We start from the raw sequence: 68834 nt of genomic DNA, 5'->3' as shown, positions 1-68834 counted from the left end.
TGCTAATAGATTATAACTTATATAAACAAGTTCTCAATTTATTAACAACTCTCTTTATATCACTTGTATAGAATATACGTTAAAATAATACTTTTATTTTTAAGCAAGTCTTCTAAACAAAATTCAATAGGATATGCTGTGTTGCTACCGTTTCTCACTAAACGTTTCAGTTCCAAATTTGACCCATAATAAAAGGAAAAAGCTTAAATGAGGAAAAGTTACTCTGTATCATCTTTCATATAGATTGGCATGAAATAGAGAAAAATCTGCAAAGAAAATTAAATTCTTTTGGTACTAAAGTAAATGCCAATTCTCAAAGCGATTTGGCCAATGCAGTTTTTAAGTACTTCAGCCGAAGTTCATGTACCTTCCAATATGATATCTCAAGGCAACTTAATGTCGCACATTAAGACCTTGGTGAGAAACGGTTTTGTTTTACCCAACATTTTATCACTAAAAAAAGAACCAAGATTTGCAATCATGACGAGATTCTTAAGATTTTATGATTATAGAAGAGTAGAACTAAGGCAAACAAATCATGATAAAATTTTCTTACAAAGAACCTGGACGTATCCTTTAAATTTTAGCTTTGATAAATAACGATAAAATAATTAAGCAAGAGTGTCTCAGGATCCAAAGTAAAAGATAATAATCAGTTGTTACTTTTGGAATTAATGGTTACCTTAATATATCAGCAGTATAAACTTGAAACAAGACGTTTGATGAGTAGATTGAAGATATACACAACTCGATGCGGTTCTATTACTTGGTTTTCTTCTCCTTTTCGACCTGGGGTTTTTGGTATAATATTATCTGACTTAGGATGGTAAAATTTGTTGCGACACCAATTGCATAGCCCAAGAGAACTTCAAAAAAATTAAGAAAAAGTCACAATGATAGGAAATAGTACAGGAAGACATTTAAAATAACACTGCTATACAGACCAAAAATGTCAATGACATAATTTTGTTAGTATCAAGTCAAGGAGACCGAAGACATGATTTTCGAAAGAAAGATATGTTCTATTTTATGTAAAAAAAATAATGAAAACTGTTAAGAAGTGGACTTAAGTCTAAATCAATCCCCCAAAACCGGTATATAAAATGAGGTTTGTACCCACTTATATATATTATAAATTAGCCTTATCTCTAGTCGATGTGGGATTTCCAACACTCCCCTCACGCCGAGGTATAGACATCATCTCGAGCGTGAGACTAGACATTAATGCTTGGTCCGATAACGGCCCGATAGCGGGTGGAACATGTCCAACAAACAACAAATATCGCTAGGATAGGCTTTAACCAGGCTCTGATACCATGTTAAGAAGTGGACTTAAACCTAACTCAACCCCACAAAACCGGCTTGTAAGGTAAGGTTTACACCCACTTATCTATTATAGATTGGCCTTATCTCTAGTCGATTTGGACTTCCAACAGAAACTATTCATAGGTGGCTTCAATATTAACAAAGGAAACTATTGAAAAGTCACCATTTTCGCTGTAGTAGTATTAGGACTTCCACGTCACAAAACAATATTTAAAAAAGAGATTTTAAGTCTAATTCAACCTCACAAAATCGACTGATAAAAGGAGGTTTGCATCTACATATATATACTCTAAATTAGTCTTATTTCTAGTCAATGTAGAACTTCTAACACACCATCTCATGTTGAGATATCTACGTCTTGAGATTAGACATTAATGAATAGTGAGTGAAATAATATGTTCAACAAACACAAATCTCGCTAGTATAGACTATAACTTGTTTCTGATACCATGTTAAGAAATGAACTTTAAGCTTAATTCAACTCCATAAAAGATTTAAAACATGGAATTTGAATCTAGTGCTCGTTAAGGCTTAAGAAAAGCAAGTCTGTAGTGTGCTCGAGTTCTCGAGATCTCTACCCTTCTTATTCACTGATCATCCAAGAGACCTATGAACTATGTCTTCATAGTATATATTATTACGATGTGCTACCATCCTTGGGAAAATCAACGTATTGTCTTGCTTACAAAGAACCATGTACCTTATTTGAAAATAAAAGTGTCATATTTCTAAGAAAAAAAGGATTCCAATCCTAGCACTCCATTAATGTAGTCTTTAGATACAAAACAGTAGTTTAGTTGTTTTTATCTCTTATTTTCTAAAGCAAAATTAACAGTCTCAGATAAGGGGGGGAAATACACACATGGGAGATGTTTTCAAACTCTTTTAAAAAAAACACAACGTTTAAGCACTTGCTTTGATGTTGACCACTTAATTACATACACCATCTTTGTTTATTGTCAACATCTAACCATAAAAACTGCAAGCGCTACACCCAAAACTACACCTTGCTTTTTTCTTATTTTAAGATTTGTATAGAGCATGCTCTAAGATCCTCAAAAGTAAAACAAATAAACACTACTTTTAGCACCAAAACACTAAGTTAACATTCATTGACAATGACAGCAACAAGTCAAGAAGACGAAAACAAATTAAGCATCAACTTACCACTGTTTGGTGCATTTTCTTGGATAGTTGTGAATACTCTAACTGCAATAAACAAAACAAATATATTAGTCTGCAAAAACAAACGGAAACTCACCAAAACTTTACTGAAATCACAATGGCTTACCCATTGAACCAGCAAAATTCATAAAAGAAGTTAAGAAGCTGAGTTCCCCAGTACTTTTATTCTGCTCAAACATAGTAAGTTATCAATGAAGAATAAGGCTGGTGAAACAAAGAGTCATCATAATTCATGAAACGAAAAATTGTAGACAAAAAAGAAACTTTAAGGAATGTAGAATCATAATATGGAAAAATTCAGCATAACTATAACAGGGTTCAAGGCATCCTAGACTCCCATTACACACAAGTCAAAAAAGCAAATGGTTCTTTTAAAAACATAAGCAGTTATAGCATATACTCGGAAACAAAGTTTCTTTCATGTATTTTAGTGTCAAGTAAGCCATCATGAAGTAGAGTGAAAGAACCCATTTAAGTAGACATTCTGACTGCAGAATCAAATATTGTTTTGAGTGCAAGTACTTAAAATAAGTTTGTAAATCTGATGACAACTAGGCATTTTTGTCCAATATAGCAGGAACATTGAATAGGTAATATGTTTTCAACTTACAGAAAAGTTTTGCCATATTTGTGGGATCCTGGCAAAGAGAAAAATTGCATGCTGGGATGCCTGGAAAAGAACATATCCACATCTCAATTCAAGAAATATCAAGTGATGAGAACCTAGTAACCAACAGATGTAAAATAAAGGCTAAAATGCTCAACAGAAACAATTCTGCAAGAAATGAATAAAAACCCATCTTTCTATATTCAGCGAAAAAATAAAGCTTTAAGAATACTTCATTCATGAAAGAGTATCAAAGCCTCCACAACCAAGTGGTCTAGTGTTTCAATCCATGTCATCCTCATTATTTTAATAAGAAAGTTTAATTTTAGCACCAGGTAGGTGGCTTGCACATTGTTCATGTTTCAAGCACAAAGGACTCTTGCATGAGAGGTCAAGAATGAAATAATATAAAGAAATTCATGTGTTTCAGCTTAAACTTTTATGTTTAGGATTTAGGGTTTTAGGATAATTGTTTCATGGCATTCAATTAGAGCAAATTTTCATCAAGCACAAGTAAATGTATTTTCAACATTCTCAAATTTAGAGAACGACCAAAAAATCACTAAATGTTGTCTGAGCTGATTGTGTTTGTGTATAAAAACAGTGAGTACAAGTATATATCAAAGTAAAAGGTTATAGCCATGACTATTAACCTTAAGCTATGTACATCCAAAAGCAGTTTTTTACAAGAGCTGTACAACAAATAAACTATTTTAACATCCCCCTCAAGTCGAAGCATAGAAATTGTATGCACCAAGCTTTTAGAACATATAAACTGAATTCTAGACCCTCTAAAAGACTTGGTTAGAATGCTTAAGAGATGGTTATTGGCACTAATAAGTCCATTACTAAGTTCCTTAAACAACAACTACTACTTAACCGTATGACAATCAATTTTTATGTTTGGTTCCCCCAAAAACACTAGATTGGAGGCAATATGAAGGGCTACTTGATTGTCCACTGTCTGCTGCTTTGTCCACCGTCGGCCACAATATGCCCCTTTTCTTTGTCACCGAGCATCCTTTTCCTCCAGTGACCACCACGATGTAGACCCGGCGACCACCGCGCTTCATTCACCCCTCCAACCCTTGGTCGACTATGCTCCAACCCGGCGACTGTGCTCCAACCCGACCAACAATGCTCCAACCCGGCTGACCATGTCACAACCTAGCCGACCATGCCCCAACCCGACAGACCGTGCTTCAACCCAGCTACATCCCCGTCTCCCACAGTGATACTGTTAGGATATTTATCCTATTTTATCATCATTATAGTGTGTCAAGGGTTACCCTATTTATCATGATTATATTGTGTCTAGGATTACCCTATTTATCATGATTATATTGTGTCTAGGGTTACCCTATTTATCATGTATTTGTGTATCAATTTATTCTTATAAATAGAAGATTGTGAGAGGGATCAATTAAGCCCTCAAGAATTATTTCTTTTCAATCTTAAGTTGGTATCAGAGCGGGTCGATCCCGCTCTGGTTTCTGTCTCGCAATATATATCTGTCCGGCGTCATAGTTCTTCGTCGCCCGCCGCTGCCCGCCGTCAACCGCCGGCCACCGTCGCCGCCGGCCACCGTCGTCCGTCGCCGGCCGCCGTTCACCGCCCGCCGTTGCTGGCCACCGTCGTCCATCACTGTCACAGTTTCCTTCGTCTAAACCCTTAGGGTTTTCCTGTTCCTTGCTAGTACTATTTGTCTTCTTCAGAGATGGCGTCTGGCAGTACTCTTTCCTTCTCTGGAAGTCCATCAATTACCTCCGAGAAGCTAAATGGAAAAAATTATCTATCATGGTCTGCTGCTGTTGAAATGTGGTTCCTTGGCCAAGGGCATTATGACCACCTTGAGCGAGATGGAAGCCATGTGCCTACTGAAAAAGACTGAAAAAGCTGATCAGTGGAAACAAGCAGATTTCCAGTTGTGTACCCTGTTATGGCAATCAGTGGAACCCAAACTTCTTGTATCTTTGAGGGCTTTCAAAACTTGTCACTCCTTTTGGAAGAAAGCCCAAAGCATTTATGCCAACGATATTCAACGTCTCTATGACACTACGAACAAGCTTGCATCTCTTAAAATGGCAGACCATGATATGGTGTCCTTCATGGCTGAAGCCCAAGCTGTCGAAGAACTTAGGATGTTTTTGGAAGTAGATCCATTAGAGGATATCAAAAAGAAACTAGACAAATTTTACATGGTGTTGATCCTTCGTGCCCTACATCCCGATTTTGATCATCTCAGAGATCAACTTCTAACTAGTCATGAGGTTCCCTCTATGGAAACATTGATCACTCGCCTTCTGCGTGTCCCGGTATCTCAAACTCAAGAAGCGCATGAACTAGTGGAACCATCTGTCATGGTTGCCACACGAGGAAGAGGAGGACGTGGCACTAGAGGAGGAGGACGAGGAGGTCGGGGACGTACTCAATGCACATATTGTAAAAGGATGGGTCATACTCAAGAGAATTGCTACTCCTTACATGGTTTCCCTTCCAAAACCGCCAATATTTCGAAGACTGAAACTTCCACTTCGAAAACTGAAACCTCCACTTCTATGTTTTCTGAGGATGAATATCAAGAGTATTTAAGGTTAAAGTCTAACAGCTTGGCACAACCATCTCAATCTCCCAATACATCAACCGCCTGCGTTTCTCAATCTATGGAATGTCAAAATTCATGGGTAATTGACTCAGGTGCTTCTGATCACATTTCTGGTAATACCTCTTTGTTCTCATCTATTTCCTTTCGAGAAAAACCTCATTTCATAACCCTTGCAAATGGATCTAAAACTTCTTCCAAAGGAGTCGGTCATGTTTCTTTGTCTCCCTCCCTCAATCTCAACTCAGTCCTTTTTGTCCCTAATTGTCCTTTTAATTTAATTTCCTTAAGCCAGTTGACTAAAATGTTAAATTGTTCAATAACCTTTGATCATAAATCTTTTGTTATACAGGAGCGTGGTTCGGGGAGACAGATTGGAGAAGGATATGAAGCTGGCGGATTATACCATTTTGGATCTCGTCCAAGGGTGTCTTGTGTTGCTGCTCCTAATCCTAAAGTGCTACATGATCGACTTGGCCATCCTCATTTGTCCAAATTAAAAAAGATGTGTCCTGAACTTAGTGGTCTCCAAACTTTAGAATGTGAGTCATGTCAATTAGGAAAACATGTTAGATCTTCCTTTCCTAAAAGGTCTCAATCAATATGTAATTCTAGTTTTTCCATCATCCATTCTGATATATGGGGACCTAGTCGTATCTCCTCCTTTGGTTTTAGATATTTTGTTACCTTTATTGATGAATATTCAAGATGTACTTGGGTTTATCTTATGAAAAATCGTTCTGAATTGTTAGTTATCTTTACATCCTTTTTGAAGTCGAGTGATTAGGCTATCCAAAAGGAATTTGATCACTAGCAACAATTTGATCACATACAAGATCGAAATTTGAATGTGAACTTCTCAAAATTAGAACCACGTATAACGTTTCAAGTTTTTGTTTTAATATACTACAATGAGTCAGCCACAACAAATCTATTTATTCATTTCTCTAATATAACCTGGACTTTTGCTAGACGAGAGACCATATCATGGTTGGTCTATTTGACGGAGACTACTTTTGTGTTGCATCAAAGGGATGATGAATGTCATTAGCAAAAACATCTTGGGGCTTTTCCAAAAATGTGTCATGAAGGAACTCAGTATCTCTGGAACATTGGACAAAACATAGTTGAAAGTCAAGCTTTTGCCACTGAGATTTATTATTTTTAGTGGGAATATCACTAGCCACCTTCGCCAAATGGTCATGGTATTCTTGACCATGGAATCACAACTCCATTGAAGTAGACCAAACCAAGTAATTTTTCCAGTTGAGTTTTGCAGTTGAAATTATGCAGGTACCAGAAAAAGAAAGAACATGACCTTAAGAGACTATTTCAAAGATAGAGCACATGGAATGAAGGTCATAACAAAGACGCAAGGTAGAAGAGGTCAAGCCAAATGTACTCAACAACATCAAGTTTGTCAAAATGATGAAACATGGGTAGAAACATGCCTAGAAGATGCTTAGAAAGTTTGTGGAAGTGGTTTGGCAGGATTTCAACATGTGAGTGATACGCACACACGATAGCTTTTTGGAGAAGAATTGTGCATGGAAGAGCGTGACTGAGTATTAGGCCGCGCAACTTCTTGGTTTGAGATGCAGACCAGACCCTAAGATTGTCAGACTAAAATACATTGGTTGAGGTGGTGGACGCAGTGGACAGTAGCCAAACAAGTAAGGGGAGAAGACAATGCAGGATCTTACCCACTTTAATACTAAATTGAATTTAGAGGATGGCCAAAAAGAATCAATGTTTTGTCTCAGCTAGAATAAGATAAGGGCTTCAGCCTATGACTCTTAACCTTCACCTAGGTACACCAAAAATCAGCTTTCTAAAATTTGTAAAACAACATAATTAACAACTACTTTAGCAAAAAAAAAGTTGTCACTCACATACAGAGCTTCAAAGAGGAAAGGATCAATTTGACCAGCAAAGATAGTGGGTGCTATAGCAGAATATCTGAAAACCAATGCATCAAGGAAATGATCAAGAATATCTGATTGAATCACATAACACAAGAATAAAAGCCTAGTTCTTCCTCGAGCCAGTAGGATACAGCAATGCCCGGATGCATGTTATTGTACTCAAAGGTCGAGAGTAATAGTAGATTACAGCAACCAATATTATAGCTGTTTCAGAAAATAGAGAGGAAGAAATTAGATAACTTGAAGAAAATGGAAGAACAACATAGCTATACCCAGCAAAAGATAGATCAGTACAACTAGCATGATATAAAGTCTATGATACCTGTGCAAGTACTAATTTCGGTATTAGTGTCTAGAGTTAGACAAAATCATGAACAAAATGATATAGGACAAAAAATTATAGATAGGACTCTACAAAGCAAAGAAACTTTAAGAAAGATTCAAATGTAATCAATGGACTGGCTCTTCTGGTGTAACATACTAAGAAATAAAAAGTTCAAAATGATTTTGTATTTAATATTTAAGGAAAATATATTCCTACAAAGGCAAGTTCAGATTTATAGTACAAACGAAAGCCTTTCACGTTATGTGATCATTCAGCCTACATCTAATAGGAATTTCAAATTACAATTATTAAAATATAACTTACTAAGGACAACTAGCAAAAAGCCAATTCCCAAAATGTTATCCTTGGCACTAAAATAAAACATCTAGGGATACAACCATAACCCAGCTACTAATTACTTTCTTTCCTACCCGCCCTGCATCACAAAATAAGAGAAAATAGCTTATTTTTAAAACTAACAAGTGATTTTGTTTATCCCAGGACCTGTTAGACCCAAATAGAGCAACTTGTGAAAGTGCTTATTTAATGACAAACTCCAAACAACATTGCATAAACTTAAACACACCATAATCTCGCCCAACTCACACAAGGCAACTTCACACTACGTATCAGTTCTGCACAAAGAATGAACAGAAACCAAAAATTAAGCCAAAACTGTTAGCACACCTTGGATCAAAAGAAACAGCAACTCTCCGTAAGCCGAGAATGAAAGACCTTTGTGGAGACAGTAAGCCAACGCGATGGTGTATCCGATAACTTCGAGCTCAAAGGAGATCATGCTAAGGCCCCTCACACTCTTATGCTTCAGAATTTTCATAATCTGAACATTAAACGATAATAGCGTAACGAACACTGTGCTTCCGAATTGAACATCCTCGTTAAATTACTATAAGCTAAAAGAGGTTAAACATGCTTAGAACAACATTTATCAAACAAAACCCTAACACTGACACAACCGGAGTAGTAGTATTAAGTAGCAATGAACGGAACATGAGAAACGAAGAAACAAATAATGAAACGGTTAACGATTAGTGCCTGAGGGAGTTTGACGGTTGTGGAGGCGGCGACGATGGCGTAACCGAGGAGTTTGGAAATGAGAGGGAGCAAGCAATCCTTCTCCGGAAAGTGGCCGTGGCGGAGCGATCCCACGGCGCAGCTAAGATCAATCCCTAGATATTCCATCGCTCTCCACCTGTGAGATCTGAAGAAAACGCTTCTTTCACCAAACAATTCTCCTTGACTGAATCGATTGTAAACTCAAACTACACTTTCTGAATTTTCAGGTTCGATCAAGTGTCAACAAAGAAGAAATGTATTTCTTCTTTTTGTTGCTCAGTGTTATTCTTTTACCATTTTTATTTTCTTTTACCTTTGCTTGAACTATCTTAAAATCAGGTCTTATCAGGTGTTCTTTTATTATTATTTTAGTTTCCGGATTTTAAAATCCTGTACATTTCATTAATATTTTATTATTTAACTTGAAGTAGTTAAATTATTTTATAATGTATTAAATTAGTATAATTTGAGATTTTTTTTAAAGGGGAGAACGAGAAAAGTGAAAATTCCATCAGACTTCAAATTGAATATTTCAATTTACAGTAGTGCAAGTTTGTTATGAAGAGAAAAGGAAATACCTGCATAAAATTCCCTATTTATCCCACGAAATTTTAATTTTAATATATCTCTATCTACCTATTTATCTATATTTATTTATATATTAAAGAATGTTTTATTGTATTAATATAATTTTCATTTTAATTGGTCCATTAAAATTTTTAATAGGATGAATTGAGAAGATTGTTCTGGATTAAAATTACAATATGTCATTAATTATTTATATTTTTAGACAACATAGTACAAAAATAGTTATTTTATTTTAATTATGTTTAATATTTTAAACATATAATATAAACCATATAATATGGTTAACTAAGGTATTAGTTGTAAAACCTCTTAAATAAACTAATTCATGCATAGAAATTGAAGTCATTATTTTCAATTGTTTAAAGATTTACATCACAATTATATCATAAAAAAGAATATATTTATATGTAACTAATATAATAAATTAATTAAGTGACTATCTATGAGGGTTATTCTCTAAAAGCAAGACTAATTATCTAGAAGAACTTCACTAGATGGAATTCCATTCATTGGACAAATTCTGTAGAATTTGCAATTTGGCATGATTCTCCAAAATCCAGATCCACTTTCAAACAAGTCAATCTTCTTAAATTAGCAAGTCTAAAATGTACCAATCAATATTTATATGGTAAAGCTTTCATGTAATAGCTGATATCACTCAAATTAAACATACCATTTTTTGAATAAATGTAACCGTCAAATGCTCAAATTTTCCAATTCAGGCTTAACATTTAAAGTTTTAAATTTTGTTAAATGATGTCATTCATTTTCATGTTTAGAAAAATCTCAAATAACTTTCTTTTTTATGCTCTCAATTTAGTTTTTATTTTGAAATTTTTGATGCAATAAGGTCATTCTTATTAGTATGGTTCTGATTAAAGAGATGTCACATCTTTTTATAATTATTTTTAATATATTTAAAAAATTAATTTTTATTTTTTTAAAATTAATTTTTATTTTTTAAAAAAATATTTTTTATTTTTTTAAATAAAATTTTGTAATTTGTCAAACTAACATGATATCATATGACAGTGTGATATGACAATAACGGTGTAATGTGACAGTAACAATGCTACGTATCACTATAATGCCAAATGTCATCACATTTGTCTTAAATTAATCTCTATATTTTTATTTTGTCTTAGTTTAATCATAATTATTATTTTTGAATGAAACAATTTCACGTCTTTTCGAATGGAAAAAAATTTGTTTACACTAATATTTTCATTAAAATCAATACTTTTATTAAACATTTTTAATAATAGGTTTAATACCTATTTTGGTCCCTCGGTTTGTAGGGTCTGTTCAAAGTTGTCTTTCTTTTTTTCAAAAGTTCACTAACATCCTACTTTTCACAAAAACGGTGCACGTTAGTCCTTTTTGCTTACGGCGTTAAAAAGACTAACGACAAAGCTGTCCAACTGGCAAAAAACTGATGAGTTGTACAGTTCTTGTTGTGGTGGCACTGTGACTTCATTATATGTGTTAAAATAAAATAATTTAAAATGACGTGGAATATGTAAAAGATAGGGTTAAAATAAAATTAGGATTAACTGAAGTAATATTACATTTGGGATAAAATCAACTCGCAATTTCGGGGTGATTTAGGGTTCAACAATCCAGAGTTAGATTCCTAGTGAAATCGCGTTCGTGGTTCGTCGAAGAGTGTGGTTCGTTCATCAGCGCTAGTGAGGTTAGTCTTCTTACTTATGTTGTTGGTGTAGTTACTGATCGCATTATTAACTACTTTCATTCATGATGTTTGTCGTCTTTAATGGGTGTATTCTATATTTGTTTTGTAATGGGTGGAATGGGTTAAAATATTATTATATTTGTCGCGTGCTGAGGGTTTATGGAAAAAGTAGTGGCGTTGGGTGTTGAAATTGGTCCCATGGGTGTTAATTTAAGTTAATTGAGTGGTCCCCCTTTCCATTTGCAGGGTAGGGATGTCTAACGATAGGTTTGAGGTAATGATCCACCACGGTGGGACCTTGATAAAGGAAGTGCCCTTTAAGTATATAGGTGGGGAGATATGTTATTGGGACATTGACCCCGATACATGGAGTTATTTTGGAGTAGTAGGTTCACTTAAAGATTTGGGTTACATTGAAGTAGAAGAGTTATATTACAATATTCAACATGTTTTACATAAGCTATATGACGATAAAGGAGCTATGAACATGATGAATGTGGGAAAATTGTTGGGGAAAGTCAACTTGCATGTTGTACATAAAGTGAGCGAAGCAGTGGTTGTAGAAAATGAGAATGAAATTCTTTACCTTTGCCAAGGGCTTGCAGAGAATGGTGAGGGTAGTGGGGTTAAGATTGGTGTAGAAGGTCCTGTTGAAGTGCAACAGGAGGTTGAGGAAGGTCCTCTTGACTGTGTTCGTGACTTGGAGAGAGATGATGGAGTGCAGGTTAACACAGAGGGTGGCGTGGAGGTGGAGCAGGATGGTGTACTGGGTTGGAGCAAGTGTTTGAAGTGGAGGTTAACCAAAAGGGTGTAGTGGAGGTGCAGGGAGTAGGTTCAGTGGAGGTGGAGGAAGTGGGTGTAGTGGAGGAAGAAGTAGAACTGCACAGTGAGGAAGAAGTGCAAGTGGATACTGAGGATGAAGCACATATTATTGGTGAAGAAAACTTGGAGGAGGCAGGAGATTTGAGTATTGGTTTGGACAACAGTGATTCATAATACAGGATGGAAGACAGTGATAACGAAGCACAAGGACATGGTAGGGGGTTGTCAGATGATGTGGGAGTCAGATGTGCTGCTAACTCCAAAAAATAGTGGAAGTGAGGAGGATGACACTAAGGACAGACCAAGTAGAGGTTCCTTTCCTACATATGGGAAAAAGAAGTCAATGTCAGATTACAAATGGGAACTTGGTACTATATTTACTGATAAGGATGAGTTTAAGGAAGCCATTATAAGCTATGCTATTCATGCTGGGAAGGTTCTTAAGTTTGTAAAAAATGATAACCGTAGGGTAAAGGTGAAATGCATGGGTGGACAAAAAAGTGTCCATGGGTAGCTTACTGTGGGTATTTGCCATCACGCAAGATTTGGCAGTTAAGGAAGATTGGTGATGTTCATTCTTGCAGCAGGAAATTGAACATTAAAATGATGAATACTAAGTGGTTGAGTCATGAAATAGATAAGTCTTTACATGAGAATCCTAGTATAAGAGTCCAAGACATACGTACTAAAGCATTAAGGAAATGGAACACCAATGTATCAATTTAGAAAGTAAGAAGGGCAAAGTTAATGGCATCAAGTTAACGTGAAGGGGATTTTAAAGAACAGTTTCGAAGGATTTATGACTACGCACATGAGGTATTGAGATGTAACCCAGGGTCAACGGTTAAGGTTAAAGTGAATAGTGATAATGATCAGTCCATATTCGAGAGATTTTATGTTTGTCTTAAAGCATGTAAGGACAATTTTATTAGTTGTAGGCCCATCATCTGTTTAGATGGTTGTTTTTTGAAAGGCCTTTATAAGGGAGAGTTGTTTACTGTTGTTGGGAGGGACCCAAATGTGCAAATGCTACTCCTTGCATATGCAGTAGTTGAAGTCGAAAATAAATATAGTTGGTCCTGATTTTTGCAATTATTGGTTGAAGACCTTGGGGGCAATGAAGTTTGTTGGGCATACACGTGGATGTCTGACCAGCAAAAGGTGCATGCACTACTTAAATTATTTTATTATTCATACTTTATTAATCATGTATGTTTGATTAAAAAATTTATGTTGGCAGGGGTTGGTGCCAGCTATCCAAGAGCTTTTGCCTAGGGCAGAACAAAGATTATGCATCAGACACCTTTATGCTAACTTTAGGAAAAGATTTTCTGGTCAGATATTGAAGAATTTGATGTGGAGGGCTGCCACAAGCACGTACCCTCAAGCTTGGGAGAGAGATGTTGAATATCAGAGCAGTGAATGAAGAAGCATATAAATACCTCATAGTCATTCCCTCAAGGTACATCTTTTCCCTTACATGTACAAAGATTCTACATTACTCATGTTTGGTAACCCATTTTCTTCATTATTATGCAATAGGTATTGGTCAAGAAGTAGGTTCATCCCTCAAGCAATGTGTGATAGCCTAGATAACAACATCAGTGAACAATGTTATTGTTCATGCCAGAGCAAAACCCATTATCACCATGCTGGAGGATATTAGACTGTATTTGATGAAAAGATGGGCCATGAACAGAACGAAGGTGACATCTATGGATTTTGATGTCTGTCCAAAGATCAACAAAAGACTTATAAAGGAATGTAATTTGTCAAGATATTGGATCCCAATTATGTTCATATCCAATTGTTGATGTTCCTTATTTATGTTCATTTCTTTCAGCTGGTTTGCAAGAAGGATTTTTTAGATTAGGCATGTTTCAGTCATTGGGAACAAGTTCATAGTGGACCTGGACAATGAAGAATGTAGCTACATGCAGGAAGTGGATGATCAGTGGCATCCCATGTTGTCATGCAGTTGCAGCAATGAACTATTCAAATGTAGACCCAAAAACTTTTATACCAACTTGGTTCAGGAAATCCACATATGAAGATGCATATGCGTACATCATCTATCTTGTGAATGGCCACCTCCTATGGGAAAAAACAAGTTGTCCTGATGTACTGCCACCACTTAAGAGGAAGATGCCTAGGAGACCAAAGAAAACAAAGAAGAATGGAGCCATGGGAGCTAACTAAGGATGAGACCCAAATGAGTGTTGGTGGGCACAGAAAGAAATGTAGCATCTGCCGTGAAGTGGGGTACAACAAAAAAGTGTGCCCTTTACGTCCAACCATCATAGAACCAACAGAACCAGCACATGCACAAAGTTCACAACCCCTTGCACCTTCACAGCCATCAAATCCCCAATCTCCTCACCCACCACAACCAACTCAAGATTTCATCCCATATTTAACTCCACTAATAGCAAGGAAAAAGTTAAATATTAGAAGAAAAGATCCATAGACTTAACTGAAAATTTGGATGTATTTGGATCTATTTTGTACTCTTATTAAGCACTTTAATTATGTATGTTGTACTCTTGTTAAGCACTTTAATTTTGTAGTGCTATTAAGCACTTTAATTAAATATGTTATTATAGTTGTAGTGATATTATGTTGTGATATTTGAAAGTAGTGATATTATGTAATTATATCTGTTAGTATGTCAGGTATCCTTAATATGTATTACAGTCATACACATTAGGGACCACCTTGAACAATTTTTTAAGGAAAGGGGGACCACATTTAACATTTTTAAAACGTACGGGGACTAAAACGAACTTTATTGCACGAACTCAGATTGTTCACTCATATAACAACATCAACTGATATTACATGAACAAAACATGAAGATAAACACCTAAGTCATTACATGAACAAAACATACATTGCACATTGCACACCTAAGATCAACCTAAACACAGCCACAATGTCATAATGTTCAACACAATAACAGCAAACACAACTCCAACTACGAACTTTATCCTTCTCTGCAACTCTTTCACATTATTTTCGAGATCACATATCTTGTTGCTTTGCCTCACAATTGTACCATCTCTATCATCAACGTTGTCTTCAGAACACCACTTGAAAAAATTACATGACATCCCAGTTGAAAATCCACCCTATTATTCACCAAGAACACAAAAATGTATGAACACATAAAATCCAATACACATAAAAGTGACTACGGTATTCAAAACACCTTGTAATGACGACATCCCCAAAATTTTCTCCCAGCATTCCTTGAAGTTTTGGCAACTTTCATTACAACAATATCACCACAGTGGCAAATAGAGGTTATCCCAACTCCCATCGAAACGGCACCGTGTGAGGATTGCGAAAATCCTTTGCACGTTGCCTTCGAACAGGAAGAACAACTTTGTGATGAAGTCATCTCTAACCATAACCCTTTGCTTTTAAATTTGGGAACAACAGTAGCATGAATCTCCAAGAACCCTAACTTTGCTTTTAGATTTGAGAACAAATGTAGCACGAATCACCAACAACCCTAACTTTGCTTTTAAATTTGGGAACAACAACCATGAATCACTTTGCTTTCAGGATGAATCAACAATTCAATTTAACACGTCAACCAAAACTGTACAGTTTTTTGCCAGCTGGGCAGCTATGCCGTTAGTCTTTTTAACGTCATAAGCAAAAAGGACTAACGTGCACCGTTTTTGCGAAAAGTAGAATGTTAGTGAACTTTTGAAAAAAAGGAAAACAACTTTGAGCAGACCCTAGAAACCGAGGGACCAAAATAGGTATTAAACCTTAATAATATTAAGTTTATATATATTTATATTTTATATTAAACTTTATTTTAAATTTATTTATTTTAAAATTATTTTAAAATCTTATATTTGAATTTGTTAAATTGTTATTTTTAAACCAACTCAAACATTTTAAAAATATACAATTATTTTAAGAAAATTGATAAATGTACTTTATTTTATGAAATACAATTCATAAACGAATTTAACATGTTTATTAGTTGAAATTAATTTTAAATATTTTATTATTATTTTTTATAAATAACTTGTTAAAAATATTTAGTAAAAATATTTATATAATATTTATATAAAAATTAAATTGCATTTCAATTTGGAATAGACAAAATTGTTTAATTTAAAAAAATTTAAGACTCCATTAAGACAAAACAATAATACATGGACATAATTAAGACTAAAATAATAATAAATTGTCAATGTTACATTACACATTGTTTCATGATACATGACAAATTTTTATTTTTTAAAAAATAAAGATAAAATTAATTAAAAAGTATTTAAAAAAATTATAAAATGACATATGACACATTTTTAATAGCGTTAGTACAATACTAATATAAAAGACTTGCATCAAATTTTTTAAAATTGAAACAAAAAAAATCAATTTATTCTTAAAAGAAATAAAGACGAATGAAATTATTTAAGCTAAAAATTATTACGACATGACCAATATTGGTTTCAATCTAACCCACCATGTCATACCACCACCACCTAGTTCAAATAATTTCAAATTTCAATATTTCACGGATACTTAAAAAATAAGTCCACCTTTCCTTAGTTCTTATATTATTCAAGAAATTGCTTCAAACATTTAAAAAGGGAGAGAAGTTCTAACTTGCTTCCATGATGCCTGATTCACACATTAAATATATGACTACAAGCCTAGTATAATAAATATAATTTATTTAGCTTTGACCTCACATGCGATACCAAAACTTCACACATTCTACTAAAACAAGAAATAGAGAACTTGAGATTTGAGGTATGAAAAAATTTACTCTAATTTAAATTCTAATAAATTGGGATTCATCATCATTTTGCGACCATTGACACTCTTTTTCGAGAAAATGATGAGATCAATTTCAAAAGTTATAAAGAAGTTAGAGAGAATGTTGAGAAAAAAGTTTTAAAATATTATAAAAAAATAAATAAATAATTAGTTTAAAATAATCTCTATCAAACATAAAACACAACTTCATTTGGTGAAGTAAGATAGGATACATTCAATATATTACCTACCTCGATGTATTTTGTCACTACTAAATGTTGGTGATATAATATTGGCATATGATAGTTTTTAACATTATTTATTTATTTTAAAATGAAAATAAGAAATTATATTAGATAAACATATGTATTTAACATAAATAAAAGAAAATTTTAATGATTTATAAATTTTAAAAGCAATTATTTAAATTTTAGAAAGATGAAAAAGAGAACACATAATGAAAAACGTATTTAACTTTTAAAATCTTGTAAGTCAAATCCTATTATCAATATCTAGTTATTTGAAAATAAAATAACAATAGAAAGGATTAGGTAAACGAAAACAGTAATTCAATGAATTGATTGCAACCCTTATAAATTTGAGAGATGAAATTTGAAAAAGCAAAATATTAAAATTGCAGATTATTTTTAATAAATAAAATGTGTAAACATTAAATTGGAATTAGACATGACTACTACATGGGTCAAAAATATGTATTGATTCACACTTTTCTTCAAAATTTCAATTTACCATTATTAGTAATTTATGATTTGTCTTTTGATAGAATTCCAAGATATACCATACAAATTGGATTATATATGAATCTAACCTATATAAAATCTTAAAACTTTAACATAAAATATTTATGAGTTTTTTACATATATATTTTTAAATTTTAATGTAAAATTTAAACTTAAACTTGAATTTCCAACTTGGAACAATTGAAGAGTTTTTCTTCTTCTTTAGATTGCTTAAGATCTCAATCTAGTGATCACCATTCAAAGGAAGTTGAGCTACCTCCATAGCATACTAGCTAGGTGTATTTTCCATTCAAAGACCATACCTACCATTCAACACTCATGCATTGCCAAAAGCAATCTACAGATGGAAACCAATGGAAAGTTTCAAGTTGCCTACACACCAACCAAGTAACAAGAGTGAATGGATTGCAAGAGGAAAGATCCAACTTTTTTTCCATAATAGCTATGAACTTGGATAGGAACATTCCACCAACCTTGAATGGAACCACAAAAACAAGGAAAGATGGTCCTGCATAAATAAAAGTGTTAGCTACGCATTGTTCAGAACACCATGTTTTCTGTGGTCAATTTTTTTTGAAAATCATGATATTTTGTGTCTTATTTTTTGACTAATGAAACATTGTAACTTGAAAGTTTTCAATAGATTTGAGAATGACTATAATCACCCTATGTTTTAGTTTAATTAGATGGTAATAATTTATTGTTCATGACAGAGATTATTATATTTCTCTGCCACAAGGGAATATTGATGGAATGCTTATGGAATACTACTTTCTCTTCTGCACAATAAGGCTAAATATAAATTCAGTGCAGATACAACCTTCTGCTACTTCATTTCATATTTTTCTTTTTTTACGTTACATCTCACATTTTTTTTTTTGTGAAAAAGACATTGTTGATGTTGTCTTAACACCTCGCGACCAAGTTGTTGGTTGGATGATAGGTTTACCTTAGCAGTTGCAAAATGGTAACAGCAAGGCTACAGTCGAAAAACTGACAAAAGAAAATGCTCTCCTATAGACATAAACAAGTCTCATCAAGAGTTTCCCATTTCTGTCGTACTCATATAATAGATTATGATTTGGAGACAATAATGTCTTGTAAAGATATGGTCGGAAATTCATTTTTCAAACTTATGTATTTGAATAAATATTTATTGAAAAAAGAACAAAAGTTTAAATTATTAGGGGAAGACAGGTGAATAATTGTTGTTGTTGTATGATTGTGTAACGTATGATTCAAAAGCTATGGAAATTGAAGAGGTGACCAAAGAATTTTATGGAGTGTAAGAAATTGATGCAAGGAAAAAATCAACTTACCCGGATTGGATTGCATTTTGCAAGTGAAGCTCGACCCTGTGTAAGAACGGTCCCTATAATGCAGTGTGCTGGTGTAGAAAACGAAATGAAACAGAGTGATAGATTGAAGTCTGCATCGAGAAGCTGTCCAAAGAGACCATCAGTATTTGCCCCTGGTCCCCTGCTCAAATTTTTTGCTATAATGTACAGTTTTGTTATAACGGTATTTGAGTTCTTTCATCAGGAAACACCTCAGAACATTTATTCATCAGATAACTTGTATAAATGTTTTGTAAATTTTGTATCACCTGCCTTGATTTTTGAAGTTGCATGATTGAAAATAACTAAACCATCAAGTAGTTTAAATCCAATGGTTGTTATCTAAATCAAACTTCGTATTTTACAATAAAAATAGAGTATTTTCATGTTTTAGAGTCTATTAGTGTTTTCTCAAACTGTAGACTATCAATGTATTATTAAATGATAAATAACTCTTCTAATTAAATACTTCAACTATTTCTTCTGAAAACAGCATTTCCATTAAAATCTAATTTTAAACTAACGCATGCTACTTCATCGCTTTAGTCCACATATTATTCAAAAGGAGAATGATTTCCATCAGCCATAATACCCTCTCAGCAAAAAGCAGCTAAACTAAGCAGAATTCAACAAAGCACGCACATGGGTCCAGTGTATTCCAACATGCAAGGAAATAAGATAAGATAGCATGTGAATTTGGGGCAAATCCAAATATAGCTTCAATGTAGCATAATTTACAGAACTTGGAAACTAACAGCAATGAAATATGTTCGCCATTTGGAGTTTGAATACAAATACAAGAGCATAAATAATATGGCCCTATGTACACAGCCAATGTTCGACTGAAATTTGATCAGGAAAAGTCTGTTTGTGTATCATAATAAAATGATACAGATTTGCATGTTACGTGCAAATATTATGTAAAAGTAAAGGAGAAGTGTATGTGCTCTTCTTCCTTTTACTTCATCACTGGCTCCTTCTGCACGTATGCATTCCCCTTAACAGCTTAAGCATTGTTGACCTTGTTGCCTGCAAATCCCCCATGGGGTTTGGCTGGAGTACGCCTCAATGCCTTCACTCCAAATGGGTTGTTCTCGCTCTGTCATTCACAGAAAATTCAGATAAGTATACAAAAATGCAATTGCATTCACGCATCCCTTGAATGCTATGTGCTCTCTCTATAAGGATGGAGTATGAACTATCAAACACCAAATTCCAAAATAGTTGTAAATGCAAATGCTTGGTTCAACCTGAAAATTCAGTTCAAAATGCAAGCATGTAAGAAAACATTAGAAGGTCTTTGTCATACCCTGAGACAAGTTCCAGCTCTAACGTTGCAGATGGGATAGTCATGAGGGCAGCAACTGTAGTGGTCATCACAGCAGGTAGCACCTTCAAGAGGACAGCAACCCCACTCAAAACAAGCGTTTCCAAACTCGAAAATGCAGCAACAAGTGGCAGTGTTTGAACAGCTGTAGTAATTGTCACAGACATTTGGTGGCTTCACGGGTGAAGGGGGTGAGGGTCCAGGGTTGGGTGGGTTTGGACCATTCTTAACGGGATAAGATGGCTCGATCGCAATTCCACACTTTCCTGATCTGCTGTTACCCAGATTTCTTTCCATTCTGATGTATCCTTCCTCTCCCCAATCAGCACCCCATGAATTCCTCACAATCCAATAATCATGACCGTTTTCTGTACCATACCCAACAGCCACAACACCATGATCTAGTGCTGTTCCACATCTTCCAGAGAAGACACCCTGACAAATATGAAATATACTGATTAAAAAATTATGTCCACATTGCAAAACCAATTTTGTTTAAAATTGAATAGGGAAAGAGTGGAAGTTTTTATATTCTTATCAAAAGCAAAAAATAAACCACATGTTTTTCACTTAGACTCAAAACTTTGGACTTTGGATCTTCCCATTCTACTTCTTTCTATGCAATAGGCACACCTTCTTTTCCCAGGTCATGAATAAAATCAGATTGAAAACTTACAGATGAATAAAGTTGAAATTCCCTTCCTCCTCCTTCAATAGCAACGCTCACGGGCTGATTTGCAACGGCCTTTTTCAATGCTAACTCATCATAGGAATTAACATCTTCATAAGAATCAATAGAAACAACTTTGGCATTTTTCTGCACATTAGCAAAATAACCAAACAAAACAAAGGAACATAAGAATTTGATTGATGACTATGTTTTAGAAGCAATTATTTTCTTAAAAAATCAGGACCAAGTTACTAACCCTATACTGGTCACATGTACCATCAACACCACGGTAAGGGTAATCCTCCTCGGAATCAATGCCTCCATTGTTGATGATGAACTCAAATGCATAGTCCATAAGTCCTCCATTGCATCCCATGTTATATCCTGTATCACAATCCACCAATTCTTGTTCTGATAATGAAATCAGTTCGCCAGTCACTATCTTATTAATTCCTTCCACTGCACCAATTGCTGAGAATGACCAACAGCTCCCTACATTAAAGAAAATAGTCATTAAACAAATCACAAACTAACCTTAAAAAATTACAGGTTGTTAAGACAAAGATCACTCAAGAAACTCATTTGTCAGAATACAACTACAAACACCGAAGCACTCTCCTACTCCTTGCTCTGTTATAATTCATGCTTCACTTCATCCTGGGCTAAAGTAACTTTCTTTAAATTATTATTTTGACCTTTTTACTCAGGTTAAAATATAGAGAATATTAAATATTCTTGGACAACAAAAGCTAAAAAAATTGGTATGGTGCACAGAGACAAAGAACTATAAAAGTGATTGGTAGGTTTTAAGTAGTTATGTCTCCTGACGAATCTGCGTAAGATTCATAGGCACAAACCTTTTTATCAGATCAAGTTATTATCACAAGTCACGGGCCATCATGCTACTTTTGTAATCCTGATCTAATTGTGTAGTAATGGGGACAAAAGGGTTGGGTAGGTGGGCCTCAATTAAAATCTTGAATTGAGGTTTCAAACGTAAGAAATATTGAATTTATCGTTAGATGTTGTCATTCCCCATATTAATCAATAGATCAGGTGGATATTCAAGCAACAGCAAAGCAATCAATCAAATATGACCAACAAAAATATCAACAATTATTAGTTAAAGAGAAAGCGGAAAAAATCGTAATTTTTATCATTTTTCAATGTAAAGAAATAGGAGCTATTCTTTTTTTATCACCGTAGATATTTTCTACAAACAGGTAGACGATCAAACAAATGTAGACATTCAAAATTACAAACAATCATTGATACAAAAACTATTGTCAGGAATCAGATGTATTGTTCTCAATATCAGGACTCGAACTCAAGGTCAACGGATAAACATAGAACAACCCCACGCTACTTGATTTAAAGTAATTCTTTTTTTCATAAAAAAATTATTAAATCACATTCGAAGAAAGATTCAATCCGATATGCAAAATTTCGTCATGGCAGACCGTCACAACACTACGACCAAACCACGACAATCATAGTACTAGGATCAGTTCATCAGCGATCGAAATACTGCGGTCAGGATAAGTAAATGATCCAAAACCGAGTGGATTAAGGAAAAAGCGTAACGGGATAAAAAAAAACCCAAACCATTGACTAAAATACAATTTGGTACCAATTAATCTAGGTAACAAAACAATTAAGAAAATAATTGCAAAAACAGATATTAAACATGGATCAACAATGATAAATTAAAAAAAAAAACAAGTTACGAATTTAAACTTTTTCTCTTCCAATTGAAAAATAAAAAGGATAAAGAAAAGAGTAAGAGATAAGTCACAATAGAGAGTGGCACAGTGCTTACCGCAGCTTCCTTGATCTTTGACTGGGACAACAGCACCTTCCTTCCTCCAATCAATGGAATCTGGGAGTGCGTCCCCGACACGTGGCGTGTAACGGTTGCTCGGGGTCCTTCCCAACCTCCGGTTCGGGTCGATCCTCGTTCCCAAGTACCTGGCCCTGTACTCCTCGTTGGTCAGATCCGCGAACCGGTTCAGTCCCAACCTGTAGGTTCGGTTCGCGGCGTTTATCTCGTCGACGAATTGCAAGTTGTCTTTGAAGATCTGAAACCTCTTATCCTTCTCGCCGAGCGCGTTGTACAGTTTGCCGTGCTTCACGAGCCACTCCTCGTACAGGGACATGACCTCCTCCTCGGTGCGCCCCGTGGCCTTGTCCCGGTGAGCGTTGTCGTAGGATATTATGGACATGTCCAAGGCTGAAGAAAGCGCGAAGAGCGCGAACAACAGCATGATCGCCATGTTGACGGAACTAACAGAAGCCATGTTTGATGAAGAAGAGAAAGAAAGTGTGAGAGTGGAGAAAAGGTACACTGAACTTGACCTTTTAAATAGAAAAGAAAGAGAGAGGGGGCTTGGATAATAATTGGATTAAAATTTATTTATTTATTTAAAATAAAATAATAATTGATAAAGATTAGGTAGCGAATAATATCACGAAGGACGTGGAGCAGAATTAGTAATTATTGATAAATAATTAACCTAAATGACCAATTTAACCTTTATATAACTAAATTCCTGAATTATAATATTAACAATGTAGATTTATATTTTAATGAATTCACATGTAGAAAAGGTTTGGTTATGGAATATTTGAAATATCAGAAGTAGATCGACATAGGCGAAGGGCATTTTGGGATAAAAAACTTGGTCACTTATCTCACGCGCACGATACCAACGTCCTCTCACTCATTTTCTAATTCCGTTCACACTTTGGAAATTTGTACTTTTATTTAAGGTTTAATGTCTCCGTAGGTCCCTATTTTGGTCATGAATGCCAAATAGGTCCTCTTTTTTTTTGGCGTTTCAATTGAGTTCTTGTTTTTGTAAAATTGAATCAATTACAGGTCTGCCGTTAAATTGGACAAACGGCCGTTACATCAGGCTCAACATCAAACCTATCATTACCTTCTCCTTTGCCGCTCAACTTATCAAATACCTCCAGTGCCTCATCAATCCTCCTAGCTTTGCACAAATGATTAACAAGAATCCCAAAGGTCACAACACTGGGCTTTATCCCATCTCTTCCATTTCTGCCATCAGTTTATTCATCCGCTGAATGTCCCTCTCCCTTCCCAACCCAGTTAACAGAGCATTGCAAGACGCAGCTTTAACCGCAACTGCACCACCCAATCTCATCACAACATGCAAAAGATCCCACGCCACACCATTCTTCCGGTGCCGGCACATCTTCGTTATGATTTGGGTAAGCTTAAACGCATCAGGGAAAACTCCATGCTCACACAGCTTGGTAACCAACCCCACAATTTCATTATCAGCAAAGCTTCTTCCATGGCGCTCCTGCTTCCCCAACACCCCAAAAACAACTTCCCCCGTGAAATCGTCGGGAGGAAAATCAGAATCCCGTTCAAGCATTTCGTCAATCACCTGGAGGGCATCATCAATGCAACCCGATTTAAACAACCCCTTAAGCAATTCGTTGCAAATTCCGGAACTTTTGGAACAGGGGTCGAGCTCCTTGAACAGAAGAAGCGAATCGTCCACCATTTGGGCCTCCCCTAGGCACTTCAAAAGGAGGAAAGCAGATCTGGAAGTGAGAGCAATGTTATCACCATTGGATTTTCGGTAACTATGAAGCATGAGAAGCTCTTTCTGCGAATTAGGGTGCTGCGTAGCGAGTTCAAGAGCGCCTTCGAACACACAAGAGAGGGCTTGGTGGTGCTCTGTTCTGCTTCTGAGGTAATTGATAAAATCGAGGGCTTTGGGAATGGAGTTTAAGCGGAGAGTGACAAGGAGGAGATGGTCTGAAGCTTCAAAGATACGTAACCAATACTGTAACGGCCGTTTGTCCAATTTAACGGCAGGCCTGTAATTGATTCAATTTTACAAAAACAAGGATTCAATTGAAACGCCGAAAAGAAAGAGGACCTATTTGACATTCATGACCAAAATAGGGACCTACGGAGACATTAAACCTTTATTTAATGAACAAAATATTCTTGTATTTTTATGTATAATGTAGGGTATCCATACTCTCCACTCTTTATCTTATTTTAATAAAATAATTTTGTGTTACCTGTTTTGTTATTAATTAAATATTTTTAAAAAATATTTGTGGATTTTAAAAAATTTACTAATAATATTTTAAAATAAAATATGAAATATAATATAAATTAAAATATAATTTTAAGTTTAATTAATTTCACTTAATAAAAAAAATTAAAAATAAATTTTATTAAATTTAATTTAATAAAATACAAGCTTAAAAATGTAATATAGAGTTTATAAAACAGTCAAAAAACAAAATATCTTACTATAAGCTTAAACAGTGTTAACAACTAGCTCCTACTCACACCATTCGATAATCGTTGCAAAAGAAAATACAAACACACATACCAAAATTATAAAGACAAAAGAATAAACTAAAGTACCAAGAGAACCTTCATATAATTTAAAACAATAATATCACATTTATCATCTAAATCAAACAATACAAAAATAATCATATCAATTTTAAACTTTCATTATCTGGATAGATGTATTGACATTTGACTCATGTGGGATCTGCCCCCCATATGTTGTGAAACAACTTGTTCATATCATACTACCACTCCATCAAACTACCGCACATATTCACGACATAATCATCATTTTCTACTTGAAATTGAAAATTATTAAGAGTGTCATAATTATCTCCCAATCATGAAGTTTCTATTTCAATACATCACACTTAAACACAACACTCGGTATTCCCTTTGTAATTACTTTCACCAAATATTTAACCGGTACCCATATCCATGTTTATCGTTCATAAAGCATTCACATGTATTAAAACTATATATATCATCATAACCACCATATAATGTGTGAACAACTACCATACATATTAATATTCAAATTGCATGAAGCGTCCTGCATACTATCAAATTCATCCACTAGAAACATATACATAAATATGTTCACAAACAATAAATATCTAATTTTTTTACAACAATTATTTCACTTGATAATCGATTATTATAGAGAACTTTAAGTAAAGATAAGAATATTTTAAAATAATCGATTATCTCATAATATTTAATAATTGATTATAAAATCTAATAATTGATTATTCCATAGTGTTTTTCAACAAAGACACAATTCTAACTGAAATAATCAAATATCAATGATAATTTCTATTAATTTTTAAATATAACATAATTTTTTTTAACTTGATTATCCTCAGTACATATCCAAATCACCAAATCATTGACATTATAATTGATTCAAAAACATCCAAAATTGAATATATTTTACTTATTTAGTCATAAAAATCAAACCACGGATCAAAATTATTGCTTTTAGACAGAAACATATATAACACGCTTTTTATAACTATTAAAAGTTGAGACATAAATAAAATATAAATTTTCACTTAAAAAGACATGTGCACTTCTCCAGTTGCCATTTCTAATAAATATATATTGATTTGGCATTACGATAGAGTTTACCAGAACATGTTAACGTTACCAGTTTTTTAATAGGGTTTCATCATCCTCTTTTAAGTGGGATCAATGGATGCAACATTAATAGAAAATTATATAAAATATTTTAAACTTATAGTTCCGTAAAAAATATTATTTTATTCGTCATGTTTATAGGCATTTTTACGAATTGTGATTTATTTTTATTTAATAACTAAATAACATTTTAATAATTATGCATCTACTCTCCTCCGTTTTCAACTTTATTTTGAAATTGAGTTTCCATGAGTCACCCTTCCACCAACTCCATGTTACTTATTAGAATGTAAAGATAAAAGTATAATATTTTATCAAGAGTAAAAGATATTTTATATGTTAACTTGTTTAATAATATTTAAAATTTTCTCAAATTAGTTTATAAGAATATGATATGAGTAAAAGGGTTGATATATTCTTATCATGAAAAAATTATACTACGAACAAAAAGTACAGTATTTAACATTTGTTTTAACATAATTTAGAAAAAAAAATTAATTTATGAAGGGTAAAAGAATGAATATTAAAAAAAAAAATAGAAAGTCCATATAAAATTGCTCCTCAAAGTTGTGAGTTCACATTTAAACAATAAAAAGTCTATAATATTGCACTCGCGATTCACGCAACGCGCGTGCATGGCGCGTACATTTAAATATGTATGTGTCTCTTCATTGACATTAAAATATCTACCCTCACTATCGCAAGTTGTACACATTAAAATGTTCATTTTTGCCATCTCAATTTAATTAATTCAAGACATTTATTAAATATCATAGTTATAAACTTTACAATTTAATTATCATAATTTTACATTTTTTTGATACAAAACTATCATATATTTTATCACTATAAATTTTAATATGCATACATTTTATCAACATGCTAAATATTTATAAAAAGTGTATATTTTTAAAATAATGACATCTTATTATCTTTGTAACATAAATCTATAAAAAGTTAAAAGTATAATATTAAAGTATGCAGTGAAATTTTGAGTGATAATTGAATGGCAAATATATAACGAAAACTATTTAAATTATAACGTGGATTATACTGTAAAAACCAATTAAATTAAATTCATAAAAGATCTTCGACCACTTTCCATGAATCAAAGAAAACAGTAAACCTTGAAAACACTTTATTATATTGTAAAAAATAATAATAAATCGTCTGATTATTATTATAAGTAATCGAGAGTTTCAATTTAATTAAGCTTTTTCTTTAAATAAATAAACTTTATCCGTAATCTAATTTTTGTTCTCTTTTTATTTTTGGCACTCATCTTACACTTTTATATTTTTTAACGTATTTCGTTTTCAAATTCTGCATCGGTTAGGATTCCTTGCGTGAGGATGACTATTTTTCTTAAATATTTTTTTCAGTCAAAACGTTTATGTAAATAATTTATTGTTTTTGGAATGTTAAAATAGAACACGATAGAATAATAACAAAATTGGCAAAAACTAAAGATGAAAGTGTTAAATAAAATTTATTTAACTTGTTTTTGGTTAATCTTATCATCATAAAAAAAATCGTTTATATTATTAAAAACTTTCATCGAATGCAGAAAGTATTATGCGAATAAAAGCATGCCACGTCTTCTGCCTCCATTGGTTTAGTTTGCGTCGTTGAGTGGGAGACTGTGACAGTCAGACATTTTAATAACTTTTTTTCTCTCTCTATTTTTCCTTTTCTTTGAATAAATAAAGTTATTTTAAATATTTATCTCATTTTCTGTTTTTGGGAAAATAGCATCGCAATGTAAACAGGATACTGTTGTACCATCATCACCAAGAATCCATTTTCTTTCTAACTATGGTGTGGTATGAATAATAGATCCACATGAAGATTCTTTTTTTAAATTGTTTATTGCGTTGCAAAATTATTTCTAGTGCAGACAACCTTAAGTATTCATTTCAAATAAACTCACATGTTACCCGACATTTTAAGTCACGTTCTAAATTCATTAATTATTTTTTATCATATAAAAAGTTATTGAAAAAATAAAAATAAAAAATTATAAAATATATAAAACCACAATAAATTATAATAAAGATTATACTCAACGAAAAATAAATAATTATATTTATTATAAAAAATCTATAAAAATAGATAACTTATTAACATATTTTAAAAAAACACGAAAAAGTTTAATATATATACTTATAAAATGTAAATACTAAACATATTTCAAGAATTACTTGATATTCTAATAAATCATAACAAAATGAAGTATAATGACTACTTAATTAAAATCTCCCAAAACTTTTCCTTCAAACATAATCTACAATATAAATGACCTTCATAACTTATATAGATGTTTAAATTCTTAAAAAAATTTAAAAATGTATTCACATATTCACTGTAACTTCTTCTAAAAGTAGTACTACGAGACAATCTCTAGTTACACCAGGATAGTATTTACTTTAAGTCATATAACAGATCAAACTCATCATATTACCTATTTGAATCAAACCACTCTATTCTTCCTAATTTGAATATTGAAAATTTTTAGTATAAAAAAAATAAAAGACAATATTAATAATAATATGTTCCACATATTTATTTCCAACCTTGAATATTGAAAATTTTTAGTATAAAAAAAATAAAAGATAATATTAATAATAATATGTTCCACATATTTATTTCCAATCATACGTAAAAATTCCTTAATTAAAAAAAAATAGTATAAAACAATTAGAATATAAAATTCACTATGGTTCTACAACCTCCAAATAATCCAGATAATTAAAGTAATGATAGTCACTTTAATCACTTTTAAACAAAGGATTACAAAAACTTTTAATATATTGAACAACCAAATTCAAATAAAAAAATTGTAAAAAAACACCCTTCAACCATTTCTATAACCGCATAATAATATAACATGGAAATAATATAAAGATTCAACACATTTTTTTCATACAAAGAACACGTAGAACACAAATCACATCCCATATTTAAACCTCTAAATCAATAGATAAATGACCATATAACAATTTTTAAAAAATTAAAGTTTTAACTGAAGGAACAACATTCATACAAATCAAGTTCTTTTATGTTTAAATTATTCATTAGTTTTTAAAATCTAATAATTATGATATAATGAAAAAAATAAATAATAAATAAATATTTGATTTATTGTATAATTTTGGAAATTTAAATAAGTAAATATTAATTCATTTATCTCACTATTAAATAATTCGATATATTGTAATTAAAAGTGTAACCCTAGTTATGACAATTCATTTATCTTTTATGAGATTTTATTTTCAAATCTTTATAAAAATAATATAAAGTATAATCATGAATTTATCAATTATTTATTCCATTTTTCAGGTAATAGTAAACCAATTCACGTTATCATATATAACTTTTTGTTTATAAAAACTAATGAAAACATACCCATCGTATTTACTCTTTTTATATAATAAAGTTATAATTATAAAAGTAAAAACATAATTTTACTGTAAATAATTTTTATTTACTTTATAAATAATATTTTATTAAAAATGATTACATTTTAAAAACATCAATTCTATAAAAATGGTTAAATTAGAAAAAAACGTATCTTAAAGAGTAAAATTTTGTAAATAGTACTTATTAGACAGTAAAATAATATATATTAAAACATTTGAATAATAATTGGTTTTGAAAAAACAAATCTCTATTGTAAAAAAAAAAATCCCTTTGCTACGATATTTATATAATTCATATTATAAGAATGTTAGCTAAGTTTTTGTTTTATTGTTTAGAACAAATCTCACAGCAGAGATTTAGAAAACATCTATTTCTTTAATGGGTTAAATTTTACATAAACGTATTTAAAAAAACTTATGAATATTAGATTATTTATAATAATAGTTTTTTGCCTTTTTAAATAATGTTGTTTATGTTAGGTCTATCCAAGATTACATGTGGATTACACAAATACCAATACATCTAAACCAACTATATAAGTGTTTCGGTGTAGATGTTTTTCAGTGTGTCTCTGATGCTCCTGGCTGTCTGGAATGTTTGCTTTTCTCCAATTGTTGTTGTTCATACTCGCCAAAGGAGGGAGAGATACCTGCAAAGATACTCCGACGCTCAAGTCAGATGTGGGTTATGGAGCCTCAGCTCTCAAGAGAGTGATTATGATACTGCTCTGAAATATTATTTAGAGTCTCTAGAACATAGAGAGAACGTCGCTGAACTTTTGCCCTGTTACGGTATTTATAAGCAAAATAAGAATAACAATAAGGAATGGACATCATTCTTTACTTAAAATTTTAAAACAATGAATTAATAAATCTTTTATCTCCCAAAAGTTCATAATGTATTTGAAAGGAAAATATTTAGCCATTCTGTTTCATGATCAAGAGCATATAAAAGAGATAAAAAACACTATTTGTTTTTTAATTACAATAGAGTTAAAAAGTAGCACACACATCTTGAAGACAATGCGTTATTTAATACGATATTTATAATTTCTTGTTAGGGAAGATGAACTTTTACACAACCGATGTGATGTTTCCATTTCAATTACCAAACATTTGTAGCTTGCATCTTCTTCTACGTGTTAAGTTTTCACGTTAAAGACGCAACGTTAAGCAAGACAATTGTATGTGATTTGTATTTGAGATATTATTTAATTATGTTATACATCTTCATTATTTCCCTTGTGTTAGGTTTATCACAATCACGTGTTGTTGCTGTTAGTCAAAACTACCGCATTCCTTGTGGATTAAGAATACCGTCACTTTCCTTTTCCTTGATTTTTTTTAGTTTCAAATATTTGTAATATCTAGACTTGGATTCAAAATTAAAATAAATAAATTCTTTTCAACTTTTATTTATTTTTGTTTTTTTAATTTTAAAAATAAATGAATATAATCATTTAAAAATATTATAAAATTAATTTATATATATAAATAAATTATGTTAATAATTCCAGTTAATATGTTTAAAAAATTAACTTATCGAGTTAAAATGACTTTAATAATTCATTTTTAAAATTTAAGAATAAAAATGTATCAAAATTGGAAATATAAATGAATTCTAATTTAACATACAAATTTAATAATTAAAAACATTTTATCTTTTATTTAAAAAAAATATTTATCTTTTAATGTGATTTTGATTTTTGTTTTTATTTAAATTTTATTCAGGTTAAATCTTCATATTTAAGAAACATATGAATTTCCAATAATGTTAACTAATTTTTGGCATACCAGACAACAAATCAAATTAACTTTCTACGAAAAAAAAAAGAGAAACTTGTAAATTATATCTAATACGATCAATAGTTTATTACGTCAAAAAAATTAATATTATTGGATAAAAAATACTACTTTTATGTGTTTTTCCAATTTTTTAAATGTAAGTCATGACATAATAAAGTTTGAGATAAAAATAAAAAGACAAAAATATAATTTATATTTTTGAAAATAGTAAATATTGAAATTAGGATAATTGATTAAAAAAAAGATAAAAACTAAATCTAGATTTAGTTTATTTAAAAAATTTAACTTATAAAATGAAGATAGTCTCGTTTATAATATGTGTAGGAAAATGAATAAAATGAAACGTGTTTGATATATTGTTCTAACAAACCTTATCTTGAGTATTGGTTCGCTATTAGTAAAACACAAACCACGTCACTCTTTTATCCTTCCATATATAAAATATCTCAACACAATTGATTGGATCGGATAACTTCCTTCTTTGAAATTTATGACTATTTTTAAAATTTTGAAATTCAAAATTTGGCTTTAATTTTTTTTTAATCATTGGTCTTTTGCAATCTATTCTTTCGCTTTAGATTTTAATAAAAGAAATCCCATTTTTTCTCTGTTCCCATTGATGCGATTTGTAGTTTCTATTTTTTTAATAACTTGTAAAATATTTTTTAATAAAAACTTACAATTTAGTACGAATTACAATGACATGAAAAATAAAATAAAACAAATGTCGTAGTTGAAAGAAATGTTGTTAAAAAACTGACAGATTTCTACAAATTGAACAGCATTTGGACTTTGTAAAAATGATAAAAAATATAATTTCTACAAAATAATAATTTTAATGGTTTTATTGATAAAAGCAGAGACGAAATTACAACAAGACAAGTCTACGATAGGCAGATATGGTGGCGTACGAAAGTTCTCTGTGGTTTCCCTCTTGCGAAAAAGATTCCACAGTGAAAGTTCAGACACTGGGCCATCGTATCTATTAATATTAAAAGTTTATTAATTTATATAATATTGTAAAATAAGAAATAGGAAAAAATAATACTTCATAGGTCTTACATATTAATTACTATTTTTCATACGCTGTTTGCAGTTATTTCACCCTTTTATGATTTTGCTTCAATATATCAATATTGATAGATGATATTTGATAAGTAACTTGATTTTCGTATTTAATTCATTTTATTTTTTATATATGTTTTATTTAATTGAGTTTTATTTTTTAAAATAAATTTTATGTGATTCTTTTTATTGTCAATTGAAACTATTTAGATAATTTTTTACTTTTTTTACTTGAGAGATGTCACGTATTAAAATATTTTTTTTAAATGAAACATTATTCAAATTTTGATAAAAAAACATATTTAAATTTTGACATGTAATATTTCTTAAATGTTTTAATATTACTTTAATAGAGTAATTCATACATTAATTTTTTGGTTTAATAGGTTCGGAGGTCCCTATATTTGTGGGTTCGTTTCAATTGGGTCCTCCAATTTTGAAAGTGATCAATTTGGTCCCTAATTTAATTGAGTCAATAATACCCTTTCCGTTAAATGCAATGGACGACGTTAACGTTTTAAACATGTGGTATGTTGAAGCATCCTTGTGCAACCTGCAAATAAAAGGATACTTCAACATACCACATGTTTAAAACGTTAATGCCGTCCATTGCATTTAACGGAAAGGGTATTATTGACTCAATTTTGTTAAATTAGGGACCAAATTGATCACTTTCAAAATTGGAGGACCCAATTGAAACGAACCCACAAATATAGGGACCTCCGAACCTATTAAACCTAATTTTTTTTACAAATATTGAATTAAGTCATAAATAAATATAAAGATAAAAACTAATGAATGACCTAAATTTAATAACCAAATTACTAATTAAATATATGTTTTAAATATGTTGACATGTTATTTTTAGTTAAAATATTAAAACAGTGTAAATTGAATTAAAAATGTTTTAAAATAAATTTTATAAAAAGCGAATTTATACAAAAAAAAATCATATAAACTTATTTAGTTTTAAGTTAAATATGTTTTTAGTTATAAATTTTGTGTGGTAAATAAACAATTTGATATTGTCTTAACTTATGTTTTTTTTTATTTGACAAATATATTTTAAGATGATGTTTGAGTTATTTACATTTTTATACATTTTAATTTAAATATTAATATAAAACATTAATTAATAAATTTTAAAATATTAATATTAATAGCTTAAAAAAATTATTTATTTTTAAAATTTAAAAATTAAAATATATGGAATTTTGAGATAAAGAGAATTTTCAAATAAGTTGAAACATGATTTTATCATTTACCTTCATAATTTATTTTAATTGATAATATTACAGAATTTTGAATCTAATTCTTAACTAACTTTTAATACAAAGCTTTTAATTTTCAGCTACCATCTTAACTTCCAACCACTCTTTTTTATTCATAAGAAATTAATATAAAACCATTATATTTTCATACGAATAGTACGATTCCATTAGTATGTCACAAGACTTTAAAGTAAAACGAGATAGATACTTTTATAAAATATTAGAGTTATTAAAATATTGTGACCCTTTAAATAATGCATTACAAGACTATTAGTTTGGATTAAGGAGTGGATGACAATGTACTTACAATTTAATCCATCTATTTTCCACAAACTACATGAAAAAGTTTAATAAATTTTGTTTATATTGACATTTGCATATTAAACAATAACTTGTTTAATTTAACGAGTTATTAGCAAAAATATCTCACAATACATAAAAGATTCCTCAATTAAAATCAATAAAAAATGACTCTCGTAGAAATGGATTAGTATCGATTTTCTTCCATCATTTATCAAATTTTATTATAATACTAAACGCAGCTTTCTTTGACTAAGTTTTATTCGTTATAATTTACTTGTAGACTTTATAGTTCCACATGTTCAATATTCAATACTATCATCTAAAGTTAGTTAAATACTATCTGCGAGAACCATAACATTAAAAAAGGTATTTATTTCTCCAGAATGATTTTTTTAAGTATAAAAGCATTCAATTGGTAATTTATAAAAACTTAGATATTTTTTATATTTATAATATTATGTATTTGTAACAATCTCTTATAAAAAAATGTGGTTTATACGCATCCAAAATTGCGAATGGCATACAAATTGATGAAATTATTGTGAAACTTTGCAATCGTGACGTTTCCAACTGTGGGCTATGTCTGACATTAGACAGAGACAGCAAAGGCAAAAAGACAATAAAAAAGGTTAAGCACGACAGAAACCGGAATCGGAAATATTTAATAAATTAATTATGCTGAATATTCTTTTTATTGTCAAAATTATGATCATAGTAACATATGATTATTGTTGTTTAATGTCATATATCATCGTTAATTTTAAAATTTTATATATCTTGAGCTTAAATTAAGCTAATAAAAAAGCTGGAAAAAGATTCTGAAACGTGCTTTTTCTTCTTCTCGTTTTGTCTGTGTTGGTTTTTTTTACTTGTTGGTCTCTATTAGTAACGGGTGAGAAGAGGATAAGAAGTTGAGAATTAGACGCAATTAAGATATTTGTGGTCGAGTTTGCCGAACATAAGATGTTAAGATTCATCGTTTCATTTTGGTCGTAACTGCTTTATCTGCCTTTCAAATATTCGTTTTTGTTGTCTTCTGCACCCCACAACCATTGGAGTGAACCTTCCTTTAATGTTGCAACTTGTTTCATTTCCTCATTTCTTCATATTATAGGTTAAATTAATAAAATATTACTTATAACATCATATTGGAATTTTAAATAATAAGTTTAAATTTTATATTGGATAGAAATAAAAAAGTAAAGCTGTCAGACCTCGGAAAAACGCACCAAAACCTTCCTGTCAGTCATTTAAAACACACAAAATCCTCTGCGCGGACGCCAGGTGTCAATCAACGAAGATTCGAAAATCAGATAGTGGAAGGCAGGTGTCGGCAGGAGAGCGGACGTCCGTTTGGACGTGGGAAGCAAAAATTGATTTTTCTGAAAACCCGTACCCACTCTCTTCTGCATGCACCTTCTTCTTTCCAAACTCTGATCTCCCATTTATCCTTCTTCTCTCTAGAAACTCTCCCTTCTCTCTACTGAAACTCACATTTTCTCTGCTCCGATCACCGTTCAGGCACCGTAGGAGCATTCCCGGCGTCCCAAGCTACAATCTGAACCGAACAGTTCCAAGTTCTAAAACTGGTAAGTCTTTTGTCCTTAGTCGTTCGTTCTATAGTACATGCAAACCAAGTCTCGGTTGCATGCTGATACCTTGTCTGATCCATTTTTGGTTTCTGGCTGTTGGTCAGTTTAAGAATTGTGGAACGTAAGGGTAGAAGAGATTTTAGTCAGACAAACCATACTTCTGCCTCTAGGACGATCGTTCACACTAGAGGTAAGGGAAGCTTATTTAATTTAATTTATATGTTGTTGCACTGTATGAACGTACGTTATTTGACTGAATGAATATTATGCATGATGGTTGATATGTTTGGATTGTATGAATGTTGATATGATTTTATGTGGAATATGATTTATTAGTATGCAAATTGATTATGATATGAATTTTTATAAAGTTATGAAATTTTGTAATGAGAAATGAGTTGAAGATAAACGAGTACTGAATATGAAATTTTCCTATGATAATGTACGTTCGTCATTGAACGGTCTTTGACCGTTCGGTGTTTCTAGTAAACTGGTTTGACATTGAATTCTTTCATTTGGAAAGAATTCTAGTTGAGGACGAGCGCCTTCTTGTAGTAATGTTGTGCTTGAGCGTTCGGTCAAGCGTAGTTGCATCTGAGCTTTCAGTGACAAACATAGATATGGTATATATATATATATATATATATATATATATATATATATATATATATATATATATATATATGTATTTGTATATGGTAGTTATTCTTAGACACAATTCCGATAATATCTTATTTATTAATCTTTTATTTTAAGTTTAGCAGTGCTCGGTCTCACATCAAGCTCTTGTAATGAGTGGTGCTCGGTCTTATACCGAGCGCTCGTACACGTTCATAGTAAATCAATCTTGATGAAATAGTGTTCGTCCAATTTCAGTAGAATCTCCTTTACCGTGTTCGGTCATTGACCGGCATTAGGTTTCTGTATATGAATTATTCTAAATATGGTTCTTTAACGTCTTGACGTGTCTACATTCATTGGATCCGGCCTAGAGCCCCGTACTTGATTTATTCTTTGAGTATTGGTTTGAACTTACGAGAGTCAGTTCATTCAACTGATTAACGTTATAAATAACGTTCGTCATATGGTACATGATTATACTCGGTCTATTCCTAAATCTATTAGTAACCCTTTTTGGTCTTATTCTAATATGGAACGAGCGACTTCTCGGTCTCGTTCTTAGTGTTCAATCCTCGTTCTGAGTGAGGACTGAACGTTCGGTATTTGAAGTTATTAGAAATTGTGATATAGATGAAATTAAAATGATGGGTAATAAATGATGAAGAGTATATGAGACTGATGAAATAATGTGAAATATGAACAAGCGTTCCGGGGAGGAACGACTCATGAGTAAATATTTGAAAGTTGTAAAATATGACTGTGGTAATGCTAAGCTGTCGATTCATCCTGATGTTCCATGAGTACTCGTCCTCATGTAGAGGAGGGTAGGTCATGTGTGAGAACGGCAGGAGGTCCTAGTCCTTAGGGGTACTTTGGACAGATAGGATTAACCTCGGGTGGCAGCTGATGAGAGTATTCCAGTTACTACATCACCCGGGTGCACGAACGTCGTAGCTACACAGATGTCATACAGTCTGGACGGTCAGTCTAGTGATAGGCTTTGTAGGATGCGTATGTTGAATTTCTATTGTGTGTTGGATTGTTTAAAATATATGTTGATGCATGAATTAAATTATATAAGCTTACCCTGTGTTTTCTTTGTGTTGTCTTGTTGTACGTCCGTCCTTGTCGTTGCAATGATCATCCGTGTGGATGTGAGCAGAAGGAGACGCGCTCCTGGAAGAGGCGCTGGAAGAAGAGAATTTGGTAGAAGTTGAAGTTAAGACCGAACAGTAGGACGTTCGGTCAGTAGGGTAGTTTTGTATTGAGGCGGTCTTTTCCCTCTTTCTTATCTTTATATGTATGACCGTTCGGTATTCTGTTTTGTAAACCGTTCGGTATTCTGTTTTATAAACCGTTCGGTCATAATCGTACTTATGTATTGTTTTTATATAACAACTCTCTCACTCTGTAAGGCCGTTCGGCCATGAGCGTACGTCATGCTAGTGTAAGACTGGACTGAATTATTATTAATTGTAATCATTCTACTATATAGTATATTGTTGTATTTTTTGGATGTTACAAAAGCACTGTATAAAGATTAAGGTTTTAAATAGAGAGTGTCAATCCCTTGTATGGTTGAGCTTATATTTAATTGGTATTGTGTTCTGATGAACTTCTTATTCGATGACCCAACGGTGATATAAAAGTTGATAGTTTATCTTTTCAGGTGAACTTCCTCCTCGATATAATATTTTTGTTCTCATTCTTTCTATGTTACACATTCACTATAAATAAAAAATATTAAAAAATCATAAAATATTATTTTAGAATTATGAGTTGAAAGTTAAATTAGATCATGATGTTTTTTTATCTATGAACAATATCAAAGTCACCAATTCCATTTGGTAACTGACTTAGATAACAAATATGATTGTTAAGAAGGCAAATATATCAAATTGAAAAAGTCTTCTATGTAAAAATATAAGGTTAAAGGCTTATTATGTTAAAATATTTGAGATGAAAATAATATCAATCTTTTATATTAATTAAACTTAATCACATTTATATAATATATCTCAGAATGTTTCTTTTAAATAAAAAATAAAAAACCATCACGTATAAAATATAAACAAACCTTTTCATTTTAGTATTCAACCTATTTTTAATTTCGCTAACGAATTAATTTTAATTAATAACTTGTTATTGATAATTATATAATCTATTATAAACCATTCATTATTAAAAACATTGATAGTTACAAATTTTTATGTACTATGTGATAGCAAAGATTGGAACGTCAGCGATATTTTCAACTTTTGCTGCGCTACCAAATGTTATTATTAATGTATAATTTAACTCATTTAGTTTTATAATTATTTTAATATTACGAAGAATATTTCTTCTACTTTATTTAAATTTTTTAATTACTTATATAAGTGGTTATAAATTTTATATTTTTAATATAATAATTTAAAATACACATCACTATCGTTTTCAATTTCTATAGTTTTTTCAGTCCAGCTCATCAGAATGGACATTTTTCTTTTTGAACATTTCATATGAATTTAGCAGATACCAGCCTGTTTTTTAATCATTTATATATAAAAAAAACTAAAATTTAAGATAAATTAGGTTAATGAATTTTGACATCATTTAGGTTCGTTTAGCCTTTTAGTCCAATTAAATCGTAACGTTAAATACTGATAAAATAAAGACTTTATTATTTATTTATTTATTTATCTTAGCTAAGTTGTGTGTTTGGTCATTGATATCTCCTTCTTGTTGCCAAATTATAAAATGTTTATTATTTAATATTTGAAATATATATATTTTTGCTAGATTTTTTTTCCATCAAGTTATGATGAGAGTCTAAATAACAAAACAGAAGAACAAATAAGGGATTATTAACAAAATGATTAAATTTGAAAAAAGACAAACATTAAATTATATTATTTAAAAAAGTGAGATTAGATAAAATAATAAATGAATATATATTAGCCAAAAATAATGGACCTAATTTAACCATGATACATTAACGGAGTAACAATTTTTATATTCTATATTTCACATGAGTGTTAACTTTTTAAACATTACTTTAATTATTATAAGACAGCAACATATAGGCAATCATAATAGAGGTAAACTATATATGCAAGAAGCATAAAAAAAACATATCTGAAATGTATGAGACAGTAACGTAGCAGACAATTTCATACTTACGCAGATGATAATCCCACAAAGAACTGTATCTCTTTAAAATGCCACCGTTTACTGTTTTTTATGATACAATGTTAGTTTAATTGCAGTTTTCTTATGAAACTATCAATTGGAGGCACCTCATAACTTAATAAAGTGATAACAACTCAACTATTTTGTAATCATACACACACGAAGGATGGTGTGATACTGTAGGATTTGTTGAAGAAGTTCAGGGTAAAATATTCAAGAGACTGGATCCTGCAGCAAAAACCAGAAAGTGTAATGGCATATGCTACAACTAGGGATGAGCAAAGTACACTATACTAAAAAAAAATTATAGTTAACTATAAAACAGTTCAGAAAAACTAAACTGAACTAAAATATAGTTCAAAATAACTGAATTAAACTATTTTTTAGTTCACTTATAATACACTACAGTTCATAAGAAAACTTTGTATGATCTATCACCTGAAAATGCAAGGTTTCCATTTAAGTTGGAATTTTCTGCCAGTAAACTTGCCACCAAATCTTTACTCTCAACCAAGTCTAATGACAGCCTATCAATTTCATGTTTGAGATGATCGATTTCTCCTTCAATCTTATTCCTATCTTCGGTCACAGAAGAGAGATCCTGTCAACTAAGTTGGACTTCTCAAGTTTTACTCCTTCCATCGAACTCTTTAAGGCAGCTAATTCAGACACCAGATTCTTAATTTCAAATAGATGAGATTCCTTCTCCTCCAAAAGTTTATACTTTTCTCATCAGTTGTCAAATCAAGAGTTTCATTCATGCCCTTCTTTTCCACCTGTAAACTTGAGATCAAGCCTCTGCAGTCAGCCAACTCTTTGGATAATTCCAGTAATTCTTTTTGAGACATGTCAATTATTCTGCAGCTCAACCACTCTGGCAGAAAGAGCTTCCACCTCAGCCATGGCAGCATTAAATTGATTTTGCAGTTCCAAATCAGACTCCACTCCTCTTGCCTCAATCAGAAACCGACACTCTTCTTCATTAAGCCCCCTAATAATTTCAGCTAGCTGCAACAGGTTAATGGAGTTTGCATCAAAAACAGAAGGCCCGCACAATGGTCTGGATGGATCAAACTCATGAGTTCCCCTTGACTTTGGATCCTCAACTGCAAGTCCATCACGAGGGCATTGCTGATTAAACCCCTCCTGAAGTCCCCCATCCTGTTCAATCTGATTATATTGCCTTTTCTGCAAAAAGGTTATGTTATTTGAATGCTATACTACTGATTTTATAGAAATCATGTTTTCAAAATGTAATGTGACTAAGTTGTTCATAAACATGAAAGCAAAAACTCTATGTCCAATAGAGAGATAACTAATTGAATCAATAAGTGGTTCTGTGAAACAAATATTAGCTACACTTATCACTTATCAGTATATTCAACTTCAAATGTAAAATAGCAGGAAGCTTTTGGTGTTCACTCATGTATAAGTTCTCAATAAGTAAAATAGGCAAGAAGATATATGAAGAATTAAACATGGAACATGGAAACTGCATCGTTGACTAAATAAGTTGTAAAATATAACACCTCAACTTATAGAAGTTTTTACTGTTTTCTCTTCTTCAGTGACAAGTAGTTTCCCATCCGAAATATCACAGGATGCAAATGGAATTCCCAACTGCTTCTGCAATTTCTTCACAACAAACACTTCTGGCTCTTCACATATGGTTAGCACTCTACCATTCCTACCAAGCTTACCAGTTCGGCCAGCCCGGTGTGCATAATGAATTTGAGCTTGGGTCTGCACTGGATCTCCTCCCTACACGCTCCAATATCCAATGCATGTCTTTCCGGGAATTGAAAGACAAGAATTCATCAACTTCATCCAATACCAAAAGAATGCAGCACCAGAGATTCCAATGCATCACCACCTATGCCAAGTATTCATCAGTAGAAATCAGAATAAATGTAAAGTCTCAAAGAGCACCTTAGCTTATATGTTTTCACTCATTAAGGACTTCGCCTAGAAGATATGTATCATGAAGCAGATAAATTGGGATGTGAAGCTAGTAGAAGTTCAAGTTAAACTTTTAATGTTCACAAAGGAAATTATATCATACTTCACAAAATTCACTGCAAACTTTTCCGATTAAGAAATTTGCAAGCAAACCATGAAATAAATAACACATGAAAAATGAGAAAGGATATTACTCTACTCCAGCCTTGTAAATTGTAAGAGTGTGAGTGGCTCAATCTGATGTGTTCAGTAAACAAAATCCCTCCTCTGCAAGTTTCATTAAATCTGTATATCATATATTGTAATATATCTAAAATTTATAAACAAGAAAGCACCGTGGACATTGATTCCAAAATAAAGGAACAATACATAGGTAACAACAAAATAAAGAAAAGACAAAAAAGATCCTACAAAAATTCATCTTTTAATACAATTCTGATGTTGCTCAATTACTATAAATTGTTCAGTCCACCACCATGCAGACTTACCATTCTTTTCATACACACTAACACACATTAACACTATATATATCTTCCAATCTGTTACACTACATCTCTCTATCTCCTATGTAGCCCACACCATTTTCATATTATCATTGTTTCATCTCATTACTCCCCTTTGACTTCATTTAATTCTGCAGAGTGCTGCACTAATTATAATCTGCTCTGCATTCTATTATATATGAGATAACTCTCAGCAAACTCTCCTACCTTCATTATTCAATTCAACTTTCAACAAAACCCAAACCAAATGCACATTCAAATCTCAGTGCTTCTACTATTTTCAGTTAATTATAATACTTCTAAATATTACTTCATAAATGAAAATGTCTGCAAATATAAGAAAAACAGAGAAAAAAGCATTGAAGTACTAATGTAACTTTATTGTTTTTAAACAAAGTCAATGCAACAGTTAAAGTTAAGAAACTTTTCTCCTATAAGATTTATGTGAACTTGTTTTATACCAATTTAAAAGCTTGGCAGTCACAATATAATCCCAGAATTTAAGCCCATTTTTTCCTTCAAAGCCTAATTACTTAACCCAGCTCACTCCATTGCCTAAAAACCATCAAGTAACTCCACACAAATTAATGCCTAAAAACTGCTGAGTCATGACTGCCTCTCTTCTATAAATAAAAAATGTTGTGCATACTGCTCTCCATTGGCTAAAATATGCTGCCAATGCTACTCTCCCTTTACCAAAAAACAAATAATTCTGCTCTCCCTTTGGCTATTTAATATCATTTCTACTCACTCCCATTCCACTCCATCTTTCTCCCTCTTCGTTTATTACCCCATCTAAAATAGAATGAGTGCAGTATTTTTAAACTGAATTATTAAATAGTATAATTAGTTTTTAGTAAAAATATTTTAAGTTTTTTAAGTATAAAATAGTATAGATAAACTATAGTTTAGGATTTTTAAGTTAACTATGTCCAGCCCTAGCTACAACTTGATAACAAAATATTCAAAACTTCAATTACATCGATTTACCAGTGTGCCCTCATTTCAATGGATTGAAGCTTATTTACACAATTTGAGACTTGTAATGAATTATATCAATATCAATAAGGTAATATAGTATGATAGTACACTTCCTCAATTAGGTTAAGTGGTAGAGAACCTCTAGAAAGTTAAATGAAGTTGGAAAAAAAAATCCATTAGAATTTATGGAGGGAGGTCAAGGTTTGGTTCTTGACAGACAATGCAATGCAAAAAAGCAAAAAAAAAAAAACACACAGAAGTTACATGCAATGAAAATGTAGGACGTAAAATAAAAAAATTTCAACTCTTCACGTTAGCAAGACAGGCATCAACTGCAGAACTGTCACACTTCTCCCGTCAAACAGATACAACATATAGCAATCATTCAAGTACATTATATAGCAAATACAGAGATGAGGTTTCACCTTTTATCATGTCAACAAGCCTCTAAATATCATTTCACGAACAAATGTCTCTGCCTTATCAAACTCATCCTTTTCAAAGAGAGCCCTGATCATTATTTCGTAAGTTATTGCATCAGGTAAGCAACCATTGTCTTCCATTTTGGACCATAAGGTTAATGCATCATCAATCAAACCCTTTTTACAAAGACCATTGATCATAGTATTATAACAATATACATTTAAACGGTACCCTTTCATTAAAAGATCTTGAAAGGTCTCTTGTGCCTCCTCAAGTCTTCCTCCTTTGCACATTCCATCAATAAGTATGTTCCAGGTGTACAAATTTGGTTGAATTCTCTTTTCCATCATTGTCCTGATTAATTCAAATGCCTTGTCTAGATGATAGTTTTTGCATAAACCATCTATCAAGCAACTGTAAGTGATTACATTTGGTTGCTGATTTCTATCATGCATCTCATTCATAAGATCCCAAACATAAGTTATTCTTCCAGATTTGCATAACCCATCTATAAGAGTAGTGTAAGTCACTCTATCAGGAACCATGTTCCTCTTATGCATTTTCTGAAAGAGTTTCATGGCCTCATCCACTCTTTTACTCTTACATAATCCATTAATCATGATATTGTAGCTGTAAACGTCACGAGTTACTCCAATTTGAGTCATAGCATTAAATATGTGTTTAGCACTTTCCACCTCGTTAACTAAAATATACCCATCCATCAAAGTGCTAAAGGTAACAATTGCAGGTTTCACACAAGCTTTTATCATCACAGCTAGCACATTCTTAGCTTCTTTTATCTTTCCTTCCTTACATAAAGCATCTATCATTATAGTATAAATATAAACATTAGGCATGATGTTATTTGACATCATTTTAATAACCATATCATAAGCCTCTTTTATAAGATTATCTTTGAACAGAGAATCAATTATACTGGAGTACATTACCACATTAGACTTGCATAATCGGCCTTCTATTATTGTGAGCAACTTGATGGCAGCTTCGGTTTTTCCTACCTTGCACAAGCCATTGATCAAAATCCCGTAACTAACCTCGTCAAGTAGAAATCCTTGTGCTACTGCCTTGTCATGAAAGGTAAGAGCTTTCTTAACCTCACCATTAAGACAGAGACCTTTCATGAGGGTACTTAAGGTTACGACATCGGGATGATAACCAAGTTTGAGAATTTTGGCAAGCACAGAGAAGGCGAAGGTCATTTGATGCAAGTGACAAAAACAATTGATGACGATGCTGAGAATGACAAGATCACTCTGAATTCCCTTGAACTCCATTTGCTTAAAAAGGGAAATAGTTGTAGAATAGTGTTTCATCCCTGTAAGAGATCCCAAAATCTTCCCAAATAGGTAAATGGGAGGAACAGGACGCATATGAAACATGCTAAGAAATTGGGAGACCACATCGTGAACATTGTCATGGTCAGGTGAAGGAGGCTGAGAGTGATAGTGTAAGTGAAAGGAAGAGAAGGAAGAATGGTTTGAAAGAAAAGGAGAAAACTTGGAAATGGAATAAGAAAGACATAACCTTAACTTTGATATTGGAAGTGACATTGTTAGGTTAAAGATGAAGAGGAGTGCGATGAGGAAACAAAAGCATCTGAAACAAGAAACACAGGAAACCTATGAAACAATGCGTTTTTTTTTTGGATAAATTATAACAATAAATGATTATTGGGTTTTTGACAGAGAAAGCCCAAATTATTTGGGCTTACAGAAATTGGTGCAACAGTAACAGACCCAAATGTTCTTTATAATTAGATTTAGAGCCATAGATGAAAGGTTTGTTTGTTTTTTTGTTTAATTCAAAGGAAGGTTTAGAATGTGTGGAACAAATTAAAGAAATATTTTTATATCAGTTTAAGAAGTAAGAGTTTGATCTATTTATTTGATTTAGTATTTGTAAAGATACTTAAAAAACCTGAACCTAATTTATTTTGTTGTAACGTTATCTTTTAGATAAACTTATAGAATTGTTTTTTAATAGAGTAATATATTTAAATTTACACCAAAGTTAATAGGTTTATAAATTGAAATAGATTTATGTTTTTTAAAACAATCGTTATATTATTATTATTATTGCTACTGGATAAGTTTATAAAACCTTCTAAATAACACAATGTACGGTCTTTCAATTAAAAATTAATTTTAAAAGTTTTGGCCTAACTTATATAATAAATAATCTTGACCTAACTTATGGGTAATACGAGCTAAGTTTATACCTATATTTCAAAAAAAAAATCATCCCTAAACTCAATTAGTATTACAACTGGTACCTATAAGTACTAATGTTAACTTTTATTAATATATATATATATATATATATATATATATATATATATATATATATATATATATATATAATTTTTCTTTTCTTTATTTTTTCTCATTTTCTTTCTTCTTACTCATATTTTATCGGATTTGACTAAAAATATCATTAATTTTATTAATAATTTTAAAAAAAACTCTTGACATATGTACTGTTTTTTTTTTAAATTAATTACCCATAAATTTCAAAAAGTTTAATTACTGATGGAATTAAAATAAATAAATTACTGAAATATCAAACTTTTTCAAGAGAAATTTATCTTTTTTTTTAACCTTCTTTTATGTTGTTTTCATTTATAGCTAATCCTATTTTCATTAAATCAAAAGCAAATCTTTTGTATGATGTTAGCATTTTGATCATACAAAATTTGTTTTAAAAAAAGACTTTATAATTATTAATATTTGAGCAACAATTTACAAGAGTAATCTCATGAATATATGAGATATCAAAAATTAATTTGATACATGAATGAGTTTTAATCCAAAACATTGAGACATTGAATTTAATGTTATTGTTGTTGTGATGACTGTGTTATTGTATTATTGTTTTTTATCCATTACCTCCTAACAGATATTAATATCTTATGTGGATTGAATTCATGTAAACAAAAAACTCATCATTATAAAAAAAATAATTATTATATAAATTAATGTTTTAGTTTCATCAAATAGAGAATGTTATCTTACCTTTACCTTTAAGTTTAGACTTTTTTTTTTCTATAATAGGTTTCATTGTTCAAAATTATATAATTTTTTTTCTTCGCTGTATTTGTTTATTCAATATAGGTTTGGTTTGCTCCCCGTATTTGTGTTTCTTCGCTGCTTTTATTTTCTTAAATATATTTTTATGTGATAATAAATAATAAATGTGCTTTGAGATATTTACCTAATTGAACGTAAGAGTTATGAAATACAAAAAAAAAATGATTTTTCGAATGATAATTTTTAAATAGCTTATCAAACATTTGGAATAACATAATTTGAGTGAGTATTTAATCAAATGTTTTACTTTAAATATAAATCAGTAATACAATAAATCGATTTCGTAAATATGGTGTGTGAGAATGAAATATGACGAGCATGTGACGAAACACAATTGTTTGGATTATTATCTGCCCAATGATTTTGCTTATTGAGCATTAAGTGTTTGATGAAAGTTGTCCTAATATAAGCTGCACCTCTTTCTGCCTACTTTGCTTCAAAACCAAACAAAGTGTGTAGAGTTGAGGAGAAAGCAGACAACATGAGTAGCATGCCTGCAAAATTGTTGGTCACAATTTTGTACATCTTCCTGGTGTCTCTTCCTGTGTACATGTCACCACATCATGTTAACACAGACACAAAGAATCTCAGAAGTAGTAGCAGTGGCCACAGGAGCAAAGGTACTGGTGGTGGTGGTGGCTCAGCCAAAGGTTGCAACCACAGCAACACCACCCCATGTAAAAAATCTACTACCATTCAAGCAGTTCCAGCTTCACCCCCTCTTGTTTTTGCAGACCAAAGACTTCAAGTAGTGTATCCAGTAATCCAAAAGTTCAAATCTTCCATCACTTCTGATCCTCTGGGGGTGACCAACACTTGGGTTGGATCAGACATATGCAGCTACAGAGGCTTCTACTGTGACACTCCTCCTGACAACACTTCTGCCACTGCTTTGGCCTCTGTTGACTTCAATGGTTTTCAGCTTGCTGCTTCCACCCTTGATGGCTTCATTGATAACCTCCCTGATATTGCTCTCTTCCATGCCAATTCCAACAGTTTTGGTGGCACAATCTCACCCCAAATAGCCAAACTCCCTTACCTATATGAGCTTGATGTTAGCAACAATCAGTTATCTGGTCCATTTCCCTCTGCTGTCCTGGGCATGACTGGTTTAACATTCTTGGACTTGAGGTTCAACTTTTTCTCTGGGGCAGTGCCACCACAGATATTCATACAGAACCTCCAAGTCCTTTTCATAAACAACAACATCTTCACTCAAGGGTTGCCTGATAACTTAGCCACCACTCAGATTCTCTTACTCACCTTAGCAAACAACAAGTTCATGGGTCCAATCCCAAGAAGTCTTCCCAAGGCTTTGGCCTCTCTAAGTGAAGTGTTACTACTTAACAACCAGTTAACAGGTTGTTTGCCTTATGAGATTGGTTTTCTTCAAGAGTCCACAGTGTTTGATGCTGGGAACAACCAATTGACAGGCCCTTTGCCTTTATCTTTGAGCTGTCTGCAGAAGGTGGAGGTGCTCAATTTGGGTGGTAATCTTTTGTATGGCATGGTGCCAGAAGTGGTGTGTGCAGGGTTGGTGAATTTGGTCAACTTTTCATTATCAGATAACTATTTCACACATGTGGGGCCATTCTGTAGGATGCTGATTCAGAGAGGGGTTCTTGATGTTAGCAACAATTGTATTCCTGATCTTCCCTTTCAGAGATCAGTGTTTGAGTGTGCTGAGTTCTTTGCAACACCAAGGATGTGTCCCTTCATCTGGCTTTATAGCCTCATCCCTTGTAAGCTTCCTTTTCAAAATCCCATTCCTTAGATGCTTAAGGCATTTGGGTTGCAATTCTTATTTTGTAACTCGACTTTGTGATGCTCCATCCATGTTCAAATAATTTCTGCATTTCTGCATTTGAAGGCTATCAATCAATTTGGTATCTAAGATCAGGATCAACTTGATTTCTGATTTTATTCTTATACCGTTAGGGATGAAATTTGACAGTAGAGACAATTTCAGAAACTAAGAAAAGGTGCTCCATCAACAGTAAAAGCAGAGAATCTAAATTTCCATAGAAAGGGGCTTTTTCCAAAGCACATATGGTCCTAGAATTTGTGTTAATGCAGGGATAAGCAATTGTTTGTCAGACAAAGTCACATTTGTTTTTCTCAGCTACCACACTATCTTGCTTTTTTCTTCTTTCCAATTGATGATAACATAAGTAATGGCCTGGTCCCTCATGATGCATAAAAAGGAGCTCACATGGCAAGTGAAGTAAAGACAAATCAGTGAAATTACAACATTTCATGTATGGTTTCTGAATAAATGTTAATTTATTGATACACTGCATAACTTTTGCAATCTTGTATAGCACTGATTGATCAGACAGACATTGAGACAGTTTTCTGTTCATTTTGACAAAGAAAAAGAAGAGAAAACTATGGGAAATTAACTCAACTGCTCCCATGATGAGGAATTGATAGGTAATGAATGTAGTTCAGCCATGCATGGCCATGCGTTCCAGCTCAAAAAGAGACCAACAATGCATAATTTTATTATTAACTCTGTGATATTCATCTAAACAGCCTTGTCACTAGGCACTGTTCTTGGATTTCTAAGGTTTTAAATGTCAACGGAAACATGCAAATAACCCAAGTGGGATTTCTTGGGAAACCAAATTATATTTATATATATGAAATGTGACAAAGATGAGAGTGGATTATGTTTGTGTACTACTTGACATCGGCATCAGTAAACCTCATTCAGTTTCGGCCATTTTTTAAATGATAGTGTTGGAATCATAAGACCAATCACATTATTGAACAAAAGTATATAAATAAAGATACTTTTTACATTGCAAATTAGTCTTATAGTATTAAGTTAGAGAAAAATAAAATCTTTTAAGAAAAGGTTTCCAGGGTTATCTCTAAGCAATTGAAAATGGGCATTTCTGATGCAATATGCAGAAGTCGGCTATGGTTTGTTTGTATGTTTGTGGGGTGCAAGTGATTTTGCTGCAGCACAGTAGCAGTGGAAGTGTTAGGTGAGAAGCATGGTTTTTTAAAATAGACAAAAATATTAAAGGAACCGTCCCAAAAAGACCATAACTTAACACTTTTCTTTTATGAGATGCTTATTTTTATTGATTGGGAAAAGTTTTAGGATTTGCTTTTCCACTTGGTATTCAACTTACACTGTAATACATCACTTTTCTATCTAATGTTTCTTTTTTATTCTAATTTTAAATTAATTTGGTTACTTTGTTTCCTACATATTTTTTACTTACAATTCACCAATTAAATTATAAAAATATGTAAAATTCCAAAAGTGATAATTGTGATATAGAATTTGTGTATGCATTTGAGTTACACTAACAATTTCTGTCTACACCTACAATTTCTTAAAATATCCCTAATTAATAAGGTACTTATTTGTTAATTTTTTGTTTATTGAAAATTTCTGTGCTCATTGATTACATCTCCCTTTTTCTCCTATCAGCAAACATGCATCCCTGCACCCTTCTACCCCTGTACCCCATTTCATTTGAGTGATTCTCCCTGCACCTCACAGCCTTCGTCTTGCACCTCCAAAATATATTTTAATTCCAAGTATACCCTTGTCAGAGAATATTTTTGATTTTTAAATAGTTGACTGAAGCTCTGCCGCATCTCAAACTCAAACTCTGCACCCCCTTTCAAAATCACTCCTCCCTCTTTTTGTCTCCCTCCTCCTCTGCCATTCTTCTCTCCCCCGTATCCTCTACCACCGCCCTCCCTCTTGTGCCAACGTTCGTCTGTCCTGGTTAGTACCCTTCGTGCATCTGCTTTGTTTCCTGTCATACATGCATGTGCTTCGTTGGGGTATTCAGTTCGTGTTCCTCGCCGCACACTGCTTAAACGCACGGTGCTTAAACGTCGTTCGTCACAGACTTCCGCAGTTGGGAGTGCGGTGGAGAGAAACCGCATTTCGATCTGCGGAAAGCGGCCACACTAACCGCACATGGAAGTGCGTTAGTTGTTGCCGGATTTCAAATAGATTTTGAAAGGTTTTTTAATTCTTAGGTTAGTATATTTATTTTATTAGGTTTTATTTTGATTAGCTTAGTATAATAAATTTAATTTTTTATGTTAGTATTTAAATAAAATGTTTTCTTTTAATATATTTTGAATTATTTTATTTGTTTGTTAAATTTTGTTGAATTTTTTATTTTTGAACATATTATTATTTTCGTAATATATTTTTTATTTGAAATTCGTAGCATAAAAAAGAAAAACGTGCACATATCAGAAACGCACTTTAAAGAAACATATAAAACGCACTTCGACGTGCGACGACTAGGAAATTCGAAGTGCGGTTAGGAAACATTAGATTAATTAAGTTTTGACTTTTTATTAAATGAAGGGTAAAAAAGTAAAATTGGAGGTGCAGGATGAAGGTAGTGAGGTGTAGGAAGAATCACTCATTTCATTTTGTTAATAAACTCTACACCCCAGCACCTCATTTGAATTGCACGTCTCATAATAATTTTTCCTCTTGAGTATTTTTCTTTGCCGCTCATATCAAATGAGTGTGGTGTTCAAAATTAAAGATATTTGAGAGGGTTTGTTAATGTTCCAGTGCAGCTTGGAGTGGTACATATAGGAAGCTTGACTTGCTTTGTGGTGGTATTCTTGGAGTGTTTTGTGGTGGTTCGTTGGAGCGCTTGTTCTAGTACTCTTGCTGGTTTGTGGTGGTGCCTTGGAGTGCATCTTCTTGTACTCTTAGTGGTTCATGGTGGTGCGTTGGAGTATTTGTTGTTGCTGGTTGCATTGAAATTGTTGGAGAAAGGTTAGTATTTTATGTTTGTTAATCTGCATGCAATGAACATGAATTGGATATGAAAATTCAAAAATAAACACATCGGCTATTGAGATTCGATGTTAGACAACTCGGATGTGGACATTCGATGTAAGGAGCTTCGAATATGAAAATCCGATTGACTTTTGAGATTTTATCTCAGTCATGTTTAAATTATATTCTTTATGTATGCATTAGTTAATTGTTATATTAGTTTTAATTTTTTTAATTTTATGTATGAGTTTATAATGTTTTATATAACTTTTAATTAATATAAATTAATTTCTATGCATTTTTTAAAATTAATAAAACTGTTATTTAATAAAAATAAGCTTAGATGAAGCTATCATATATGAAATGCTGAATCTATATAAATATGATGTAGATATTCGACGTCTACAATTTCAGATGTCAAAATCCAATTTTAATATGTTATATAAAAGTTAAATTATATTATTTATTTAATTTTTTTATTAGTTTATAATTATTTTTAAAATTATGTATGATTTTTTATGAGTTTATAATGTATTATATCATTTTTATTTAATATAAATTATTTTCTATGAATTTATTAGAATCAATAAAATTGTTTTTTTAATAAAAATAAGCTTAGATGAGCCTATCACATATAATAAAATTGTTTTTTTAATAAAAATAAGCTAAGATGAACCTATCACATATGAAAAGCAAAACCTATATAAATTGGATGTGAATGTCGATGCCTACATTTTGGGATCTCAAAATCCAATTAAAGTTTAATATGTTATATAAAAGTTAAATTATATTACTTATTTAATTATTTTATTAATTTATAATTATTTTTAAAATTCTGTATGATTTTTTATGAGTTTATAACGTAATAATATAATTTTTAATTAATATAAATTAATTTATATTAATTTATTAAAATTAATAAAAATAATTTAGATTAAAAAAAAAGTTTACCGTGTCTATTATGCATATCCGATTATATATATATATATATGATGTCCAAATTTTGTTTTAAATATAAATGCGAATCATATCTGATTATATATATATATATATCTTTTATTATTTTATAATTATATTTAAATTTATGTATAATTTTTATGGTTATTTATACAAGTTTTATACAAAAATTTAATAAAATCAGTTAACTTAATTTTTATAATTATTAATTTTCGTTAATATAAATAATGCATTTTAAATATTTAATCTATTTTTGACAATTAAACTAATTTATTATAAAATTAAATAATATATTATTATAAACATAATAACTTAAATTTGTAAAATAAAGTACAGAAATGCATTACAAAATAAAAGCATTTTTGTTACGAAAGAGGTAACCAGAAAAGAAAGCAAAGAAGGTACTTGGAAAATAAAGGACTTTTACTTTCTGCACATCCACAATTTTTTCGATTTCCAGATTTCGAAATAAGATTTTCATAATGGGGTTTTGTTAAAAAATTTCAAAACAGAATTTTTATAATAAAATTGTCTTCATAATACATATATTTCAGAATGACTTTTTCGAAATATCAAATGTGTTTGGAAAAGAGGTTTTTGGAATACATGAAATACATTGTGGAAAGAGTTTTCTATAATGAGTTTTATGCTGCATTTTCTATCTTCTTCTTCCTTTGTAGCAATGTGATGATAAAAGTGGTGTGATGTGGTAAAGGTTGTTTTAGTCTTTTGCTATTGTTTTGTAAATGCAGTTACTAATTGTTGGGTGTAGAAAGTAATAACCAAAAAAAGAAGGAGGTGTAATAAGAAAGGGTCCGAATCGGAAGTGAGTAAACTTTTCGGCCTAACCTAGGACTGGGCCAAACCCAAATAAAACCCGAATAAAAGATGACATCATAAATATGCTTCTTGTCGTTGCGAGTTGCGAGAAATATACAGAGCAGCAGAAAGTGCTAGAAGTAACTAGCACCGTATTTACAAGTTCTTCAGTTGCTTCTCGTATTCACAATTCATTCTCATCACACAATCAATTCTATGCCCCAATTTGCGAAGAAAAGTTTCAAAACCGACAATTTCATTAGAAATGAAATATTAATAGTTCTTTCTGTAAGAATTTAGAATCAAACTGACAGAGACACAGAATAATAGTAATTGTAATATTATTGAAGATACAGAGTAAAGAAAGAAAAAATCATAAGATGGATTCGGAAATGATGGAAGCGGAAGCAGCTTCATCGCTGTCATCTTCGCAGCAAGCATTCAGTTCCGGCCAAAACGACGTCGTTCGGGATTTGCTCACATTGGCTCGCCAACTCATCACTCAAGGCAAACCTTCCGAGGCCCTCCAAGCTGTAATGTTTTCTTCTCTTTCTCTTCTTTTTCAATTTTTCTTCCATTCTGTATCTTCTTTTGCATTCTTCACTTTGAAGATTTCATCTTTGATTCTTTTCTTTGTTAATCTGTGTTCTGTGCGGTAAATGTTCTTCGTATTTAAATTGAGTCTGAAAAAACAGGCTTTAGGGTTGGAAAGAAAACTTCCCGTGGAATGAATTACTGTTTTATAAGCTGCTAAATGAATCTAATTGAGAAAAATTAGTGAATTTTTTTCTGGGGTGGAAAAAATTAGGGATATTTTATAAGCTGGTGTTTTCCAATAAGATAGTCTCTATTTGAATTCACATTTTACAATTTGCTGCGAAGTGGTAGTTTGGTGCGAAGTTTAGCACCCGAGACCTGTAAATTACTGGTTATTGTATTTATATTTGTTGCATCATGCATTTGGAGGGGCTTTGAAATTTGATACAGGGATAACTCACTTTTCTTGTGTGTCAAAACTGTTGAAAGTTTTGCTGTAGGGTGTGTTAGATTTTATCTTAAAATCAAATCTTAAGTTTTGAGTGTCGAAGTCATATTGACCCAGTTTATGAAAAGTTTTTCACTCAGTTGTGTATGTTAGTTACTCTCCTCCTGGACTTCTGCATGGACCTTACACATTCTTGTATATTGAAAAAGACTAGTGTTAATGAAAACTTAATCTTTCTCCGTTTCGCTTCTCCCTTCAGTTTGGGTAGATTCTTCCTTCTTATTTCCTCTCACGACTCCCAATTTACCCTAAAATGCTAAGTTTACATCACCCAAATATCCATTAACATGATTTATGTGAGGTACGTTGACCAGAAACATAATTCATATCTTTTAAAAATTTCTTTGCTTGCATCATCAAATTGGAGTTCTTGTTACAGTTTAGAGTATTTAATGAATTCGTGGCTTTTCTTAATGAGAAAATTTCCTCTCCATTTCCTAATCTTTCGAGTTTTTACCTTACCAAACTTTTAGGACGGTCCATGTCGCTTCTCTTAAAATGTGTAGGTCATATTTTCATCGATGCATGATCAAACAAACACAGATCAAGTTTTCAATATTATGATGTCTTGGTGACATATGAAAGTTTTATCTTTGATTCCGATGTCTCTAAAACTTAGATAATAAAAGTGATGTGATATCAACCATTCAAGGATTCCATATGCATAGAGAATTTGCCTGTGACGTGTGAAACTTGAATCATGCTCGTAGAAAGTGCTGTATACTTGCCAAGTGTGAAAAAAAGAGCCAACATCTAAAATGGTGTTTGGTTGTTATCCGATTTCAATAGTTGAGGGTGTTAGGTTTTGTCATGTCTGTTTCACTGTAACTATAAAATGTTCCGTCGGTTTTCATTTTGTTTACTATTTTCATAGTTGCATAAAGGAAATAGTGAAAATGACAAACATGTTTTCCCACTTTCCTGTAAAATTTAGAGAACTTGAAACAAAATGATAACAATGTAATATCATTGTAAAAATAATGAAAATATATGAACTGTAAGTGAAAAACAGAAAACGAATCAAACACTCCTTAAATCTACGCATCCTTTTGGTGGTTGATATTGACCTATAACTGGAACAGGTTGTTGCAGCCATGAGGAGTAGAGGTGGTGATGAAGCTGTTTTTGAGTCCCTGCATCGTGCTAGAGAGTTGTACAGAAGTAGACTGCAAGAGAATGCTGCAGTTGATAAACTGGCTTCTTTGTTTGCGGAGTGTGCTATTGCTGAAGCTCAACCTGTAGTGATTGAAGCACCTGCTAATAACAGGACCAGCCCATCAATGACTCCAGACCCAGATGCTCATGGGACTTCCATACTGGCAGAAAGTGGCAGGATGCAAGTAGTGTTGGATGCAGTTTCTGATGGAAGCAGCTTCATTTGTTTGAAATGTGGAGGCCTTGTTAGTAACCATCGCAAAGATGAGCATTATGCATACTGGTGTTGTTGATCTCTTGGTGCTGTGGTGGTATAAGATTGGTTACCCGTCTGCCATGTTGATGCAACTTTTTTTGTGCATCTTTAAGATGGAACCGGTGGAATGAACGAACTTCTGAGTGGAGTGCCTTAAACTGTGTCCTTTGAAGACTTCAATGCTGTGAACCATACCCATACAGAGTTGTCTTCAGTAAGCTTGGGATGTCTATGTTGACTCCGATGTGTTTACTATTACTGTTTGGCCCAACAGTACCTTATGTAATCTTTACTATATATTTTTTGCGTTCACTTTGAGTTGTATGTTCGAGTAATAATAGCAAAAATAATACTTTGTTTTACCTGCACAATGATTCACAAAAATATGGACAGGGTAATTTGTTTTCACCATTTCCTTGACATTGTCTTGGACATAAATAAATCAAAAGCCATTACATCTTAAGAGTAATGATATTGATTACGATGCCTATCCTTTATGCCAAATATTCTCTTGAATTAAGATAGTTTAATTGGTTAACTCTTATAGGAAAATCTCCAAGAGCGTCCAAACAAGGGCAGCATTGTTTAAAGACCAGTAAATCTATTGGGACAAATCTCTTAGCAGTTGTATAAATGAACATCAATTAAAGTATTTTTTTATGTACTGATTTTTCATGTGCAGTTACTTACAAACAACTTCTCTTGTAGTGATTTATTTTTGTGCAATATTAGTTGTTTGAATTACTCGAGTATTCATCATATTGCTTGCGCACACACAATGCCACCAGAAAGAGGTTTTCCTTCTAAAAAATTGACCCCAGTCCAAAATCTCTCCATTACAAAGTTAATTGAAAAGATTTTTTTAACCAGAGAAGAGTTGTTTATATAACAAATGTTAGGATACAGATAAAAGTCTCATTTCGAGTAAAACAAAAGATAGTTATGGATTTATATATACACAAGATACTTTCAAGATATTTTGGTTGGAGTAGTATTAAAAACAAATCCGCACTTGGCCTAGAATGGATAAACTTATGTATGTGTTAGACTCTTTCTACAGCAAATTTGTTTTTACACACATGTACCCTTGGTCAGGTTGCTGCACTATTTTGGTTTGACTGCTCTTCGTCATGGCTCGAAAGATTCAATATCACTTCTGCATGGATTTTGATGGCAGTAAAATTTAGAAGCTAAAACATGTTACAAGATGGATATGCTGTAAATAAGTTTTTGTAAACGAGTATTCAACGTGCAGTACAAAATAAATATATTGCCTGGGATATACGAATGATTAAAAGAGGTGAAAACTGATTAAAAATTTCCTTGCTACAAACTCTGGTATGGTAAATTACAATCTCTTTCAATATAGTTAATGTTCTTTACACACAAGACCTACAGGTAAAACAGAAGAATTTCCTTCTGTTGCTTTGTGACAGAGGGAAGACTACAGTATATTTATCAACAAAAAATCAACGCCTGACAAACACGGTTACAAGTAAGAAACAGAAGACCCTCAATGCACATTTCCAAGACTCGACAAAAGAATATTTCTTTTTCTCCCCTTTCAGTGTTGGTATACACACAATATTCCAAGATAATTTGTATGGCAAGATCTTCGCAAATGCCTCCAAGCAAGCCACTATCTCCTACTCTTGATTATTTGGGAAGCCTTCGGCAACATTTTTACACACCTTACAAGATGCTCCATACGCAGCAAACAACGGATACATTTCCAACATTCGGGGTAGTATGTATAATGTTATTGTCAGCAACCCATTAATTATTACCCTGAAACTAGAAACAAGTAATGTCAGATCAATGCATCTTTATCTGGTAAAAGAAACAGAATTTTTTTGTTTAGTTACAACTAAGTCTTACATAATAATTAGCATAAAATTAACCAACAGATAAATTAAATACACGGGTGGATAAAGATACATATCAAACGACGGAAAAGGAAGAATATGATTTCAAAAGGTTGGACAGCACAGGTGTTGGTTTGAAGATGTTGTGTAAAATAAATATAGAAGGTAATTACCTGCACCTAGATTTTGGTTTTTTCCAATGCCTTATGTCTAGGATTATTCTTGTAGGTTAAAAAATGAACTGAGCCAACAGCAAATGGATGATCACCACAGCATTCAGATTCACATGACATATGGCAAAGCCTGTGGACGTGGCCTTGCTCTCATGATTGTCTCATCGCTGTGTCGAATCAATTCAGAAAGTCTCCATGGCTTCTGCCACTTCCATTTGAATTGCAGTAGCCACTGATGGTGGCTTCTTTTCCACCTCCATAGCTTGCCAGAACTTTGTCCTACAATTGCTAGTTTTTTCATTGACAGCTGCCCGATGGGTACCATCTGCATTGACAGCAAATCTCCATCGAAGCCCAATGAAAATGAGTATAAATTTAACATAAATGGAGAATAAATACCCTTCTACTCTGATCTATAAAGGTTGCTGATTCCTTCACTTGGCCATTAGTGATGCCCGGCATATATTTGCGCTGTTTTTGTACTGGCACAGATTCCGGAGATAAATGTTCCTTTGTGTCGTCTGCACAGTGTTTCAATGAATTTGGAGAGTTTCCCTGTTTGCAGAGAGCGATGATAATTAACAACTGAAATGAAGGTTGTGCATTGTTGATAATTACAATGATTCACAAAATTAAAAGATATCCATCAAAAGTCAGTCACAAATATAACATGAAGACAATAATAGACAAATTCCTCATTAAAGGAGATAATCACTATAAAGCTATATAAAACCATAGAACCATAAGCTTTTTATGATTTAAGTGAGAAGACAGCCAATTTCTTCTGTTTACAAGCCTAACTTCTGTCTAAAACAAGCCACAAATCTGACCTTTTCAGCAGCAGCACTACAGCTATTTTTATTTTTTAAATTCTTAGTTGTTTTTAGCATGAATCTTAAGTAGATAAGATCTTACAGAAATTGGCGTAGCCAATGTGGCAATAGCTTGCTCTCTCACTCTTAGTTCCTTCTCAGCTTCCTTTCTCTTGATTTCACTTTGCCGTAATAGACCTACAAGTTCTTTGATTTGATCTTTCATTTCCCTGATCTCAGTGTCCTTCTCCCACAGTTGGCACCTGTAGTTAGCATCTAACACTTCAATTTTCCACAGTATAGAAAAGATTGTCATATGGAACGCAGTAAAACAAGTGATTGTATATTGTAATTTAACTTGACCAATATTCATGTACATTCCACTCATTTTGTAGTTTTATGTAAAATAAATCACACCTCACTTGTCAAATATTCTGAGCAGGAAAGAGAAAAGACCATAGACCATTCAAAACAACTATTTTCCTGCTAGTTTATTGCTTATCAAGATCTTGTAAAAATCATGTTAATCAAGATCAAAGTATCAAACCAGCAACAAGATTCCAGGAGCTAAGGGAATCATGTAATTAAAGGCATAATTTCCATTCTATCTAGTAAATATTTAGTGTAAGAGAATCATCGAATTAGGAAGATAACAGAGCCAGATATACATGTCAAAAAGAAAAAACTCACATAAACGGTATACCGTTAAAAGTTTTTTGTATGTGCATCTTGGAGTTTACTTCCTCTATCTCTGCTTCATTCCATTAATAAAAGAAGAGGACATAATATGGAAAATTTTCTAGTGTTTTACATGAATTACTGATCGTTGAAGGAAAAGGCTTTTGTTGTTTTTTTTTTTCACATGAATTACTGATCGTAGTGTTTGATGATAAATCAGATGTGAACAAAAAACATGCAAATTTTGGCCACTGACTAATGTACAGTTCTCATCTTTGAGAGATAAAATATTGAAAGTGTTTAGGTTAAGCAAAGCACCTAGCATCTCCAACAGAATTGAACAAATATTGAAGCAAATTCTTGGCTTCTCCCATTGAGCGCAGCTGGTTCCAGCGTCCACGGTTGGTGAAGGCCCTTTCGCGTTCTTCTGCCTCAGAAAGTTGAGAAGCCATTGCCACAAGTGAATTAGATGATATGCTCAACATGCTCTCAAGTGAAGCTATTCTGGCCATTCTTGCATTTGGTGGCATGGAGGATGCTCTGAGAATAATGACAGGTGTTAACAACATCCATGAAGAGAGAAATAGTTCTTTTATATTGGATGTGTTACCATTTGGAAGAGCCAAAAAAACTACAAAACTAACCAAAAAGATTTAAATTTAATAACATTTATTTAAGAATCAGACCTAGCAAATCCATTCTTTCCTCTTGGAGGACTGAGACCCTTGGCAGCAAACCCGTTTACTTGCTTTAGCATGGCCAACTCCTCCGCAAGGGCAGCTCGCCTGTAGCAATATCACGATATTAAAAGTTATATTACAGATCAATCAGAAAGAAGAATAATTTAGGGTTATAAGTTGCATACACTTGACTTTGCTTCTCATATTCAAATCGAACTTCATGCTCTTTAACCATGACTTCCAGCTCTTGATCAAGCCACCGTTGTAAGGGCTTCTCATTGCTCTAAAGAATAAACTCAAACTTACTTTATAACTGGAATAGATAATCAAGCAAATTAAAGGAGATGAAAGTTTATTACCTGTCCATTCGTTCCACTTCCGTTCACTGGAAAATGAAATATAATTAGAATTTGATAACAGTAAAAGGGAAGAATTATTGCACTTAAATCCCCATAACTAAAAGAGAAATTTCCTATACTCAAAGGCATTTTAAAAGAATATGTCTATCAGAAATGACCTGATAAACTTTTCCATGTCTCATGTAAGACATGCCAAATTGCAAATCATTAAAAATGAGCATATTCTTTGCTAAAGGCAAATCATACCCAAAGTGTCTCGGCTGGAAGATTTACGAGCTTCAAGCAACTCCTTTAACCTTTTGGTGGCCATTGCAGCTTCTTCAGTCTTCCTCTGGAGGACCTAAGAAAAATAGTTGTTAAATATAACAATTCATTATAAAAAGTATCATTCTTGACAACTACAAAAGTAAAAAACAGCATTGATGGTTATACACGTTGTGTAGCAAGAACATAAAATAAAACAAATGCAATAAGGAGGATTTCATTTTCATTTGGCTTTTTAAAACCTCATCATAGAACACTGTTTTAGTTCCACGCATGAGCATGAGTGAATATTAATCACTAAAGAGTGTCTAAATAATGAAGGTATCATTCGTTCTATATTCATTAATATTCCACATAGTTATGCACTAGTGATTAAACTTCTTAACCCAACAATAATAACCTGTACGACTAATCTTGATAAGCAAGCAAGCAAGACAATATTAATAAGTAAAACAAGGCTGTCATCAAACAACTTGTCAATACTCACCATTTTCTGGCGCTGATTCAATGCTTGCAGCTTATGCCGTTCAAACTCATTTCTCCTTCCTTCCTTCTTTAACTGTATTTGCAAACATATATTTAATACAAAATCATAGAACATAAATGAAGTACAGGTGAGTAAATCATGTTTAAGAGATTGATTAGTCATGATCAACCATCACACTGCCTACCTCTTGAATTCGAGGTCATTAAAAAGCTTGGAGCAGCACACACCATTCTCAAACCATAAATTAAATATTATTTCATGTTTACGTTTTCACAAAGAAAGATTCAACTGATATTTAAGTAATATTTCGTTTAGGAAAAATATTAATTGGAAAAATTTCTCTACCATACAATAAAGGTGAGGTAAAGGACATATTAAATAAAAAATAAAAAAGAGAAGCTCGACATACTTGCAAGAGCTCTTTTTCTCTAGAAGCCTTCCATTGTCGAAACTGTTCAGCCTCTTGTTTTATCCTATGTTGCAGTTGAACCTGCAAGCATTGTTCAGTGTATAATAGAGAGTCTATTGGTTGATTCAAACTAAGGTATGACAAAGTACAAAGGTCAACCTTCTGGGCCTTTATGGATTGTATTTCATCTTGCAATCGCTTCGCTGCTTCATCACTTTTTTGCTTTTGCTTCAGAAGCTGGACCTGACTCTCCTGTTTCTTCTTCAGATCAAGAATCTAGCATCAAATATTTTGAAATTACATTAGCAATCTAGAATTGTTCGAATTCAAATCTTTTAAATAAAAACAGAACAGACTCTTCACCTGGGCTTCAAGTGTTTTCAGTTTTTGGGCATGGATATCCTCTGATCTCTGCATTTGTCCATCAGAATTGGCAGCAAGATTTTCAACTTCGGCCAAAAGACGATCCCTCTCTCGCTGCATATAAATGAGGTGCATAGATTAATATGAATTTTGTGTAGGAGCAAAATAACTTTGCAGAACTGCTATTGAACCTGAACAACTCTTTTCTCATCCTCCAGTTCCACTATCTTCTTTCCAAAGTGCTGCTTGAGTGCTTCAGCATCAGATATTCCAAAAAGCTTCATCTCAGACTGTAAACATCAATCCCAATTCGTACATTAATATCAAAAGAGAGAAGAAAACCATTCAATGCTTCTATCATGATTATTATTTGAATTTGAATCAATCATCAGAGTTAAATACTTCTTGCAGATAATCTAATCAAATTACATGACAGAAGTTACCCCTTATTTCAGTTGATTTAAATGTTATCATTTATTGATGCATAATATGTCACTGTGTGTATAATTAATTATACATAAGCAATGTTATAACCTCTTTTTGCTCCAAGCGTTTATTCAATTCATGTAACTCTCTATCCATACTATTTTGCAGAAGAGTATGCTCCCACTCTTTTGCTACTTCTTCAATTTCCCTTGAATCGCCTGCTAAATTGCAACCCGGATCTAGAAGTTTAACAATCATACTTGGTTAAATTTAAGAAGAGGTAGACAGTGTTAAAGAACAGGATGAAGCAAGTTGCAGCTTCAAAATTGACAATATTAATGATATTAAATTCTGGCCAAAGAAGATACTGACCTGTTGTTTCACTCATTGGATAATCAATGTTTTTTATAGGTAAGCCCCTTTTAAGACCATCAGCCTTTGCATTACATGTGCTATTATCCTGAAAATGAAAATTTTAAAATCAATGTACAGCCTTAACAGGTATTATCCTGAATTTGCTTTTGCTCATGGCTATGATAACTGAAACAATTTGAAGTAGTGGAACGCAAATACCAAGATGAAAGCACAGATTTAGACACTGAAAATTAGGGGGGAAATTATTGAGTCAAAGAAGATTATCAACGGAAGAATCAGAGGCATACATAAGCATCCTTTTCAAATTGTTCTACAACAGAGCATCTACTGCGGTATTCATGAAGTTCACAACGAAGATCCTCATTAGCTGCTTCAAGCCAAGAAATCCTTTCCTTGAGGACCTAATTAATCAATTATAAAATGATTATATATTAGAACTGCATGTACAACGAAGCCCAGCACCCAGGTCTAGTTAAAGATAGTACTTTTTTCTTTTAAGAAACCAATATGACGAGCATTGATTGGTCTCCAACTGTGCATCATAAATTATGCTCAGTCAATGTTACCACTCTCCCATCATAGGAACTAAATTAAAATTAATGCAAGACATTGTCACAGATTTAACACAAACAAACTACCTGAATTTCCTCGGAAGAGCCACCAGAGCGAGCACAAAGTTCTGCTTGCAAATACTCTAGTTGTTGTCGCATTTTTAGCATTTCATTGGACATGGGATCTCTATTGACCTATGGAAGAATAAACCAAAGATGAGCATCAGTGTCTATTGCAAAGGCAACCAATGATTATCTCAATTTTGTGACATGGAAGAAAAGGGACATCAAGGTGATGCAGAGACTTACAACAGGCTTGTTTTGGATGTTGCGTGCACGATTTGCATACTTCAAAGTGTTAAGGGTTTCCTCAGCATTAATATCAGCAGGACTTATGCAGGCTGGGACAGAAATATTTTTCAAGTAAGAAGACAAATTATAAAGTTAACATCAGGGACCAAAATACTTCTTTAGTAAGAAGAGAAGTCATAAATTTAACAACAGTTTCTCTAAGGTGCACCCTGCAAAGATGGGGCAGGGAACTAGAACACATAGTACAGCATTTTAATACTTGTCATCAATCATTTAGGATAAACTGAGAAGTTACCAGAGGTTCAAATTTTCTTAAATGCATTCCCAGAGATTGGAAGAAGTACTTGAAAATACAAAATCCACACACTCCGAACTTCTACGCATTAACTAAGCCATATTTTAATTGGTTTCTAATATTTCTTCCTTGGTGCTTACTTTCACCCATAACAAAGACGCAACTGAGTTTATGAACTTGAATATCGAATGCAGGAAGAAATTAGAAAAAATCATACAAAATATTAAGCATGCGCTCCATGACTATTAGAAATGTTTGTCTGGAGAGGGAAAAATAAAATTGATTGGAATAGACTCAGGGAAAACTGCCAACCTATCATAACAGTTCTGCTGTTACCGCCAAGTGAATCCTGCAAAACAATTTTACTTCATCCATAAATAAGAGATAAAAAATAATTAAATTAAAAATCAAAGAAAGAAAACTTGAATATAAAATCATATAAGCATGTTTCCTATTTTATTTGTTTTTCTTGGTTAATTAATATGAGGGTCCCTAAACTGTTTGGTAATTTTCAAATAGGTCTCCGAACTATTTTTTTAATTTGGTCCTTGATCATGTGAATTTTTTCGAACTGACTCCCTAGGTTTATTAAAACTTCTATAAATTGTATTTTCTGGTGATTTCAAGCAATCATAAATAACTAAACCTAGAGACCTGACACCTAATCTTTTAGTTCGGGGCCCAAATAAAAAAAGTGTTTAGGGATCACTTTGAAAATTCACAAATAACTCGGGCCCACTTAGTAATTTAACCTTTTTTGTTCTTATACAATGATATTTGTTTCTTTTGTTCTAGGAAACAGTAACTATAAAAATTAATCATAAATTGAAGTTCAACAGATTTTGGCATGAAGGTCTGTGTGGAAAAATAAATCAAATGCATAACTGGACACTGTATATTTTGTTAGATTTTTTAGTCAACGTTCAAATATAGATCTCGAACCTGCAAAAGCCTAGTTAGTTTACTGTCCCGATAAGGAACATGAACTCCTTCTTTTCTCTTCTTTTCATCACCAAGTGCACTAATAACATTACCAAGTGCTAGAAGACCTTTGTTAATGTGAACTCCTGTTTGAAAGAAACATATTAATAGAGAATTCATAATGATCAGAAGCAAGTTTAGAAGATAATAGTGAAAATGTCACTGCCTAACCTTCCTTAAAACGCAGACCATCAGACCCTGTTCTTTTAGCTCGTTCTGATCCAGCAAGATCTACCAAGTGCAACTTGGCACAGAGATATTCTTCATTCATTGTATCATTTAAACTGATCTCACCAGGACTATTGAACTTCCGCATTTGCTCTAAAGTGATGGTGAAGATAGCATGTGAACGACTGGTTGGACACATACAGAAGAAGCATAAGTAAGAGAAGAGCACTCCAGAAAAATAAATATAACAGCATTTTGACGCGCAGCGTCAAACCGTGAGGACTGAATTGATTCCATCAGGTAAATTTCAGGATGATTCATTTGCAAAATCATTAGAAGTGCAGCTGACTGCAAGAACCCTTATAAATTGCAATGCCAAAAATTTCGTTTATTAGTCATTCCCTTAGCTACCAAGAAATACAACATATTCGATATGGAGCTGCTTAAAAAGAAACAATTGAAAGCTCAGATTGATTTAAGCCATGGGAAGAGTTTAAAACCAACAAGTAATTACACACCATGTCTTCTGTTAGCCCTTGCTTTATAATCTAAATGTCACTGTACAGGTCATGCTGCGATGATATTTTTCAAGCATATTTATCAAAAATTAGTTGAGGAATCCAAAAAAGAGACAACAAATATTGCATCAGAAATGAATTTACGCACTTAAAAGATGAGAAGGAAAGGTATAAGCAACCTGGATTGGTTATTCATATTTGTGCTCCCAGTTGCTCTACTCAATGATCCTTGTTCTAGGCAAGCAGCCATTTCTTTTAGAGTTGTAACACTGACTTCAGTAGATCCTGCTAGAGTAATGACTCCATTTGATGACTCACGAATTTGTATCGGTGGTTTCCCAGGAATAGTCACTTTCCCTGCATGTCCATTTGCAGTTTCTGGTTTGTTCATAGATGATGGGTCCAGCAAGTCTCTTACTTCTTCTTTTAGAATCTTTGAACAATTAAAATTCTTTGTTAGATGCTTAATCTAAACAATTTCACAAATATGAAAATTTTAATTTCAGACATTAAAGCAGAATTTAACTTTGGAAACCTAGGCTGTAGACCTTATCAAAACTATCAACTGACCTCTATAAAGGAAACATGCAACTGAAATTCGATCTGATGTTTTAAGGTCTTGATTTTGTCAAACAAGGAACTCATGACTAGAGGTATTATACCCTCTTGGCAACCATCTTTAAAGCCAGTTCCCATGGTGTAAGTTTTCCCCGAACCTGTCTGCAATGGAGTGAAAATGTCACATACTAAAGAGGAACAAGTGTAATGTTATGGTTTGTAACTTGTATTTCCTTTAGCAGTAACTATACCTGACCATATGCGAGAACAGTAGCATTATATCCTTGGAACAAACCATCGACAAGGGAAGCAACACATTCATCGAACATGGCAGATGAGGGAGACCCAGTGCTCCCATAAACATGATCAAATGTAAAGGAATGGGCACCAATTTGTACCTGTATCATAGTCACAGTAGCATAAAATTCGACCGAAAGTTACTTAAGGATACTACTGCACTACACTATCAGAGAGGGAGCATAAAACCAAATCATGTTTATCCATGCATTAAGTCTACACAGAAAAATATGCGGTATGATAATTTTCCTTAAGGTGAGAGTATCAGTAATACTTATGAACCTTGGAGATAGAAAACATGTACAGATATGAAATATGTTCGTCACTTTGGCCTACTACTACTAAAAAAGATGAAGTCAGCTGTTAGATCCTTACCAAATACTGAAGTAGAAAATTGACGTAATTCGAAAGTGGTTTCTTACTGATGTACAAAGTGATCCATAGTCTAAATGATACCAAGAAACCAAAGAACTGCTTTAATTCACTAACACTACCACATCATTTACAACGCGCTCACATCTCTAGAAAAAACCATTCAGCCAACGAGCTTGTAGCTCAATTGACCAGCTTGCAGTCTCAAAAACCGGAGGTTCAAGCTTCCACTGTCTCATCGTTCCCCGTTTTTATCAAGATGTTCACACTTCAAATCACCAATGTAAAATGTAACCAGAAAAACAAAACACACACACACACACACAAATAAGGATACGGGTTTTAGGATTCCATTAATAACTAAGTTCACAAATAATGTTTCGCAACCAACAGGAGTGGTCTAGCAGAAGGAACAACTCTCCCATAACGTGACAAACCATGGGTCGAATGCTACTGAAAGAGGTGTCACAATTGGTGCCTTAGAGTGTTTAAACAAGATTGACTCAGATTTTTCAAAACCGAGCCGGTTCGAAAAATGTGCTTGTGAAGCCCGAAATAGAAAGAGGCAAAACAAACATCCCAATCAAGCAAGAATTATAATCAGATCATAAAAGCAATTCCAAAATGTCAAACTCTCTCTAAATGAATTCTGCAAAGCAAACTCGGATCCAGATCTCCGCTTGCTAGATTCACCAATTCTTGAAAAGGCAAAGGAAAGCAAACAATGCAAGCAAACAAGTTGAAGCTGTTGCTTATGATTACACAGTGATTAGTGACACATTGCGTTGAGTATATGCACCTGAGGCTTCCCTGGAACGACGCTCACGCAATCCTTGCATCCCTGAACCTTCTCCTCGCCGATGAGCGGTCGCACGTGGACCGCCACCTTCACGCAACAATCCTCACCTGCTTCCACCATCACAAAAAACAAACGAAACACCAAACACACCTCAACTGAGAGTAGTGCGTGGTGTCGTTGAGCTGAATGCGAAAGAGATCAATTCAGTCTTTCAATTCAATTCAATTGGCTCTTTCACGCATTGTGTTCATTCGCGCATTGTGTGCGGAGAACAGAGAAAAAGAAAGAAAAAGAAAGCCTGTTGTTGTAGTTGTCTTTGTTGTGTTGATGCAGTGAGTGAGTAGAACAGGAGCAAGAGAGAGAGTAGTTATAGTTGGAGGAGGAGAGAGAGAGGAAAGGGTAGTTTGGGAAATGCAAACTGAGGTATTGGAGGTAACTGTAAGGACAACAACCATTATCATTTCCCCTTTCCCTTCTCTACCTTTTTCCTACAACTCCTATTTCCCATTTTACCCCTCTCTTTTTCACAACGGCCACCTGCTTCACCATAAAAACCTCTAACTCTTGCTTAATTGCCACTTTACCCTCAGCAATTTATTTTTCTTTTTCTTTAAAAAAACATTTACTTCCATACAAATTTAGGCACCAAAATAATGTATTCTTCCTGTTTGATGAATCAGATTAGATAATTGATGAAAAATTAAATCAATAAATTTGGATTTTAAATTTAATTTAATCTTAAAATTGATTTTTAAAATAAAATTTATATTTATTTATATATTCTAAATTTATTTTATTTCTAGTTAACGTGTATCAAACATTAAAAAGCACTACATCTAACCTAATTACTTATACAGAAAAAGTGAAAGATGGAAATGCTATGATGAAGCTGGCAGCATCAGAATGGTGTATATGTAAGGTATCTATGATTTATAATTTTGTGAAATTGTTGTTTATGAATTTGTTCAGCTTTAGAGAGGGAAAGGTGTGTGGAATGAAAATTTTAGAAGAAGAAGAGGTAGAAAAGAAAAAGGAATAACAGAGACAACGCAGAAAACCACGTGATTGAGCATTATGGGAGGGAGTCAGGGAAGCTTTGAAGCTACACCGTCCTTATCACACACGTTCACATTTCATAGGTGCCATACCACTTTTCATGCTATCTTCACCAACACATTCCTTTCCTTTCTCATATGCTAGTGCTTTGTAACCCAATATATGTCACTTCCCATGCAAGATTTTTTCCTTTTAATGCTACTAAAATTCCATTCCTAATTTTAACATTCCAGTTTCTCAACACAAGACACTAAAAATATTCTTATCAATAAATCGTGAGCT

At 32.6% G+C, this 68834-nt stretch overlaps 8 protein-coding genes across 16 annotated transcripts; 2 read left to right on the top strand and 6 right to left on the bottom strand.

Annotated features, from left to right (window-relative positions):
- Positions 1–570: 570 nt before the first annotated feature.
- Positions 571–9373, bottom strand: LOC124825747 (mannose-P-dolichol utilization defect 1 protein homolog 2). Its single transcript, XM_047298448.2, is given in 9 exon segments — positions 571–857; positions 859–866; positions 2494–2535; positions 2618–2678; positions 3122–3181; positions 7613–7679; positions 7777–7849; positions 8658–8811; positions 9027–9373. Coding segments are annotated over 9 exon segments (651 nt in total). The 5' UTR covers positions 9174–9373; the 3' UTR covers positions 571–818.
- Positions 9374–19658: 10285 nt separating this feature from the next.
- RD21A (Granulin repeat cysteine protease family protein) lies at positions 19659–23367 on the bottom strand. Its single transcript, XM_047298456.2, has 5 exons — positions 22850–23367; positions 21287–21522; positions 21037–21177; positions 20343–20795; positions 19659–20132 (listed from the first exon to the last, which is right to left on the bottom strand). Exons 1-5 carry the CDS (start codon positions 23325–23327, stop codon positions 20040–20042), a joined length of 1401 nt encoding a protein of 466 aa, XP_047154412.1. The 5' UTR covers positions 23328–23367; the 3' UTR covers positions 19659–20039.
- A 707-nt stretch (positions 23368–24074) lies between these two features.
- LOC124825712 (pentatricopeptide repeat-containing protein At3g61520, mitochondrial-like) lies at positions 24075–25821 on the bottom strand. The gene is made up of 2 exons (XM_047298404.2): positions 25812–25821; positions 24075–24832 (listed from the first exon to the last, which is right to left on the bottom strand). The coding sequence occupies exons 1-2, from the start codon at positions 25819–25821 to the stop codon at positions 24075–24077; spliced, it is 768 nt and encodes a 255-aa protein (XP_047154360.2).
- Positions 25822–39998: 14177 nt separating this feature from the next.
- Positions 39999–41609, bottom strand: LOC148204840 (uncharacterized). Its single transcript, XM_088098933.1, has 2 exons — positions 41470–41609; positions 39999–40957 (listed from the first exon to the last, which is right to left on the bottom strand). The coding sequence occupies exons 1-2, from the start codon at positions 41491–41493 to the stop codon at positions 40619–40621; spliced, it is 363 nt and encodes a 120-aa protein (XP_087955059.1). The 5' UTR covers positions 41494–41609; the 3' UTR covers positions 39999–40618.
- On the bottom strand, positions 40123–45269 carry LOC124825764 (uncharacterized). 6 transcript variants are annotated; one of them, XR_007027792.2, is made up of 3 exons: positions 43638–45269; positions 41923–41995; positions 40123–41642 (listed from the first exon to the last, which is right to left on the bottom strand). XR_007027792.2 is itself a non-coding variant. In XM_088098920.1 (3 exons), exons 1-2 carry the CDS (start codon positions 45204–45206, stop codon positions 43644–43646), a joined length of 1419 nt encoding a protein of 472 aa, XP_087955046.1. In that variant the 5' UTR covers positions 45207–45269; the 3' UTR covers positions 40123–41995; positions 43638–43643. The 6 variants fall into 6 exon arrangements, 5 of the variants coding, with proteins under 5 accessions (XP_087955046.1, XP_087955051.1, XP_087955029.1 ...); XM_088098920.1 differs by having other exon boundaries at positions 40123–41995; positions 43638–43722; positions 43867–45269; XM_088098925.1 differs by lacking the exon at positions 41923–41995 and having other exon boundaries at positions 43638–43722; positions 43867–45269.
- Positions 45270–47111: 1842 nt separating this feature from the next.
- On the top strand, positions 47112–48867 carry LOC124825776 (uncharacterized protein At4g06744-like). The gene has a single exon (XM_047298484.2). It carries the CDS (start codon positions 47224–47226, stop codon positions 48514–48516), a length of 1293 nt encoding a protein of 430 aa, XP_047154440.1. The 5' UTR covers positions 47112–47223; the 3' UTR covers positions 48517–48867.
- A 4539-nt stretch (positions 48868–53406) lies between these two features.
- On the top strand, positions 53407–56162 carry LOC124825786 (uncharacterized). Its single transcript, XM_047298494.2, has 2 exons — positions 53407–53831; positions 55426–56162. The coding sequence occupies exons 1-2, from the start codon at positions 53679–53681 to the stop codon at positions 55789–55791; spliced, it is 519 nt and encodes a 172-aa protein (XP_047154450.1). The 5' UTR covers positions 53407–53678; the 3' UTR covers positions 55792–56162.
- An 880-nt stretch (positions 56163–57042) lies between these two features.
- Positions 57043–67840, bottom strand: LOC124825796 (kinesin-like protein KIN-4A). Of its 4 annotated transcripts, none has more exons than XM_047298506.2 (26): positions 67497–67840; positions 66280–66426; positions 66041–66190; positions 65650–65903; positions 64956–65137; positions 64746–64870; positions 64116–64152; positions 63506–63597; positions 63284–63391; positions 62933–63046; positions 62643–62730; positions 62379–62509; positions 62036–62134; positions 61845–61958; positions 61641–61757; positions 61482–61562; positions 61073–61144; positions 60568–60661; positions 60322–60347; positions 60148–60245; positions 59969–60067; positions 59601–59822; positions 58708–58867; positions 58192–58347; positions 57793–58117; positions 57043–57548 (listed from the first exon to the last, which is right to left on the bottom strand). In XM_047298506.2, exons 1-25 carry the CDS (start codon positions 67614–67616, stop codon positions 57902–57904), a joined length of 3102 nt encoding a protein of 1033 aa, XP_047154462.1. In that variant the 5' UTR covers positions 67617–67840; the 3' UTR covers positions 57043–57548; positions 57793–57901. The 4 variants fall into 4 exon arrangements, with proteins under 4 accessions (XP_047154462.1, XP_047154478.1, XP_047154485.1 ...); XM_047298522.2 differs by having other exon boundaries at positions 57043–57542; XM_047298529.2 differs by having other exon boundaries at positions 62379–62491.
- Positions 67841–68834: the final 994 nt, after the last annotated feature.

Source organism: Vigna umbellata, chromosome 1 (assembly GCF_029865625.1).
Source record: "Vigna umbellata cultivar VRB3 chromosome 1, Vumbellata_1.0, whole genome shotgun sequence".
In the NCBI taxonomy this organism is placed as follows: domain Eukaryota; kingdom Viridiplantae; phylum Streptophyta; class Magnoliopsida; order Fabales; family Fabaceae; genus Vigna; species Vigna umbellata.
This window is presented reverse-complemented; position numbering and strand designations above follow the sequence as displayed.

Coding starts and splice junctions, on each gene's coding strand:
- RD21A (XM_047298456.2), bottom strand. CDS start 23,327: ATGGCTTCTGTTAGTTCCGTCAACATGGCGATCATGCTGTTGTTCGCG. Junction 21,178..21,286: donor GTACATGTGACCAGTATAGG/GTTAGTAACTTG, acceptor GCTAATGTGCAG/AAAAATGCCAAAGTTGTTTC. Junction 20,796..21,036: donor AATTTCAACTTTATTCATCT/GTAAGTTTTCAA, acceptor CATATTTGTCAG/GGTGTCTTCTCTGGAAGATG.
- LOC124825786 (XM_047298494.2), top strand. CDS start 53,679: ATGGATTCGGAAATGATGGAAGCGGAAGCAGCTTCATCGCTGTCATCT. Junction 53,832..55,425: donor CTTCCGAGGCCCTCCAAGCT/GTAATGTTTTCT, acceptor TAACTGGAACAG/GTTGTTGCAGCCATGAGGAG.
- LOC124825776 (XM_047298484.2), top strand. CDS start 47,224: ATGAGTAGCATGCCTGCAAAATTGTTGGTCACAATTTTGTACATCTTC.
- LOC148204840 (XM_088098933.1), bottom strand. CDS start 41,493: ATGCACACCGGGCTGGCCGAACTG. Junction 40,958..41,469: donor ACACCGGGCTGGCCGAACTG/GTAAGCTTGGTA, acceptor ACCTTTTTGCAG/AAAAGGCAATATAATCAGAT.
- LOC124825764 (XM_088098903.1), bottom strand. CDS start 45,206: ATGTCACTTCCAATATCAAAGTTAAGGTTATGTCTTTCTTATTCCATT.
- LOC124825796 (XM_047298506.2), bottom strand. CDS start 67,616: ATGGTGGAAGCAGGTGAGGATTGTTGCGTGAAGGTGGCGGTCCACGTG. Junction 60,246..60,321: donor GAAGTGGAACGAATGGACAG/GTAATAAACTTT, acceptor TTTATTCTTTAG/AGCAATGAGAAGCCCTTACA. Junction 58,118..58,191: donor TTATAGATCAGAGTAGAAGG/GTATTTATTCTC, acceptor CTGTCAATGCAG/ATGGTACCCATCGGGCAGCT.